At 40.4% G+C, this 63,661-nt stretch overlaps 5 protein-coding genes across 8 annotated transcripts; 4 read left to right on the top strand and 1 right to left on the bottom strand.

Moving 5' to 3' along the window:
- The first annotated feature begins 7,399 nt into the window (after window positions 1-7,399).
- mapk11 (mitogen-activated protein kinase 11) lies at window positions 7,400-17,939 on the top strand. The gene is made up of 12 exons (XM_017302695.1): window positions 7,400-7,435; window positions 8,118-8,291; window positions 8,383-8,441; window positions 8,615-8,726; window positions 9,060-9,089; window positions 11,512-11,559; window positions 11,644-11,758; window positions 11,842-11,913; window positions 12,711-12,790; window positions 12,950-13,028; window positions 13,189-13,362; window positions 14,356-17,939. The coding sequence occupies exons 1-12, from the start codon at window positions 7,400-7,402 to the stop codon at window positions 14,427-14,429; spliced, it is 1,053 nt and encodes a 350-aa protein (XP_017158184.1). The 3' UTR covers window positions 14,430-17,939.
- Window positions 17,940-19,211: 1,272 nt separating this feature from the next.
- Window positions 19,212-24,657, top strand: mapk12b (mitogen-activated protein kinase 12b). 2 transcript variants are annotated; one of them, XM_008401496.2, is made up of 12 exons: window positions 19,212-19,554; window positions 20,227-20,356; window positions 21,397-21,455; window positions 21,540-21,651; window positions 21,765-21,794; window positions 22,008-22,055; window positions 22,146-22,260; window positions 22,343-22,414; window positions 22,989-23,068; window positions 23,881-23,959; window positions 24,040-24,213; window positions 24,470-24,657. In XM_008401496.2, the coding sequence occupies exons 1-12, from the start codon at window positions 19,430-19,432 to the stop codon at window positions 24,532-24,534; spliced, it is 1,089 nt and encodes a 362-aa protein (XP_008399718.1). In that variant the 5' UTR covers window positions 19,212-19,429; the 3' UTR covers window positions 24,535-24,657. The 2 variants fall into 2 exon arrangements, with proteins under 2 accessions (XP_008399718.1, XP_008399719.1); XM_008401497.2 differs by having other exon boundaries at window positions 24,040-24,218.
- Window positions 24,658-25,356: 699 nt separating this feature from the next.
- LOC103459703 (nestin-like) lies at window positions 25,357-26,769 on the top strand. 2 transcript variants are annotated; one of them, XM_008401494.2, is made up of 2 exons: window positions 25,357-26,289; window positions 26,506-26,769. In XM_008401494.2, exons 1-2 carry the CDS (start codon window positions 25,466-25,468, stop codon window positions 26,681-26,683), a joined length of 1,002 nt encoding a protein of 333 aa, XP_008399716.1. In that variant the 5' UTR covers window positions 25,357-25,465; the 3' UTR covers window positions 26,684-26,769. The 2 variants fall into 2 exon arrangements, with proteins under 2 accessions (XP_008399716.1, XP_008399717.1); XM_008401495.2 differs by having other exon boundaries at window positions 25,357-26,307; window positions 26,524-26,769.
- A 2,150-nt stretch (window positions 26,770-28,919) lies between these two features.
- rpap3 (RNA polymerase II associated protein 3) lies at window positions 28,920-36,601 on the bottom strand. Of its 2 annotated transcripts, none has more exons than XM_008401490.2 (17): window positions 36,515-36,601; window positions 35,185-35,345; window positions 34,663-34,824; window positions 34,482-34,577; window positions 34,253-34,380; window positions 33,515-33,636; window positions 33,347-33,417; window positions 33,136-33,267; window positions 32,936-33,063; window positions 32,719-32,840; window positions 31,595-31,665; window positions 31,431-31,523; window positions 31,170-31,348; window positions 30,331-30,496; window positions 29,402-29,499; window positions 29,214-29,314; window positions 28,920-29,134 (listed from the first exon to the last, which is right to left on the bottom strand). In XM_008401490.2, exons 2-17 carry the CDS (start codon window positions 35,335-35,337, stop codon window positions 29,049-29,051), a joined length of 1,908 nt encoding a protein of 635 aa, XP_008399712.1. In that variant the 5' UTR covers window positions 35,338-35,345; window positions 36,515-36,601; the 3' UTR covers window positions 28,920-29,048. The 2 variants fall into 2 exon arrangements, with proteins under 2 accessions (XP_008399712.1, XP_008399711.1); XM_008401489.2 differs by lacking the exon at window positions 36,515-36,601 and adding an exon at window positions 35,567-35,909.
- On the top strand, window positions 36,575-40,271 carry atp23 (ATP23 metallopeptidase and ATP synthase assembly factor homolog). Its single transcript, XM_008401488.2, has 6 exons — window positions 36,575-36,823; window positions 37,033-37,078; window positions 38,511-38,592; window positions 38,678-38,815; window positions 39,584-39,667; window positions 39,759-40,271. Exons 1-6 carry the CDS (start codon window positions 36,676-36,678, stop codon window positions 39,960-39,962), a joined length of 702 nt encoding a protein of 233 aa, XP_008399710.1. The 5' UTR covers window positions 36,575-36,675; the 3' UTR covers window positions 39,963-40,271.
- The last annotated feature ends 23,390 nt before the right edge of the window (window positions 40,272-63,661 follow it).

Genomic DNA, 63,661 nt, shown 5'->3' with positions numbered 1-63,661 from the left:
CGCCACAATGTTTACTGGAAGTCATGCAGCAGACATGAGCTTTGGTCTGGACTTTCTGCTTTTATTCCTTTAAAATTTAGGAAAGAGTGAACTATTACTGCTCGCAAACAAAGATCAATAAATAGCTGTTAGTGCACGAAGCGGATTTAAAGAATGAAACCGGAGTTCCCTCCTGGTCCCAAACATACAGCCTCTTATTTTCAGCTGCATCCCTGCAGGTCCCCGCCTGAGCATCACAGCCAGGCTGATACCCAGGAATCCAGCTGCTTGCATCATCATCATCATTCCCATCATCATCATCATCATCATCATCATTATCATTATCATCATCCAGCACTTTCTTTGCTTTGCCACCTGCACACACTCTTTGTTTCCTGCCCTGTAAAATCGCGCAGTTGCTTCATATTTGGGCAAATACTTCATTAGCTAGTGGTATGTCGTTGCCATGGCAATATGTCGTGGTGATACTCCTTGAACTGTGTTCATTAAGCTACACCAGCAGACTGCCTAAAGAAGAAAAGGAGATTTTATGTTCTTGTTTTAAGAATAAAAAAAAATTTTTTTAATTATTTTTTTTTTTTTTTAGAAAGTATACATAAAAAATGATAGAACTCCAAGGTGTGATAAAGCCAGTGGCGTCCCCAGAAATGTTCCATAGGGGTGGCCAGATCCCAGCCAGTAAGGAAATTTGATTATGGGATAAGAAAAAGTTTTGAGCTTCACATTAATGGCTTTTTATGTAAGAAAAACGTTTTGTAAAACGCTGTGAGACCTTTTTGCATGCTTACTGCAAGCCTTGTAGAGAACACAGCAAACCGCAACAATGGCGTACTACTGGACTTTTGTCATTTTCACAGTGAAACATGATGGTGGCAGCAGCATCTTGTTGGGGTGCTTTTCTTCAGCGGGGAGGGAGGAGCTCTTCAGAGCATATGGGAAGATGGAGGGAGCTAACTACAACGCTATCCTGGATGAAAACATGTTAGAGGCTAAAAAAGTCTTGAAACCCAGTTAGGATTATGGGCTAGGTCTACTTTAATCTGTCAGAATGACCCAGTCAAAGTTCAGCAATAAGTTTTGGAGATTGATTATGAATGCATGCCACATTTGTTCAGATTTAGATTTTTAAAGAAAACACATTCAAATCCGTGCTGGTAACGTGAACAATGTGTAATTGTTTAAGCAATATGTGGGCATTAGCTCTTGATTCTCCTCTCTTCTTTTCAAGAAGTGATTCTATCCTCTGGACTGAATCAGGTTCACCCTGTCAGTCCCAATTTAAGGCCTCTTTTTGTCAAAGAGGTTCATGGAGTAGTTTCATTAGTGTAACAGGACCTGTGATTCCGCAGAGTGGGATGACGGATTGGGTCAGATTACACACAAACTCAGGCTGTTTGGCCACACCTAACGAAACCCGTGGCTGCATGCTAAGACAGCAGCTTTGATCCCATCAGCTCACAAACTGCTAGCATGACTTCACTAAAAATACCGTCTGTCATATCTGATCTGTTTGCTTCGTAATTTCGGTGTTTTGCATCTTGCAGCTTTCAGAGTTGTGCTCAGAAATAGCAGCAGATTAAAAATGTATGGCTGGATCACGACTTCTGCTGCAGTTTCTCCGTCTCTGGAAGTATTTCTTTCACAGCACAAACTCGTCAAGCATGTCTTTGTGTCCTCAAGGTTGCAGAATGAAGAAGGTTGCTCAGTGTGGAGCTGATCTTCTTGGACAAAAATAATATGTTGCCAAAGGCTGTTTAGCATTCAGGGAACACAATCCCAAAATATGTTTTTAGACTTGATACAAGTGTGACCATGTGACCTCTACTGCTGCCCATTGCAAGGGATATAAAGTTTTTTCTTCTCCAGTAACAAAATAGGATGATTATAATTGCAAAGACTGTTTTATTTACCAGCGACAGTAAATGTAGTATAAAAGTATTATAGAATTAACACTGAAAATAATACAGTTTAGTGGTCAGTTCAGCATTTTCAATCATTTTTGTTTTACTGCAGACTCCCAGGCGGTCCTTACTGGAACCAGCAGACCATATTACATATGTTTGCATATTTCTATATCTAATAGGATGTCATTAGTTTGATTTACCACTTGAATTATAGAAGATGAAATTTGTTTTTATGACTTTATCTTAAGAGTATGATCAATTTGTCTATCTATGTAGCAGCAAAAGTCATTTGGCTGTGACAAAACGTTAAACAATTAAAAAGACTCTAGTCTTTATCAGACATCAGGACAGATGCCATTACAATCTCAAGAAGCTTCTGAATTATTAAAATAAATCTTGCTATTCTCAGATTCACAATCATATGTTTCTGGATTAACGTGTCATTTTTTTTAACCACGTGCAGTTTAGCAATGTTAATAATCCTAGTTGTAGTTATTATTGCAAGATTTTAATTGTCATTAATTGTTAGATCAAACAGTTTTTTGTTCAATTTTCTTTTACTCCATTGTACATTTAAACTTGCATAAATGTACAAGTTTAAATGTATTTTTGTACTTTTAAGAATTGTTTTTCAGTTTCTATTTTTGCTACTCTATTTTAATGATTTATACTTTAGCTTTATCCAAAAAGTTGGCAGTTCTGTTGGTCTACGCTAGCACAGTGTTGCTCAACCCTGGTCCTCAGCGCCCCCCTGCTCTGCATGTTTTAGATGTGCCTCTATTCTTGAACAGCTAATTCAAATTACTGCAGTACTGCAGAAGAATATTAATCACCCAGAAATACAATTCAGGTGTGTGGCAGAAGGGAAATACTTAAAACACGCAGGACAGGGGGCGGTGAGGACCAGCGTTGAGGACCAGCGTTGAGAAACACTGCGTTAGCAATTTGTAGCATTTGCTAGCTTGCCATGCTAACATTGTTTTAGCCAACCTCAAACTGCACAATTATATTTTAATCTATTACTTTGAGTTATCTTTTCAAACCAATAACTTATATACCCTTTTAAATGTCTTCAGCTTATTGCATCAATTTATAAGTTCTTTTAGCCATGTATGGTTCAGGAGTTTAGCTAACTTTTATCCAGTTTTATCCAACTCCTTAAATATGGTAATAATCCAATTAATTGTAATAAATAAAGCTGTTTTCCAATTTTTTTACTTAATCTCTTCGTGAGGATATTAAGTAATGTTATTGCTTTATGCCTTTGTTTTCAGCAGTCATTGGTTTTAGCTAGATTATTCCACCATCCCACCGCTTTTTGCTAGCTAAAACAGTTTTGCCACCTATGTCGGCCAAAGATAGTCAGTTACAATAATGCTTCACATGCTCACATGTTATTTAATTCATGTGAGTATGATAAAACCTAGACATAGCTCTAATTAGGTTAAATGGTTTTAGAGTCGTGTCACTTAAATCTCTGTAGTTGACATACTGTAGATTCTTCCCACAGCTCCCTATCTTATTGTGTATATTATCATACTTAAAAACATGCTACGTGGAGTTAAAATTAGACAGATCTTATTCAATATCAAGCCCTGTAACATCTTTATGTTTGTCCATTTTGATGTGCTACTGATTGAATTGTGTGCGTGTGTGTGTGTGTGTGTGTGTGCGTGTGCGTGTGTGTGCATGCGTGCATGCGTGTGCATGCGTGTGTGTGCATGCGTGTGCGTGCGTGCGTGTGTTTTGGGATAAAAGGTGGGGTACATTACTTTAGCTGTAACATCACTATTTCACTGTATTGTTTTCTCCATTTTGAAGGGCCAGTTGACTCTATGGGAAGGAAATGTTAATGCTGACCTCAAGGGTCATAAGATTAACCCAATAAATCAGAAAATTGGTCATGCTGTCAGTTTCACTTTTATTTTCAAGTATGTGGTGTCCAGAGGGGAAAGTGAGTCTTCACCAGTGTTTGCATAGTTTTCATGAGGAGATTAAGTAATGTTATTGCTTATTATTTATTGTAATATTTCAGTATATGTCTAAATGCGTTTGCAGTGGATGGAAGCTGTAGTGTACTTGCTGTGGAATTTTCCCACATGTCCAAATAAATATGGGAGAAGCACTATTGTGTCAGGGATATAATTGAACTCTACCCTAGCTTCTTTGCATTTCTAATTTTGATCTCTAGCCTTTGTCACCAATTTTCTCATGGTAGGGTCTGACCAACACAGGAAGGGGGATGGGAGTTGGGGGTGCAAAACGTAGAAGTGATGGGAGTTAGCATAAGTACCGCTTCTTAAAGGGCACCATTACATCTCTTGTTACTTATCAAAATAAAGTAACAAGTAGTTCTCGAAACCCGCTTAAAACTGCTGACCTCAGGTCAAGGATGTGGATATTTCACAAAACGCGCTGAAACGAAAGCTGAAGAATATGTTCCCTCTTCTCTGTGAAGAATAAAATGACAGAATGCAGAATTGGCTGTAGTGATAGTTTAGAAGCACAGAGCCTGGAGTGCCACAGGAAGTATTGTTATAAATACAAAACACACTTAATAATTAAACATGTGCCATTTCTCGAATTTTGATGAGATGCGAGACAAAAACTTTAAAGAACTGCAAGCTTTTCAGCTTCATGTCATCAAGCTGTAAACACACTGAATATTTACTTTCCTCAGAAGACACTAAGACAGAAAGAGACTGGGTTTGAACGAGAGTAGCTATTAATTCAGTATATTGCTTTGTTTATTATGTTTTTGCCACAATTATTGATTAAACATATGCTAAACTGGTTTGAGAAATGAGTTCAGAGTTTTCTCTGACCCTGTTTGAAGTTTTAATGACATAACTGCAGTAGAGGTTTATTGACAGGTGGACCAGGGCCGTGAAGAAGACATAAAAGTTGCAATCGTAAAGATAAATGTTTCAAGCTGCTGTTTGGAGAGTGCAGAAAATATGATATCTGTCCAAATATTAATCATCTATGGATGTCCATTTGAGCAAACGAGAATATTTAGAGAATGTGACTTTTTTCATACTTTGTGCTCAAATTTAGCCTAAGTAAAAGTGTTTAAGGTCAAGTTGGAAGAAGCTCCATTGTAAGGTAACTTTTTATTCACATTTTTATGTGAATAAAAGAATCTTTGTAATTCTTTAACCAGGTTGTTGTTCAAATAGATATTTTTTATGTGACATTTTGCATAAAAGGATCAATAATCAATTTTATCAACCACTTTTTATCAACCAAATGGAAGATGGACGAAAATATTTCTTCCCTCCAACTTGACATTTAACTCCAGGTCTCACTCTGAATTTCTAACAAATAGTTGCTCTTGTTACTCAAATAACTGTCACATCCTGCTTTAGAAGACTGTTATGAAATGCAGTGTATGTGTTTAGAGGTGAAGTTGTTCCTAAGTTTTTACATGTATGCTAAGCTAACTGAACTAGCAGTAGCAAGGCTAGCCTTGGTACAGTTCTGTCTACCACTTTAGCACTGTGCAGCATTTCCAACTCCTCCCTCTCCTCAATATTCAATAGATCAATATTTTAACCTCATTTTTAATATAGAGGGTAATATGTAAAATACAAAGTAACATCCTTATTAGTTTGGCCCTTTCTCGCCTCATTTATTGATGAGCGTACTCTTTAAGCCATGTTGTCCATTTATTTAAGTGTTCTCTGTGTTCTCACTAAAATGCATTTTAAAAACTCTTTCAGCCATCTTTAAATGTCTCAAAGTCAGTTCTCATATTTAACTCTTTATGCACATTTTTCAATCATTTTAGCTAGCTGAAGCAGTTTTCTGTTAGCTTTTGCTGGAACTCTGCCTTGGTGAGTCCACCAAACATATATACTATCCACTCATTTGATTACAGTTGCATGACACGTTGAATGATAGTCGTCAATATATCAACATGTGCAATATCACAAAGAATCCAATATTTGATAGGACATATTTCAGTCATCCATGCTGTGTAAAAGCACAGTATTTTGGCCAAGTGTTTCCGTCCTAAACGATCACAGCTGCTGTAGATTGAGATGCTCATATAAATGGAGGATATGATCTGTGATGATAAGGGAAAAAAAGTCAGGAAATTGAAATTGTCAGCAGAATTTTTAGCAATAGTATCACATTCATATTTTCCAGATATTGTTAAAAGTGTTAATATATGTATTTCAATTTCTTTGATTGTCTTTACTGCTGGTATTTAGAGTCACCAACAACAGAAGGTAGCTAACAGAATTAATGCAGATTTCAAATTCAAGACTTTTTAAGACCATTATGAATAAAAGTTAAGACACATATCATGGCAGAAATATACCAAGGAAATTTCTGGGATCTTTTAGTGGCTGTTTGTGGCTCTTGGCAGCAGTTTTGTGCTTCTCATACGGCATATGGCTCTCTGCAGCTTTAACCCTCGCAGTGCCAAGCTTTTTTGCACAGAATGCATCTAGCCTTGCAGGGGCTGGCAACAGAGGCAAGTTGTCCAGGAAACCATTGATGAACTAGCAGATTTTAACCTGACAGAACAACATGAAGAAGTCTGCATGTGACTCAAACGTATGCCTGATAGAACAGTCCTGTGAGAAAAAACCTGCAGAGACTATTCCTCCCACAACACTATTTACGACTTGTGATTGTTATGGTTTGTTTAAGGCCAACTCAAAATGTCTTTAATGAATTTAAGACATTTTAAGGTCTTAATTTCAGCTACATGAATGTAAGACTTTTTATGGATGTCTAAATGTGGAAAATTTGGTGATGTCACGGATTCTAGATAACAGGTCGGCGTTTTTTTCTTCTTTATATATTTAAATCAATCATTTTCACAGATGAGGAGGCCTGGTTAAAAATAGTTCTCTTTGCAGCAGACATTAGCTGCTCCTCCTGCGCCTCCTGTCCCATTTTGAAGTCTGAGGATGTTGAAATGAAGCTGAAACAAAAGAGGAGATCAGAAATCAATGGCTTCTAATAGTGGAGTGAGTGTGTGGGAGGGAGGGTGTGTGTGTGTGTGTGTGTGTGTTGACAGTGGAGTGCTGAGGCCCTTGTATGGAAGCTGGCAGAGTAAAAAGGTATGTGTGAGTCTGTGAGGCCTGGCTGGTGTCAGATGGAGCAGGCTGGACGTCCCGGCTGGACTCTGTGTGGACATCAGGCTTGGCAGCAGGTGATTCAGGACCACAGTCAGCTGTTTATTCAAACATGTTCACATTACAGACCATCTTAAGTTACTGTAGAAAATTATATGAGCTCTTTTTTGTTTGCTTTGTTTTGTTTTCTTAAGGGAAATGACGTAGCATCTCCCCTGCTGTCTCTGTTTAGTTCTGTTTAGATAATCACATTTTACAAGTTTCACTTCTTCTCGCTCTGTTTCTGCCGTGCTGGCTGGCGTTTCTCAACCCTCATCCTCCCTTCCTGCCTGCCTGTCTGATGCCTGTATTGACTGTGAGTCAAAACGAAGCTGGCAGGCTTGAACAGACATCGGCTCAACAATGGCGGCTGCAGCGAGGCTTAGCGATTGTTACGTGGTCGGACATTTTCAGTTCAATAGAGGAAAGTGGGGAAAAAAAAATAAACCAGCAGCACTTGAATAAAGTGTTACATCCTCTTTCTCTCCGTCTGCCTCCGCCCGCCTGTCTCCCATTATCCACCTGATCCAGCGCAGACTCACTCAGCTCCAGCTGATTCCAGGTTCACCCATCAGGAACCTCTTTCTACCTCCAGGTGCCAGTGAAAAAGTCTTCATCCCCTTACAGATCTGTTTTGCTTTTCCCTTTTGTCCCACTTTCCACCAGCAGTCATTACGTTTGGGGTGTGGTTACTTTTTCACACAGGGCCTGGTTGGTTTGGACAGGTTTCTTGGTGACACTTTATTTGAAGGGCTGTTTCATAAACATGACACGACTCCTGTCATGGGAATGGAGGAGTCTTCATGAGTGTTTATGACTGTTGTCATGAAGTGTAATTCTGTAAGTAATGACATTTTATTGCAAAGTTGTAATAAAAGTTGCATTAAAAGTGTCAAGTTTGCATTATTCATTAAATAATGGCACTTTTCAGAAAAATTACGTGAAAACTTGCATTAAAAGTCCATTAAGTATTAAGTATTTGCATTAAAAGTGTCATTATTTACCGAATGACACTTCATGACAACAGTCATAAACATTCATGAAGACTACCGCTACTTTTTTCTGCCATAATAAATGAAAGGATCATTTGAATAAAGAGCTTCTTGCGTCTGTCTTCCCTCCCAGCTCAGCTTATGACGTGGTCTCCAGGCAGAAGGTGGCGGTGAAGAAACTCTCCAGGCCTTTTCAGTCTCTGATCCACAGCCGCCGCTCGTACCGCGAACTTCGGCTTCTCAAGCACATGAAACACGAGAACGTTAGTGAAAAAAAAAAAAAGAAGAAGAAGAAAATGTTAAAATACCCCTATCCGGATAGACAGACCCATGTCTCGGCTTGTGTCTCTGCAGGTCATCGGGCTGCTGGATGTCTTCACGCCGGCGGGGACACTAGAAGACTTCAACGAGCTGTAAATCCGTTTTCACTTGGTATTTCCCACAAGCTGTTCAGGTGGAGCAGCTTTTATGCATGTGGATGAACGTGGGGTTGACCTGAGGGGGATTAAAGGCTTGCGGAGATCTCTGACGGTTGCTATGGCAGCATCGAAAATTCCCCCACCCCTATCCATCTTTGCTTTTTCAGCTACCTGGTGACCAACTTGATGGGCGCAGACCTCAACAACATCGTCAAGTTCCAGAGGCTGTCGGACGAGCATGTGCAGTTCCTAATTTACCAGCTGCTCCGCGGCCTGAAGGTAACCGAGAACAGAGACGTTTCCTCCACACATCGTCAGGATGCTAACTGGTTGTCCATCAGCAGTGAAGTAGAGACTGAGGTTTCTGTGTTGAAGGAAGTTATATTTCTGCTTAGAAGGTAGCGTGGAGGTTAGAGGAACCGAACAAGCCCAGCTGCTCAGACAGGCAGCTGTAGAGAGGCGCTCCATTCAGCCTCAGCCCGTTACCATGGCGAAGACAAAAGCAGTCTGCCTGTAAGGAGAAACTAATGTGGTGAGCTGCTCTCTGACCTCTGCCTCCTTTATGTCCTCTCTCCCGTGCCCTCCTGCCCCACCCCGCCGCCGGCTGAACAGTACATCCATTCAGCTGGACTGATCCACCGGGTGAGTTCCTGCTTCTTGTCCTGGTTTGGTGAGGAAACTCAAAAGATAGACGTCTAAATGTAGAACCAGACGCTCCGTCTGCTCCGCTCCGGTGTTTCTGACAAGATTTTATGTGATGGAAACGTATCAGTGAAGTGAGTGAAAACGGTTAGGAGTCACTCAAACCTTCCTTGGTGGTGTCCGAGTAACGGGGGCTGAATGATAACGCACAATGGAGTATTAGGGCCAGGCTAAAAGAAAGTTAATTACAATATCTAAGTCATAATAATAGGAAAATAAAGTAATAAATATACAAGAGTAGTCATAACATAGCGAAAATAAAGTCATAATGTTATTAAAGTAAAGATATTAGGAGAATTAAGTAGTAATATTATGAGAATGCGTCCATAAAAAATAATTTCAAATTAAAATGAGGAATGATGAATATGTGAAGTTATCCTCGGTATCTGTTTTACAGAAAAGGAAACATTTCATCTTTTAACACATCAGCATCAAATTCTTATCAGTAGCAGGACTTTGAAATGATTGTTGAAATGACCGAGTCTGTTTGAAGAAAGAGCCTTGGACTAGACCAGCTGGTCACATCAGATTCTTATTAACTCTATCAAAAGATTTATTTTTTATTACACTTTTTTTTCTCTCTTAACTTTGAGGCTTTCTTCTGGTAATGTTGAGTCTTTATTCTGCTACATTCTCACAATTAAAATAATAAATGTACAACATTCAAGAAGGGCTGTAAGAACTTGAGCAAAGCTCAGTGAATACCTGCATCTATGCACAGGCCAAACTGTCCTGGCATTATGAGAACCTGCCTAATTAGATATTTAGTTTGTTGCGGTATCCTGGCAACATGCCGGCCTAGATCATATCATCTGTTCTGAAATGATCATATCCTCTTTTCTAATCAGTAGCATTTGCTCTATTTATGACACAAGAAATGAGCTCAAGGAGTAAAATTTCCTGTTGCTTTTATTGGTTGTGTAAACAGCCTTTATGGGGCCAGGCATGCAGTTACTTCACTCTGTGTTTATTCTCCCTCGTGATTCATGGAAAATGAGCTTCTGAACATATTTTAGATGTTATAATTAAAGTTACATTTCTTTTTAAAAATTTTTACTTTAACAGTGTTTGATAATTGTGTTAAACTCATATTTTACTAAAAGGAAATGTGGTTATAAATATGAATTTATTCATGTCTACTGGCAGCGGTTTGCTCTTTGTAGCTTGGATTTGATCAGGAGTTCAAGTTCCTGCTTTAGTTAGAATCATTCGGTCCAACAGGAACCAAAACTCCCATTGATGGAAAGAAGGTGAAATCTAAAGAAAAAAAAGGTCAATTAAAGTCAATGTGAAATAGAATCCATAATTCATTAGAAATACTAAACTACCAACTGATACATGTAGGCCAGTCACAATAAATTCAGCTGGAGAATAAATTGTTCCAGAAGTTATTGCGATAAACGATAATATTGTTGTCTTGAGACCATTTTTAAGTGATAATTTGCAAGAGCACTAATGAACACTTAACACTGGAACTGGAAGACATTTTAAATAGCCAAAATAAATAAGCAAAATAACAAATAAAATAAATGTTGACGTCTTTGTAAACAAAATTGTCCTTCAAAAAAGAGCTAGTTAAGCACCAAACTGAAGACTTTTATCTTCCAGTTTTTGGTAGATTGAGAGGAAAAAAAGAGATAAACAATAAATCATGCCAATGGAAATTATTGAGTTTGTTTTAATTTATCTTGGAATTAATTGAGTTATTGATTATTGTGACAGGCCTAGATACATGTTGTTATTTGTGAGATGTTGGAACAAAACATTAACACAAATTTGCAAATCAACCCTGAGCAGTTTATGAATCATAATAAGGAATGAGTCCTCTTTATATGACATGTTAGATATACTGGACCTCTGTCTATTCATGGTTCAGTTTTTCAGGATTTGCTGATTAACATATTTTTCTGTGGAACGAAACTCCAAATTATTCCTGGAAAATTCACCTAAACAGTTAAAAGACACATCAACTTTAGAAGCAGAAATACCTATTGGCTGATTTTAAGAATTCAGCCAATCCAAGAGTGCCATGTGTTTTCCTTGCTGCTGATTGACTGACACGCCTAGAGAGGCACTAAGGAAACTGGAGATGTTAGTTTCTGCCGTAGCACAAAGGCAGCTAACAAATTATGCATATTAATACATACTAATATCCATCCATATGCGTATTAATGCATGTTAAGGTGTATTTGGTGTTTGAACCATTAAAATAATGAGCTATGCGTGTTTGGTCTCATGTATTCCTATATATATTATTCAGGGTACACTCTATATTTAATCTAAATCAGCATCTTCATCCCATTATGACTTTATTTGTTTTTAATTTACTGATATTTACTGGTGTTTTAATGTCCCTTTTTAGGACCTCAAGCCAAGTAACGTGGCCGTGAACGAAGACTGTGAGCTCAGGGTAAGATCCACATTCACGTCAACGCTGCAACTTCTACTGGAGCCTCAGTGGACCGTAAAGGAAACCTTCTTCTATTCCCAACAGATACTTGACTTTGGACTGGCCAGACAGACGGACGATGAGATGACAGGATATGTGGCGACACGTTGGTACCGAGCACCAGAGATCATGCTGAACTGGATGCACTACAACCAGAATGGTGAGCAGTTCTGACACAGCGGACATTCAGGAAGTGAACTCTTTGAAGACGGCTTGACTGAAGATCTTTGGTTTCTGTTCCAGTTGATATCTGGTCTGTGGGCTGTATCATGGGAGAACTGCTGAAAGGAAAAGTCTTGTTCCCCGGCAGTGACTGTATCCTTTACCGTCTTGGCATGAGTCCTCTTTCTACTTCGCAGGAATCTCCCATCACCTCTCTGAGGCGCAGAGATCTCTCACGGATTTGCATTACAATCCTTGCTCTTTCAGAACCGGAGCTCTGCTACTACGTGGAATGAATAGCGACAACAAAAGGCTGAATTATCTAGAGTTTCCTATTCAGAGCCAAAGAACTGAGCTAAATTTAATTATATCGTCTGATCTTTGAGTGTTGGGTAACTTGCAATGCCTAAAAAAAGCAGTCTGCAGTTTGTGTCAATATGCTACCAAGACTCAGGCTGCACCGTGTAAAACTATTTCCTCAAGGAATCACTTAAACAGATCCATTATGGGAACCCGAGGTTGGCTAAAAGATCTGATGACATTCTAGAACAGGAGGTCAAACAAGAACCCACAACATCCAACGTCTAGTTCACACAGCATGACTTTTATGCCCGTTTCTGTGCCGATTTTCCATTTCCAACCATTGTAAATATTCCCAGATTATTGGGATGGCTCTTAAGAAAGTCTTAAGGAATATGTCTGCCATATGTGCTATAACTGCATAGATGCAAGTCTTTAGCAATTTCATTTTGAATTTCAAGGTCACGACTTTGATTCAAGAATCAATTTTTCTATTGAAAGGTTGGTTAAAATCCTCTTTTTTTACCTTGATATGTGAAATCATCATTTGAAAACGTTTTTTCTGTCTATAAATACAAGTTGTTTGATCTGAAACCTGTAAGTTGACAGAAAGCAGAAACAGGAAACCCTTTAACTCCTCCTGCCGTTAGATATCGACCAGCTGAAGAGAATCATGGAGGTGGTTGGCACCCCGACACCGGACCTGCTGAAGAAGATCTGCTCCGAACACGTGAGTACGAACCGACCAGGAGCAGACGGGGAAATAAAACCTCTGTGCTGCTATTTTCATCCACAGCAGTGTGATCTGAGTGATCAGACATTCGGTTCACAGAGTCGCTGATTGACCAGTCGGTATGTGGGAGTGATGACCGCTGCTCTCTGTTTGCAGGCCCAGAAGTACATCCAGTCTCTTCCCTTCATGCCCCAACAAGACATGGAAAAGATCTTCAGGGGAGCAAACCCTCTTGGTGATGCACCTCAGATTAATTTATCCAACATTCTCAGCTTGTTAGAAAACCATTGAGAGCCTGATCTGATTTCTGTGACACCAGCTGCTCTGTCCGTACCGTCAGTGTGCCGCGGCCAAACCCTCCTCCACTTACCTTCCTGTTCCTGTCACCCTGGCAGCCATCGACCTGCTGAAGCGCATGCTGGTTCTGGATTGTGATGAGCGGATCTCGGCCAGCGAGGCCCTGGCCCACCCTTACTTCTCGCAGTACCACGACCCAGACGACGAGCCGGAGGCTCCGCCTTACGACCAAACGCTGGAGAGCAAGGACCGGACTCTGGAGGAGTGGAAAGGTGACAGCTTTGTGCTTTTTACGAATTCAGACCTGAAATTAAAGTCAGTATTATACAAAATCGCTCATAAAGCACATGGAGGTTGCTTTGATTCATTCGTTCATTTTGAGGAATCCTTGAATCTCCCATGGCAACCATTCAGGTGTGCCCTAATGCCTGTTCATGCAATGCACCGCCTCTTTACCCAAAGCTCCACTGTGGAGCTCAGTTCCCAGCCGAGCTCCCGCCCCTGCCCCACAGTTCCTCTAGACTAGCGGCAGCAGCAATTAGCAAACACCTGGTGGAACTGCGGACCTGCTGAGCTCCTAAGAATGGCTGTAAACAGCATTATTGAGAAGCATTGTAGTGACGAGTGTCGGAAAGGATATAAGCTTCTTAAAGAGACAGACACCAATTTCCAGCAGTCAGACATGACAAATGTGTTGGAAGTTGTTTTTGATGTTTTCTGACTTTTCATAACAGCTGAAGGTAACAGTTACTTGAATGTGCTCTAAAATTGCTTCACAGGCCTGGAAAATACATAATATCCCTCCTCTAGCTTTGCAATTTATTTGCAAATATTTTCACACCCCTTGAAGTTTTTCACATTTTGTCATGTTAAGACCACAAACCTCCATCTTGTTTTACTGCGATGTTGTGTGACATAAGAAAACAAAGTGAAAATGATCCAGGCTGTGTTTCGTGCGAACAAGCGTTTCTGTTGATTTTCTTCTTCTCCTTGTGACCTGGTGGTGTGACGTTGGCGCCACCCTTTGAGTGAGAGTAGCAGTAGTCAGTGGTCAGTATGTCGCACTCTGGCATTTCTGGAGGCGGGCCAAGGAGAATGTCATGGTTAAAAGAAAGTTGTTAGATGTCTCAACTGCAGTTTGTGGCTGTAATGTGACAAAACGTTTGACATGCAAACAAAATGACTGCACATGTCTGCACCTAAAACCCTCACCATTATTTCCTAACGTGTTCTCCCCCACCCCCTCTGCTCCTGTGTGTCTGTAGAGCTGGTGTTTGAAGAGGTGAGCAGCTTTAAGGCGTCGGGCAGTAAGACAGACAGCCTCCAGGTGGAGCAGTAAGGCCCCCTCTGCTCCACCGCCACCCAGACCAACAACCACACACTCACTGGATGCAAAACAGACCATGGAGAAAAGCAACATTAATTGTGTTTGATTGTTTTTGACGTGAAAAGGGCAACGGCGGTCTACATGGGGACCAGACGCACAAACATTCCGGCCGCAGGGATCGTGATTGGGATGGTGTTAAAAAGGACATCTCTGCTGCAGAAAGTCGCTTCCTGTTACATTTTTGCTGACGGATGGTGAAATGAGGAACCGTTTGGGTGCCGAAAGGATTGGTGGGGGGAGGAACTTTGGGTTGCAGATTTGTGCTTACAGGCTGAGAGAACGGTAAAGACAAAGGTATAAATACGCACACTAGGATTTCCAAAGCAACGTCAGGGACATACCACCCATCAGTTCCATGAACCTAGTGCTTTCATTTATGGGATTCATCTTTGACCTTCTGGAGTTCCTTTGTTTGGTTCGGCACCAACTACGTTTAGAAAATGACAGAGACATTTCATGAACAAACCTTTTTTTTAAAATATTATTGCCATTTATAACTTCAATTATCATCATGTAATAATAGTTACAAAGGTTTTGGAATTTTAACCCCTTAAATGTCTATTTTAGTGATTAAATGTCTCAAATTTTTAAGGGAAAAAAACCCACAGTTGTTTTTTTCCCCCAAATCTGTTTATGAAATTGATCGATTTTACACAACAAGAAAATTATGAAGGAATTTCAACACCAGGGAGAATAGAAACTAAACTCCAACTAATCTCAGATTTCATTGGTAGTGTGTTCTAAACATGGAGTTCGAATGGTAGTCAATGGCAACACAAATATTAGAAGGAACACAGTTTGTGACATTTGACTTTAAAGGTAAGGTCATGTGTAACACAGGCTGCACTAACAAACAGGTTTTTCTAAACAAAATAATAATAATAATAAAAAAGCCCACAAAGAACAAGTAGAAGGACCCAGAAGGTTAAAGGTCGCCTGCGTTACACTGAAGCATGATTTATTCTCATTTTACAGTCGTGTCTTATAACTGGTACTGTATTGTAATCTCTCTCTGTTTATAATGCACAATAGCAGAATTTTCAACTTGTCCAGTCAAACAAACTACTGCTTCATCTCTCCTGCCTATTTACACCTGAACACCAACTGTGCTGTTATTAGCAAGGTAATGAATATATGCCAAAGCTGGAAGAGTGTGACAGCGCTGCAGGTGTGTGTTTACTCTGGAACCTCGCTCTCATACACGTCCTGCTGGCGGCTGATTGTTTTATCACCTGTTAGCTTTGGCTGCTCTGCTTCAGGCTCCTTGGTTTGCTGCCCGTTTGTGAGTTTACATTGATTAATGTTAAATTCTGCAAACAGCCTCAGTCCGTATCTATCCAATAAAGTACAGGAGTCTCATATAATGTGGGGATCAATCAAACAACGCAACGTTCTGGCTGTTTATGGCCACTATAAAGCTCTGTTTGTGCTCTCCAGGTCTAAAAGAAGGTCTTAAAAGAAAATAGAGTCTAGCCAGGGTCAGAGCATTGTCGGCTTTGTTTAGTTCCGTCTCTGTCTTTCATCCTTAGCGCAACGTTTTTGCCCGACATCATCTGATGCAAACCCTCAGTTGAAATGCATGAGACGCGTGTAGTCGGTGCATGTGCACATCGTCACAGCGCGTCGTCCGTGTCTTGCTGCACACTGGAGTTTTGTTCGGACCGTTTGTTCACAAAAACGAATGGCTACACTGAAATACGTGAGGTTTCTAAAGCAGGTGGAAGATTACAATATTTTAGGGTCCTTCTAGAGTGTGCTAGGCATGGGCTGGTATGAGATTCACCCTCTTCTACATCACAAACATAAAAATACCACAGTGTCTCTCTGTTTAAAATGTTCAATATATAAACAATGATATTTAGTAAGGATTGAAACAATATGGAAACGTCCTATAATCGTGCGACGCATCACATTCACATAACCAAACAGATCCCACATGACCAACCTCCTGCTTCTGGAACACAAACAAGATGGAAATAAAATCAGTCATTAATATCGACCCAGTTTCACTTATCAGATCATGTTAAAAATGACCAACATCAGCATGTAAACCGATATATATTGTGGATTCCTAAAATAAAATTCCAGTGGATTCCAGAAATAAAAATTCATATCATTATCTAGTTGCTACATGCCAGCGATCAAAGTACAATCGAAATACTACAAACAAAATAACACGGCATATTGATTATTACAGTAGTATAATACAGCATGTACTTATTGTTTTTGGTAAACAGACTATTTTTAAAATGTAGAACAAATATGTGGTAAATGAATCAGATGAGTCAGGTGGCCAGCCGGACATCCTGCTTGTAAATTTATTGTTTAAAATGGTTCTAAAAAGAGTGATGGCTGGTGCTGCCTTACTTTCCACTCTACCCCAACTATCCACAACTGTAAGTATTTCCAAATTACCAGATGTGTTTTCCTTGTGAAGTACATTAGTTTTATTTCAGCCAGCTGACCGAGCTGACTGAAATAATGCAATCTGAATAAAACTAGTGACATTATGATGACACCATCTTTTCATATCATTATAAAAAACTTTAAAACAGAATGGGAGAAACTTTTAGCAGCTTGAAAATGAAATATTTGATACACCTTGATACCAATGACTGGCCCGTGCCTAGAACAGATCTATGTTAATTAAAAAAAAATTGTTAATTGTATTAATTTAGATCAAGTTTGGGTAAGATTTTTACAGAAGCTAATGCTAATGAATTTGTTTATAAGACCCCGATCACGTTGCCCAACAGGCTAGCTAAAATGCTAGCATTTTTCTAGTATTAGCTTTGTTAGCTCATTGGGTTTAAATCTGTTGTAATGTAACTAGAAGCATTACAGTTTTAGAATTTCAGGCATTTCTGTAATCTAGAAATCTGTAATTTACCATTTTGTTTTTTATCCAAATGCACAAAATCAAACTGTGCTTTTGGTTAAATTCACTCATTTACATAATGCTAAATTAGCAGCACAAAGAGCATATGTTTACAAGTACAGTCCAAAATGTTTTTTTTTTTAAAGGTTTTTTTTATTTATAATTATTTCTTTTGCTTTCATGTAGCATTTTCAGCAAGTTGTCCATTAACACAGGATGAAAAATATTGAGACTATTGTCCTAGTAAATCGAAACGGTCTCCGTCTGAGTACTAAAAGTCTGAATGTTTAAACATGATGTGTTTATGTTAATGTATCTGTGGTGAACTTGAATAACAGCTACATACTGAATGTATATGTTTACTGTACGTATGTTTGTTAAAAGTTAGTGGTGACTTTGAATACATGTTGGCATGTGATTCAGTTGTTTGGGTTTCAGATCACTGCAAGGAATGTCAGCTCTTTTATCAACAGATAGTTATGGAAGTTCAAGCTTCAACAGAATAAATACTAAAGTTTTTTTTTTTGCACCAAATATTTTCAGTGATTTTTATGTATTCTGGCTGTATTATTAAAGAAAATGTGTTCTTAAAAGTCCAGAGTTAAATTTATTGTTGGTCAATGTAAGTTAAAGTTTCAAGAAAGTGTTACAGTGGGAAACCTTTCATAAAAAACATCCATCCATCCATTTTCTTACACCCTTGTCCCTCAGTGGGGTCAGGAGGGTTGCTGGTGCCCATCTCCAGCTAACGTTCCGGGCGAGAGGTGAGGTCACCAGCCTGTTGCAGGGCAACACAGAGACACACAGGACAAACAACCATGCACACACACTCACACCTAGGGACAATTTGGAGAGGCCAATTAACCTGACAGTCATGTTTTTGGACTGTGGGAGGAAACTGGAGTACCCAGAGAAAACCCACCATGCACAGGGAGAACATGGAGACTCCATGCAGAAAGACTGGGGCCGGGAATCGAACCCAGAACCTTCTTGCTGCAAGGCAACAGCTCTACCAACTGCGCCACTGTGCAGCCCTCATAAAAAACATATATAACAAAACAAAGAAATTTTCAAAAACTTGGCAGATTCCTAAATTTCATAAAATAGAAAATATGAACATTAAAGTACAAAATTGCTTCAAACACTACAATATAATCGCCTAGTATAACACAACTTAGCATAGTCGACTGTAGTATAATATGGTAAAGCATAGCTAAGTAGAGTAGTTCATGTGTTCAGGTGTTTGGTGAAGAATCAAACACATTTTTGTAATCCACCACTGCGTGCGATAAGCATACTTCAAAAGTAATAATTGTGGATTAGTTGAAGTAAAATATCAATATTGCTGTCAGAGCACATTTCAGCAAAAGACAAACCTTTAACCAATCCCACAACACCTGTGCCAAACAGCTGGACGGGAGCCGGGAGAACACTTCAGAGGTTTCTTCATACACTGTGATACTGACTGCTACAGGAGATCCCTTAATTAAATTTCAGAGAAAAAAGTTAGGACAAAAGTAGAAAAAAATATATATTTTTAGTGGTCCTGCTACTGTTGCAGGTTGTACACCTACAATCATCAGCATCTACAGCAACTCTTTGAAGAACTCTTAATATAAGTTGCAAGAACATTCCGTTTCCTTTTGGTAAATATTTTTGAATTAATGTATTCCAATATGGTCACTTTTTAAAAAATAAGAATTTACTTTAAGAAAAAAATAATTTCTTGAACCAGATCAGTGAGTGTTGTTATTAGATGACAGAGGCTGTGTGGTCTCTGGGGTTTTGTTTGGCCTCGGATGGGCAGATGTTCCCCCCACCGTGTGGACACACCCATAGACTGCCCAGGGCGACCAGGAGCCGGGCAGACAATGTGACCGAGTGGCCGTGTTGGGGTCCACCCGCTCCGGGGGGAGGGGTGTGTGTGCTCCAGTTGTCAGCTGGTCCATCTGGAGGAATGTTCCGCTGACTCTCCGCTTCGGTTTCGGACTGAGCTCCTGAACTTCTGCGGTACAAACTTTTTATTTCCGCTCATGAGATTCCGGGATCCGGTCCACATCCTCACCTCAACGGTATGGCCATAGCTGCGCGGTCCCGGACGGGGTTTTACCGGCAGGAGGTGAGCAGAACCGTGTGGGAAGTACCGGAGAGGTACCGGGACTTAAAGCAGGTCGGCACCGGAGCCTACGGAACCGTGTGGTGAGTTCAGAAAGGAAGGAGCTTTCAGAATGAAAAAAATAATCATTTGGGATGTGTTGCTTATTTTTAATAGTTTGCGGCCATGTYTTTTTTTTTTTTTTTTTTTTKTAAACTATTTTTTGAATTTTATTTCAAAAAAGTGAAAAGTGAAAGAAATACTTGGCACTTTAAACTGAAAGTAATACTGGAATACACCATTTTTATTTCACCCAGAAGTAGTGAACAAGAAATAGATTTGTATTTTTTTCATTTATCCTGATTCTTTGAGACTTATGGTAAGATTTACTGTTTTAACCAAGTCAAGCTGCAGCTTTGGTCACTTTTTGGCCACAGCTGGCTCTGCGGGGCCCCTCTGCATTGTGAGAGTGGATGAGGGTCAACAAAGAACCTCCCTTCCACCCTCATTGTTTATGAGAAGTCAGACACTCAGTTAAGTGTGATGAATGCTCCACTACTTTGTCTTAGATGACAAAGGTTGCCTTTTTCCCACTGCAAACGCTGTGACCTAGCAGAGAAGGTTTCAGGGGTTGAACAATAATATTGATAAAAGTTTCTTTGAAGTGAACTTTGATTTAAATGTTAAATGTGCAATGAGGAGAAAATCAAACTTTTTATAACAATAATACCACCATTTCTATATCTGTATTTTACTCTCTTTTTGTGTTTCTTTAGCTCGGCTTGGGACCGGCGCTCAGGGACACAGGTGGCCATCAAGAAGCTCCACCGGCCCTTCCAGTCCAAACTTTTTGCCAAAAGAGCCTACAGAGAGCTGCGACTCCTCAAACACATGAAGCATGAAAATGTAGGGAGATTTCAGCTGCAATTTGTGAATTTGTTGTTCAGACATAGATAAACTGTAGTATAGCATAGAATAGCACAGCACAGCATAGTGAGTATTGGATAGTAGAGGATAGGACAAAGTACTATACTATAGCATAGTTTTGCATAGGAGGCTGTAGGCCAGTGTATTACAAAATAGTATAACATAGTATAGTATTGTATCATGTAGCATAGCATAGTGCAGTGCAGTGTAGCATACTATAGAATTGTGTAGTTTACTATAGTATAGCACAATACAGTGCAGTAAATTACAGCAAAGCATATTGTAGCATAGTACAGACAGTAGTTTGTAGAATAGCACAGAATAGCATAATATGGCACATAGTGATCCAAACTTTGGTTCTGTTCAGTCAGCTCTTTTGACTCCCAAATGATTTGTTATCATCTGTACCCTCATATCTTAGCTTAATTTGGTGAATATGAATTGTTTCTATGTTAATAAATTTGCTTGCAATAATGTTTGTAAAATAAGCTTTATGTTTACTAATTTTATGAATTTGGTCTGTTGTGAAAGCAGGCTTTCTTTTTTTTTAACTTTCCTACAAAACTTCAGCCAAACTTTTCATTTTTATTGGACAAGATAACAAATGAACCAAATGCTGCTGGAAAATCTACCAAACAGAACTGTAACTGAAACAAGACCAAACTCAGTAAGCAAACTATGCACTCTGTGCATATTAGTATTCAAATAAATATCATATCTCAGATGCTGTTCACCCTCTCTGTTAGTATTTGTCCCAGGGTTTTTTGTAGAAGACAAGTTGACAATCAAAATAAAGTTCTGAGGGGCGGAGCCACTGAGAGTGAGAGCTGAGCAGCTAAAGGGAAAAACCTTGGGACTCTGCTCTTTTGACTGACTCCAAAGCATTGGCTGTTAGATTATTTTGAGCCTGACCCATCACTAGTAGTGTAGTACAGTGTGGTATGGTGTGGCGCTCCATTAGCATAATGTTCAATAGCGTAGCATAGTAAATTTGAAATCATTTTCCTGGTCTTTATCAGGTGATTGGCCTGTTGGATGTTTTCACAGCTGAGATCTCTTTGGATCGGTTTCGAGACTTGTAAGCTCCTTTTCTCTTCACTTCTTCCAGAAGTTTTATTCATTTTTTATGTCCTAATCATAACACTGATCTCCTTACTTTCAGCTACCTGGTGATGCCGTTCATGGGCACCGACCTTGGCAAGCTGATGAAGATGGAGAGGTTGTCGGAGGATCGCGTCCAGTTCCTGGTTTATCAGATGCTGAGAGGCCTTAAGGTGGAAAGAATTTCTCCAAACATTCTCTGTTTTCCAGGGGAAAAAAAACAAACAGGAATTTTATTTTTCTCTGAACAGAGCTTATGTTTTTCCTGTATCTTTTTCCTCTGCAGTATATCCACTCTGCAGGGATCATCCACAGGGTGCGTGAACTTTGACCTATTGAGCCATAAGCTTTACCAAGTCTGTTTATCTGTTCTTTTATCTACAAAACACTATTAAAATTCTGTGCTGCATTTCTAAATACCCCAGCAGGCCTTGTTGACATTACCTTCCTATGTTTAACATTTAATGAGTACAAATTAAAGAGTAAATACATTCTGTATACTGATGTGTAATAAGATATTATCTAACAGGACCTCAAACCTGGAAATTTGGCCATAAACCCTGATTGTGAGCTAAAGGTAATTCAGTGGTAAGCCACCTTGTCTTGCTTTATTCTCATCTTTATTTTTAAAAATGTAATGCGGTACCTACCCTCCGTTCTGCTGTAGATCCTGGACTTCGGGTTGGCCCGGCAGGCCGACGCGGAGATGACCGGCTACGTTGTGACGCGCTGGTACAGAGCGCCGGAGGTTATCCTTAACTGGATGCACTACACGCAGACTGGTGATGATGATAATAAAAAACAAAAGGAATCTGATGGAGTAAATGAATCATTTTGCAGCAATGCTTTTGCTCTGCGTTGCAGTGGATATTTGGTCAGCGGGTTGCATCATGGCAGAGATGTTGCTGGGGAAACCCTTGTTCAAGGGAAACGACCGTATCCTTGTCCGGTTGATTGATTTGACCTGATGTCATTTCAGTTTGTTTGAAAATGGTCTTAAGATTTGCTAAAGTAAAAGTTTGTTTTTACTGAATCCATAAATGTGCCTGGATGAGATGTAAAAGCCAGGATGTACTCTAAAATCTTATCTGTACTCCAGTAATTGTGATTCTAAAGTAATAATTTCATTACAGTATATATAGAAAATCTTTACCTGACACAACTCTACAGCATAACACAGACTGGTATGAAAATGCAGATCATAGGTTCATATTTTTGACACTTGGTGTTTATTCGCTCTACATTACAGGTGGCCTGTTTGAACTGACCAACATTTCTACAGTTTGAGAACCAATCACAGGACATATACTGCTACAATACCACAAGCGGAAACATTAACGGATCATGTTTAAGTAGTTCTGAACTTCCTTTATCGTGTGATCGTCTTCCAATGTCTTGTGTTTGTTGAGAGGTCCTGCCTGCAGGGAGGTTCTGTATTTGCCTGCAAAAATGTTGATATGAATGATAGAAATTCATTTGAGCAACGATTCTTAACCGTTTCCTTCATCAGACCTGGACCAGTTAAGAGAAATCATGAAGATTACAGGGACTCCGACTCCCGACTTTGTTCTCAAGCTACAGAGTCAAGATGTAAGTTGTCATTACTCAGCTGTCTTCAGTTTGAATAGACTCTCTGTCCATTTAGATTCACGTTACAGGAGTTCAATAAAACTGGGATAAAACCTTTACCAGGCATACAGTGGCATGCAAAGAGCCAATCACAGCTCTTAAACTTTCACATCATTTGTCACGTTACAACTTCAAATTTGACAAGTCTCCTAGGTCAGATTTCCACCAGGCTGTGGACCAATACTGATCAAGTATTGATTCATGGCTAGTACAAAATTTTTTTTAGCTGAAGCTCAATTTTTTTCTAGCAAATGTTTGACTGTTGGGCTCCAGTGGTGGAGCTCAGCGCACACTGCAAGAATAAATTCGTTTTTTGAATTACTCCCGATGCTACCACGGTATGCCAGGGCCATTTTGAATATATATATATATATATATATATATATATATATATATATATATATATATATATATAGGAGTAAATTACTGACAAAAAACTCTTTGAAATTTTCTAGAACAAATCAAGGAAATTTCTGAGCTCCAACAGTCAAAAAGTTGAAATTTGAGAAATTTTGAGCTTGATCATTCACATTTTCTAGAATGTCTTGGAAATTTCTGAGTTTGAAAAGTTTCAGGTTTGCTAGAAAAGACCTCAGAAATATTTGGTTAATATCAGAAAGTCTTTTTTTTTCACTTTTTTTTTTTTTTTTTAGCTAAAAGATGATTTAGCAAAAAAAAATCACTTTTGGTAAAACATGACGTAGATCTGTATTTTATGAAGGTGACGATATAAAGGTTAAAATCACACTGAGACCTTTTCTGTCCTTCAACAGGCCAGAAACTACATCCGCAGTTTGCCGAAAGTGCCAAAGAAAGATTTGCACTCCATTTTCTCCAAAGCCAGCTCAAATGGTACGTCAGCGTTTCTTCTGTGGCTTCATTGCCGAAGTACTTGTTTTTTGCCGACTTTCACGCGCGTCTGTGCGCCGCAGCGGTGAGCGTCCTGGAAAAGATGCTCCTTCTGGACCCTGACAGCAGGGTCAGCGCGTCGGAGGCCCTGGAGCTGCCGTTCTTCAGCGAGTTCAGGGACGTTGAGGAGGAGAGCGAGGCGCTGCCGTACGACCAGACCATGGACAACACGGACCTGCCGCTGGAGCAGTGGAAACGTGAGGCGAGACGGGAGGGGTTCACTACGGTTTCCCCAACACACCGAACATGTAGCCGCTACCAAGTAGGCGGGGCTTGTCACTCCAATGCCTGAATAAGACGCCAATGTCTTCTCTTATTGGCTGATAGATGATGAGCGCTAGCAGGATTTGCTCACATTTGTAATGGCAACGCAGTGACTTTTACAGGGCCCGTCTGTAGCGAAGGAGGCTCGTGAAGAACCTAAAACCTTAAACCCCGTTTCTTTTTGTGCAGGTCATACTTTCACTGAGATTCTGACCTTCCGGCCGCCGCGGGACTCAAAGGAAACATCTCTTTAAGAGCTCACACACCAGCAGATACGAACTTTTACCTACGCGCAGAAATATTACTTTTAATCTTATTGGTAGTTGTCCAAATTGTCTGTCAATGCTTTTACTGTCAATAAATAGTTCAGATATTCAAAATAATTACTCCATTTATTTTTGCAAACTGTAGGTGCTTTTATTTACAGGAAATTGACATTTCCTTTTTTTTCTTTTTTTTTTACTTAAGGACTTAACAGTTGACGAAAAACAAGCTAAAGAAAGAGTTCTGCCAATTTTTTATATTGGTGTAATCCCTACTCATAAAACTTAAATTTTCCACTGTCACAAACATGTTGAGTAACATGGACTTACTTTATTCTGTATGTTAAAATTAATGTACAAGTTAATATGAGCCAAATTGCTAACATTAGCCTAAATGCTGTCGCTAGCATGTTGTTTTACATGCTAGCGACAGCTAAACTCCATTCGGTATACTGAATGGAGTTTCTTCCTCCATTCAGTATACTAAGTGTGACTAATAAATAAGAAAAATAGATACAAGCTATTTTTAGGGAAAAGGCTAATGCTAATGGGGAGCTGTGAAGTACTAATGTTTGTGCAGTGTATTAACCGACAAAAGAGATGTAACTTCTATCATGAATATAGGTTAGCCAAAAACCCTATAAATTACAATGAAATACTGCTACTTCTGCCAAGAAGTAAGACCCATAATCGTTTCCCCAGTAAACCTCCCAGGATTAAGGTGGATAGAATGTTCAGTTCCAATGGTATAAATGACATCAGCAGTGATGTCATCACTCTATGATATCACAAGGGAATCTTTCTCTTAAATGTAGCTCACAGACAGAGTTTTCTCTGATCCGTTCCACAGTTCTATCGCGACAGATCACCCTTCAGAGCACATTCGACGTTCAGAGAAGCAAGAAGTTACTAGAATATAGACATGAAGCAACAACAGATTGTTTGCGAACATGAAGCTTTTCCAGCTAAGCTTTCATGGGTCGACATTGTAGACCTCAACATCCAAGTCGACTACAACGCTGTCATTTTCCCTGTTGAAGATGACAGCCCCATTGAGCCGGAAGATGAATCAGAGATCCAGGGGGAATCAAGTCCTTCCGGCGACTTTGAGAGTCCAAGATCATTGGAAGTCAAGCAGRAAACAACACCCTCTGCTGGCTTCAAGATCACCCCCTCAGTGGAAGACGTGGCAGAGACTAGCCAACACGTCAAAGATTTGACAAAGCAGGTAAACGATCTTAAAACAGAACTGCAGAGAAAGAATTTTGAACTCCGTGAGGAAAGAGACAGAAGGACTGCATGTCAGGCTGAAGTCAAATCCCAGCAGGAGGAGATTCAAAGACTGCAAAAACTGTTGGAAAAAGAACATCACCTGCAAGTCAAATGTGAACAGGTTTCTTGCTCTTCCAAAGTTACAACTGACAAGAAAGTTCTTCAACAGCTGGAATACTTCAAGTGGGAGGCTGTAAAATATGCCTCCCACAATAAAGGTCTCATAGAAGTAATGATGGAAGAATACCAAGTGAGACTCAAATATGAGGAGCAGCTCAAAAGTCACTCTGAGCAAGCTTCCAAATTTAAGGCTCAGGAGGAAACGGTGAAAGCTCTGCAGGGTCAGGTGGCGGACCTAAAGGTGGAGTTGAAACTTGCTCTAGAAAACAACCATCCTAGAGTCTCCACCCGACCAGAGGTCCCCCTGCAAAGAGAAGGCTCCCTACAAACAGAGGAGACCAAGGATAGACAGACCTCCAATCAACCAGGGAGGTCTCAAGAAAGGCAGATCTCCAATCAAAAAGGGAGGTCCGAGGAAAGATGGGCCCCAAATCAACCAGGGAGGTCCGAGGAAAGATGGGCCCCCAATCAACCAGGGAGGTCCGAGGAAAGACGGGCCTCCAATCAACCAGGGAGGTTCGAAGAAAGACGGATCTCAAATCAATCAGGGAGGTCTGAAGAAAGACAGACCTCCAATCAACCAGGGAGGTCTGAAGAAAGACAGACCTCCAATCAACCAGGGAGGTCTGAAGAAAGACAGACCTCCAATCCACCAAGGAGGTCTGAAGAAAGACAGACCTTGAATCAACGAGGGGTCAAGCTAACCCCGGCTCGGCCTTTAAAGCGACCCACACCCAGGTGGCACTAACCTAGGTCACTATCCAAGCCCAGGTTTTGCTAACACTTTGCATTATGAAAATTTGAGGCTTTGCACAAATTTTGCAAAGCCTCAGACTATTTATCATCATCTAACATGATGTTAGATGATGAATGAATATTTGAATATTAAAACAGTTGACAATAGAATACGAAACAGAATTCTCAAACAGAGAATAGATTCTCTGTTTGAGAATCTATTCTCAAACAGATTCGTATTCTGTTACGTATCTGAATACGAATCATTCTCAAACAGAGAATGATTCGTATTCTGATTCTAAATACGAATCAGAACCAAAAGACAAACTTTTGGTTCTGATTGGTTTCTAATGTGTTGAATGTGTCTCAGCACATTCAACACATTAGACTACTAGTGTACTGCAGCTATGCAATTGGCAGAAAAACAACCTCACATTATATCATCATTATTTATAGAATGGTTTAGAAAACAAAATTCTATACAGGCTTGTCAAAACTATTTCGACCCATATTAGAACTTTGCATTGATTTCCCTTCATTTTAGCAGCTGCGATTTTGCCTAACCCAGACATTTTCCCTAACCTAAACCAATACTAGCCTCTAAACATTACCCCTGACCCAAAGCAATGAATCCATCATATTAAGACAAGTCTTTGGTCCTAATATGGTGGACCTAAGATGACACTGGACATATAATGGGGGGTTTACATCAGACACATTTTGACCGTCAGGCGCATCTGGTTTACATTCAGACTCTATGTGGAGGCGTGTTGAGGGCCGTTGCGGCGCTCTTCGAGCGTCTAGCTCGGCGCCATTTGAACCGTTTGGAGCGTTTGACGTGTCCAGCGCATCAAATACTTCACATAGACTTTGAATATAAAGCAGACTTGCCTGACGCTCAAAACGTGTTTGGTGTGAATGCACCATGATTGTTTAGTTCCTATGGTAACAATGACATCATCAGTGATGACATCACTCTTTGATGCATCAAAGAGTGATGCACAAACTGTATGCACAAACTGTTTTTTCAGACTTGTTCCTTATAAGTTAACTCGTAGCTTCCTGTAACTTTTAAGTTATGAATCTTCTACAGGAGCATTAAAATTATGTCAAGGCACAGAATCAGCCTAGTAGGTTCACATTCTCAGGTGAGAGACTCACCTGGTGTAAAGTAAATTTTTCCGTACTGGAATTGCAAGTACATAGCATAATAGTTTTTTTTTTTTTTGCTTTTTCCACCACCAGATGATATAACATAAACAGCACTATTCAGAGATGCAATGAGTTTATAGCTGCAGCCCTGATCTGCTAGAAAACATATTAAAGATTGTAGCTTGTGTTATACACATCACGGCTGGTGTCGGTGTAACAGATGCTGATTTTCCTGTAAAAAGTCTAGAACAGGTAGGAGTGATGAGGCAGAAACAAATCTGTGCTTCACTAATCCTCCTGGAATCTGTTCTGGTTAAATAGTTAACATTTCCAAACAGCATCATATCTGATCTTTCCTCAAAATAATCATTGTGACCACGTTATTTTGGTTCACGTTACTAGGAATTTTGAGGTGTAGAACAATAGGTGCCTGCCTATGGCAGGCCCAATATTCAGAATTATATAATTGTGATTGTTATGTAACCATAGTTCTGCTCTGCAGCTCATTGTCTATTTGAAAATTGTCTTTTGCAACAGTGGCAGTTTAGGTTGCATAGATGTATGATCTTAACACATAATTAGTTGAAGTTTTAGGAAGCAATTTACACATTTGATTTTAGGTGTATTTAATAAACTGAAAGATTTAACATGAAGGATTATTTAAATGTTTTGATATATTTTTTAAAAACTTATCCTAAAGTATATTTCATAAGTCAATACTTTCTGATTTGTGGCTCATCTCTCTATGTAATTCCTCCATACGAGTTATGAAACGTGCTGGGGTCCATAAAGCACCAGACTGAACTGGAAAGCCGTTTGGAAATTATGTCCAAAACGGCATTCCATACTTACGTTTGGCTCTCCCTGCTGGCTGCATCGTGATACTACAGCACTACGCTAACATCAAATCAGCCATATATATGAACCAACAATGATTATTAATCTGTGTTATTAATAATCAGTGTTATTAACACTGTTTACTAATGATGTAATAATTCAGTGTTGAATTGCAGAAATCTGGTGTTTTTGACAGTCGACTAGATTAATTTTCCTCCTTTGCTCCATCCTGGAAAAATAAATCCAGTGAAACAAGAACACACGTTTCAGAAACACGCACCTGTTTTATTTGGTTAAGTGATCAGTTCAGAAAATGTCAGGTTATAATTTGGCAGGTTGAAGAAAAAGCACTGCATCCGCTGGAAGCTGGGAACACGTTTGTCGGTCCATCATACTCCGTACTTCTTCTTCAGGTCTGAAACGGTGGGCTGGTCCAGCTGGGCTTGGAGCAGAAAGTCAAACAGCTCCTTCAGCACTGAGAGGAGGGAGGAAACGACACGTTTTTAACAATGATCTCACATGAACGAGAAGGCAGAGGATGAAAAGGAGTCCACCTTTCTTCTCCTGCGGCGTCATGAACATGACGGCCATGTCGAAGCGCCTCACGCCCGCCAGACCGCTGAGGGTCTCCAAGATGGAGGTCGGAGGTTCATTCCTGCTCCAAACAGGCCAGTCTTAACCTTTTTGCAGAGTGAACGGACAAAAGCAGCTCGGCTCTGACGTTGACGTCTAGACAGCTTACCCTATGAAGAAATCGCGCAGGGTTCTGAGGACCTGGTTGAGCAGGTCCGGCTCCAGAGAGTTCTGGAAGATCTGGCCGTACGCTGAGGGACTGATTTGCTGCCAACAGGGACAAGAATGTTTAGCATCCAAACATGGCAGGGCCAGAAATTGCTTTCATCCATTCATCGAGCTTTCTGTTTATGAAGGTTTTTATTTTTTCACAAATGGACTCCTTGGGCTTCCATAGTTCAGAGTGATGTTCTGATCTGGTTTTTGTTTATTTAACAATTTTAATTGAGGTAAATTCCCCAAAAAAGGAATGAGTGCAAAAATTATAAGCAAGTTTTGAAAATATTTGTAAACTTTTTCAAGAAAAAAAAAAAAAAAGCAAGAAAAATTATTAAATTGGAAATGGTATGAAAAAAAACCCATTATATATGTATCAGATTTAATACCACATGTGGAAGCGGTTCAAAAGGGATGTAATTTTTTTCTATAATTGAAATTGGGCCGTTCAGACAGACATGGAAAAGTCAAACATGAGTCACATTCAGGCAAAAAAAACAAACAGATTTGGGTCGTGTTTCTGTGTGAATGTAAGGTAAACGGACGTCAGTCTGCAGTTAACGGTCTTCCAGCCTTTACTAAACAGTGCCCCCTGGAGGCCAGTTGTTAAAGTACAAGACTGATTAAATCCATGTAAAAGTTCCTCGCTTCAAATGACATTCGCACACGATTAAAGAAAACACAAAGGGTTGTTTGAATTAACCTGAACTTAATACACAATGGAAGGCAGAAAATGTAAAGTTAACGTTTGGATTTGGTCTGACAATATGGTTTGTTTTTTAATTCTACATCCAAAAGCCTTCAGGAAATGAATGTTTGGCTTAAAAATGAAATAAAAGAACGGAGCTGTCGCTGCTGAAGCGAAAGAAGAATGCAGCTCACCCTGAGGTATCTGTAAACCGCCTCCGGCTGCTTGCTGAGCTTCCGGAGGTCCGCCTCCAGCTGGAAGCTGCTGCTGGGAGCAGGAGGAACGTCTGAACTTGGTGCTTCAGCTGCGTCTGTGGATTCCTCCTGAACTGATTGGCTGGCGTCTCTGCTGGCAGGAACTCTGGAGAGCACAGGAGAACGGTTAGGAACGCCACCGCAAACCTGGACGTAAAAATGGCAGGAGGAATGGGCCTGCAGGGCGGCGGTGGCAGCAGCATGGTATGGGAATGCTTTTCTGTTGCAAACACAGGGAAATTGTGCCAGGGCTGATGGGAAAACGGATCAAATCAGTAAATCAGTTAGAGGATTGCAAATGCAAGCCACACTTTTCAGATTCACAAGATGCTCAACATTTCTCATTTTAATTTTTGTTATTTTTTAGTGAAGGAGTTCTTATAACATTATTACTTCATTTTTCTAGTATTCTGACTATATTCTGATAATATTGATGCTTTTGTCTTGCATTATTTCAACTATTGTCATACAGGTTAGGCTCATATCACTGCAACTGTATTATTGTAATATTATGACTTTATTCTCATAATCCTAACATTCCATCATAGATTTGCCTTGAATTCAACAGAAGCTGCAACTTTCAAACAAGATGGCGGCCCTGCTGACACTGGTTTAAAATAAACCATAAACCAAGCACTGCATTGGTTTAAAATAAAAATCAGGATTTTCCAAAAATTAAATCTTCAAAAACCAAACGTTGAGTTAATGGATAATATTGTTTTTTGGTCCAGTCCCAGTGGTAACCATGGTTTCCTCCCCTCTTTGCATGTAAAAATCACCTGTCATGTCTCTGTGTTTCTGCTGCTTCCTCCATTTTGATGATCTTGGCGCTGGGCGATGAAGACAGCGGCGAGTCACTCTTCCTCTCCACTTCCTGGATTAATGGAGGAAGAGCTTCCTGCCTGGGCGGTGCCAGCTTCCCGCTGATCTCCTGGATGTCAATTCGCCTCAGAGGTTTCTGCAGGCCAGAGGAGAAGCTAACTCAGTGGGTTTTACAAACACCTTTAGTCCGACGCAGCTAAAATCGCTGTGGAACCAACGGTTGAGCGCAGATGTTGTGGTTTGTCCACGGGTTGGACCGTCCTCCTCTGGGCGCCGTCCTCAGCCTGCAGAGCGCCGCTGCAGCCTGGATCCTGGAGGAGAAAGACGCCATGGGGTCAGAGTTCAGCAGCTCAGACGGAAAACCCAGCAGGTGTTAGCGTACCGTCTGCAGCTTCTGCAGCTCATTCAGGGCCTGCTTGTTCCCGGGCTCCAGCTGGAGCAACCGCCGGAAATCTGACACACACACACACACACACACACACACACACACACACGGAAAGTCGAGACAATTACTCAAACATGTGAAGTCTCATGAAATCATTAACACAACTCATTATTGCCTGATGCTTTAGAACCTATCTGGCACCATGAAGTAGGCTAAAAGACTTCAGAAAAGATGAACGTCAAGCCTCGATCTAAAATTCAAAACCCCCGTCATCGGTTCCTCCGGTCATCTATCTGTCCAGAGGAACCATTTGCAGACAAAACGTTTCAATGAACCACTGGGAGCCGTTATCCAAAGCTGGAGGAAACATGGAGCTGGGAAGTGTGGAGTGCAAAGTTACACTGTCAAAAATGAACAGCGATAATTTGGGTTTTTAGCAAGTCTAAAAGCAAGAAAGAAAAAATGGAGTTTCATTTTTCAAAGTCCAATTTTCACCACATCATTCGCTCATTTCTACATGTGACGGTTCAAACTAAATGATTTAATCAGCAAGATAAGTGTTTAACTTTAAGCTAAATATTTAGCTTCAAGCTAAATATTTAGCTAATAGGCAAATATTTAGTTTGAAGCTAAAAATTTAGCTTGCTAACTAAATATTTAGTTTGGAAATATGTGGTTAGCCTGCTAGCTACATATTTCGTTTGAAGCTATATTTTTAGTGTCCTAACTAAATATTTTGCTCATCTGGCTTGCTAACCAATTATTCAGTTTAACTACATAATTAATTAGCTATCTTAATTATGTTGCCAATTAAGTATTTAATTTACAAACTATGACACTTATAAACAAATGAAAAAAATTCTGAAAATATGACTTCGAAAATTTTGCCTACTTTCTTTTTTTTCCCCAAGAAAACCAAAAATATTGCTGTTTATTTTGGAGCGTGCAGCTTCACAAACAGCCCCAATAAAAAGTGGTGGACCTTTCCAGGAGCGGCATGCCTGTTTAAACGTGAACGAAAAGAAAAAAAAACAACAAAAAAAAAACAGGAGGAATCTATTCTTATTGAAAACAATAAACCCAGCATGTTGCCGCTGGTTGCTGTGGGAGCTCTGCAGCACCTTCCTTGGCCTCCTGCAGTTTCCCCAGGGCCAGTCTGGCTGTGCCACGGCGGGCGAAGGCCTTGGAGTAAGTGTCATCCAGAGAAATGGCTGCTGTACAGTCCTCCTCTGCTTCTTTATACCTGCAGGAAGACAGATGGAGGTCAGATAGAGAAAGTTTGCTAACAGTCTCCTGCTATCATTTGTTGGATGGAGTGAAACTGTTGGATGTTTCTACCTGTCCAACTTGAGGAAGGCCATGGCTCTGTTGGCAGGCAGGAGGACGTTCATGGCGTCTGCCTCCATTCCTCTGCTGTAGCATTCTATGGCTGCCTCATACTTCCCTTCTTTGAAGTAAGCGTTTCCCTGAGGAGCAAATGTCTCCATTGGGTTTCAGAACAAACTGACACAGAAGAGAGGAGATAAACCAGGACTCACTCTGTCCTTCTGCATCACAGCTTCCTGTTTCCTCTGCTGCTCTTCCAGCTGTCGCTGCTGGTCGGGGTCAGCGGCGGTGGCGGCCTCGGCGGGCTGGACGGCCGGACCCCGGACGTCCACCTGAGCGAGGATCTGAACCAACCAGAACATGGGTTAGACAGCAGCAGGACAAACTGAACGCTGACCCCCACTGACCCAACCCAACCCTCACCTCCTGGAGTTTCTTCACTTCGCTCTGGGCTTCGGCGTTTCCTGGGTCCAGCCGGAGGACCGTCTGGTAATCTGACCAGACACAACCAACAGCCTCAGATCAGGACGGCTCAAACAAAACACAGTTTTTAACCGATTCAGATAAAACCAGGTTTAAACTGATTCAGACCTTCCAGAGCCAGCTGGTGTTTCTGCAGGGCAAACCGAGCTGCTCCTCTCCTAGCATACGCCTTATAGTAGCTGTTGTCAAGGGCAACGGCCAGGTTGCAGTCCGACTCGGCCACAGCATACCTGGTAAGGCAAAGATTTATCACAACAAGCAGAGAAAACTGAAAAACATTTTCAACTTATCAAAAATATTTATTCATCTTAAACTTTTTCGCATTTTACCACAAACTTCAATGTGTTATAATGACCATATGTTCATAAAATCTCTCTCATGTGTACTTTGGTCTTCATGAAGCTACAGAATAGCTGCATTTATAAGGAGATGTGGGTCAGTTAAAGGAGATGAAAACAAATGTGCACCACACTCTTCAGTTTTCTTTTTTGTTTGTTTGCTTTTAAAGGGCAGTATTATGTATTTTCCAGGCACGTAGAGCCATTTTATAACACAATTAAGTGACTCAGTTGTCATATGTGTCAAATATGTCTTAAAAAATGTTGATTTTGTAATTTAACGCCATGATATTGGTCCTCTGTCTCTTTAAAAACTCCTGCTCTTTCTGAAGCTTTGTAACATGATGTAAAGCTCAACAAAGTCGATTTTACGTAACCAAGGTTACCATTTATCTACTTTGCACCTGTACATATCTACCTTGTAAAGTTGTGAAGTAGATAAATGATAATCAATCGATTATTGATCCATCGAATGAAACCCATTTGTTTACAGTGAAGTCAGACTTACTTCTTAAGTCTGAAGAAGGACGTGGCTCTGTTGGTGGGAAGCACAGGGTTGTATGGATCAGCAGCCATCCCTCTGGTGTAACACTCTATGGCCTCGTCATACTTCCCCTCTTTAAACAACTTGTTACCCTGGAAACAAGAAAAAAAACAAAACAACAAAAGCAGTTGCCATCTTTTAACCCCTGCCCCCTCTCTTTCTGTCTGCGCGTCACACAAAGAAACTTCATTACGTTCTCCTTCTCAGCCAGAGCTCTGTCCTTGTCCACCTCCTCAGAGTCGGACTCGTTGGACTCGGCCTCCTTGTCCATTTCTGCCAGAGCTTTATCCTGCCGGCAAGAGGAAGAACGCGCAATCACCGTTTGTTGCATGAAAAGTCAGGTTGTGGAAAGCCAAGGTGAGACGTTGGGTTACCACGTCGAACTTGTCCCACGATCGATAATCACAGGATTTGAGTTTGGAAGCTGGTCTGGGCTCCTCTGCCTTCGTGTCGCCGTCAGCAGCAGGCGCCTGTTTCCTCCTCTTCTCCCTCATCTTTGACCTGTAGCCCTTGTTACGCACAGGTGGAAGGGTTTTCTGCAACAAGACACACAGACTTATAGAAGGCCATTAGAGCCAAGAAAGAAACTGTAAAGTCCAACAGGAAGTCGTAATTACAAGTTTTAAAGTCTTAATAATAAGAGTCAAAGTCATAAAGTCCTAATTACGATATTTAAAGTCCTAATTGTGTGTTTCAATATCACAATTATGAGATTAAACGTCTTAATTTTAAGACACAAAGTCATAATTTTGATTTTCTAAGTCCTGATTACATTCAAAGTCATGATTACGAGATTCAAAGTCACGACTATAATTTTTGCCAATTAAATGATTAGCTTGGATTTTATTTAACGGTATCAGTGTAAAAGAAGCTGTTAACAACAGGGGACGTCCTACCTGGAGCTCCTGGACTCGTCCAGTCTTCAGCTCCTCATCCTTCCTCTTGATGTCTGCCTCCCAGTTGTCCAGCTCCCTCATGAAGCTGTGAAGATCCTCCGCATTCTGCCGTATCTGCAGCTGTAACTCCACGGCCTTGTCCCCTCCGGACATGCTTCCCTCTGCCAAACAGACATTTATTTTTGGAAAACTCTTTCACTTCACTTCTCTGTGCTTTAGTCTTCACATCCAAGCAGGAGCAGCAGCAGCAGCAGCATCGAGGTAAAACACGAGAATCACGTTGTGTGATACTCGAGCAGCTAGCAGCTTAGCAAAACAGAACCATCACTGGATTATAAGAGGCCGGATATGAATGTGTTTTAATTATGGCGTTCTGAAATACCTGCCGCTTCTTTCCTGGATTCACAGTTAATTCGTAGTGACCGCTAAAGTAACAAAATACTCCGAAAAGTGTTGCTAGTCACGATATTCTGTTTATGTTCGGAGCCATGACAGCGGAGGACCAGCAGCCTTTGCTCTACGTATCCACGACGTAACCAAAGATCGTCTATAACAAAACAATCTCCGTAAAGCAAAAACGATTTATTTATTTTAAATACGGAACTTTTACGAAAAAGCTTCTATGAAAAATACACTGATAACTGAGCTATGTGTGTGGAAGCAAGATGAGTTTATCTGTTTGGCTCACAAATTTTCGTCAGTTAGCGCTATAGTTCACACCTTTCTGAAAGGAGACGACACTTGGGGAGGCCCTTAACAGTCAGCCGGTGCAAGACGCGGCTAAATGTGACGAAGAGACGATGAAGGTGGAATTAAATTTAGGGCAACGGGTTTTTCCCTGTTGAAGAAAGTCAGAATTATCAGAGTAATGAGAGTTTATGACAACATTAATACGTGGAAACTTAATAGAATTTTTTGCTGTGTTTAAATTGTAAGTAACAGGTAACAAAGTAACAAATCCAGCTCGTTTGTTGTTGTCATTCTAACTTTGAACTCAGAAAATCATGTTTTTTTTAGTACAAATAGAACACAATATTGCATTTATGACATCTTGAAATAAAAAGTGCTACAGTGTAAATAGTGCTATTGCAAAGTCGTCATTCTTTCCAGATTCACTGTAATAATTCAATATCTGAGATAATTTTAATTTGACAACAAAGCAACTCTTATTTCTAAGCCAAAATAGCGTGCAAACCACGCCCACCCAGCGAACCGGTGTCTCGCCGGGTGAAAAATGATGCGCACCCACTCATATAAAACTAAAAAAGAAAATACTTCATAAATATATTTTAAAAATGACAGGAAAATATTCTTCAAAGATTTCACATACCTGATATTTTAAACAATTGTTTTGTCTGAAAATTTCATCGGTCAACTTTGACCACGGAACCACGTGACCTAGAAACCCAGCAATGACCTCTTCTGTTAGCTAGCGGTGGAAAGCCCAGAGAACTTTATGCTGACATTTCCACACTGGACGTATCCAACACAATGGATCAGAACAAGCAAGACGAGGAATATGGATATGACCTCTTCCCGGAGAGAAAAGCGAGGAAACCCAAGCACATCACAATCAGAGACAGCCTGTTCACATCCAGAAACAAGTGTCAGGTCATGTTAACGTTCGCCATGGAAATTAGTGAGTATCGACGCTTGCTTATGTAGCATTTAAGAGGGAAAGCCTTCCGAGCTGCAGACGTCTCAATTTGAACAAATGGTGTGCTTGTTATTTGAATGCATGAACCGTGACGGGGTGCAGCATGTAGCATTAGCTCACGGAGCTAACTGATTGGTTGTGAATGCTAGGTGGCTTCAGCTAAAGCTAACTCCTCTGTGTGTCCCTGGCAGGTCCATATGCCAAACTCCTGCTCAATGCCATGAAGAACTCCGGCTGGTACGTTTGCCTACACGGCTGTCTATAACCGGAAACGACATGTTAACGCCAACTGCAACATAGATAGGATGCAAAATACAACAGTTACTTCTACTGCTTTTTTTTTTTTTTTTTTTTTTTTGCTAAACAATATTTAAATCATCAGTGAACGTTCAGTCACATATGCTTCTACGAATGTAATTATTGTATAATGCCGATGTGTATTTCCGAAAAGTCACTAAATATAGCAATAATTTTGCTAAGTTGGCAATAGTGGGATGACTAATGTTAAACGCACGTGCAGACTGACCCAGATAATACTTCCACTATATTTCTCAAATACTAAATTTCCCCCCAGAAAACCTGCTGAGCGCGGTGATTGGGTGCTAGGGCAGGCATTTTTTTTAAGTCATTGAGTTAAAAAAATGTTGACAAGAAATTTTAAAACATCACTTGATAAATTATGTGCTATTAAACGATTGGACGATTTATACCTGGACAACAACTATAAAGTCTTTAAAAAAAATCAAACATTTAAAAAAGACTTTAAAAAATAAGTAAAGTCTGGTGGGCCACTAGGCTTAAAATACTCTAAGGGAAAACCTGAACATGATACATTTTTGGTTAATGTTTTCAAACCAAAACATTTACCTCAATCAGTGCCTGAATAATATTTTTTTCCAGAAGTTCATTCATTTATGTTTCTCTTTTGTTTAAATTGCTGATACATTTCACAGTGCTAAATATGTGCAATACTGCATGTTTTAGTAGTGGCCCAATGTCAAATAAATTGAGGGCCAGTACGACACCAATACTTTTTTGATGTCAATACTTTTTTATTAATTAAGCTTGATAAATCAAAGGTCTGATATTTAGGGGTTTTTGTCCGAAGTTTTCATGTTTTTTTTTTTGTTGTTGTTTGAATTCTATTGAACAAAAATGTATCTGTCTACAAAATACTTTAATAACATATTAGTAAGATAAACAGAAACAATAAAACAACAAAACACATTTAAATGTGTTTCTAAATAAGCAAATGCAATATATNTTTTTTTATGGTAGAAATGAGAAACCACAACACAAAAATTAAATAAAATTTCATAAGGGAATCTGAAACTAAAGTATCAATCTAACCACGCTATTATTGATCTCATACTGATAATGACTTAGTATTGATATTTGATATTATCAATATTTTTGGACCGATTTGCCCGAAGAATAGTACATGTTTCTACATGATTCTACATGTTTCTGTGATACAACCAAGCAGGCCCAAATCATGATACTGTCACCACCAGTGGGACGCACGGAGCCTGTAGAGATCCAATCTGTCATCCTCTAGCCCTCATCCTGGTCACTGATTAACTGAAACTGCTAACTGGCTGCAGTGGTTTCCCCTTCTGCCTCCAGCGTATCACACACTCCTTCTCTTTGTTTTTCATCATGTGTTCAGCAAAGTGTATAAAGACAGACATTTCTCCTGCGAGGACTGCGATGGGACGGTCAGCGGTGGCTTTGACGCTGCCACCTCTCAGGTAGGAAATGAGACGGGTTCTCGAGACGGTTTTACCACTTCAGGGTTTCCGTCTTTTCATCTGAGTCGCGTTTCCTCTCGTCCAGATTGTTTTGTGTCAGAACAACATCCACCAGCAGGCTCACATGAACCGAGTGGTCACCCATGAGCTCATCCACGCGTTCGACCACTGCCGGGCCCACGTGGACTGGTTCAACAACTTCAGACATCTAGCTTGTTCTGAGGTGAGGAGTAGCTTTTATTACCGTCGTTCTGTTAAGAAATTAGGACAATAAGTATTTGGCTTCTTGGAACATTTTTTTCTCGTCTGTTGTCTCTGTTCTTACAGACATTTCCAAAAAGCTGTGAAAAGGGATTTCACCCCAGTTTCTCTGTGTTTGTTTTTTTTGTTTTTTTTTTAAAATTAGTTTATCAATTAGTGCATACAAAACAAACATTACAGCCTAACAAACCGAGGTATTAATCTGAAAAATAACAAACATCCAATTAGATAAGAGAATGAACAACAACAGAAATACATGTCAAGACACAGAACATATCCAAGTGGAGTCACAGCAAAAATGGAATTGCTAAACATGTAATAACAATAATAATAATAATGATCTTTTTTTTTTTAATCTCTGCAGTTATTTTCTGATTTGGATTATTAGTATTTCTCTAATATTCCTTGCTTTCATTAATCTGGGGTCACATATATTTTGAGTAGAAATGGGAAAGTTAGGGAGAACAAATAAAATATTTCATGATTATATTAGTAGCTTCTCCCATTTTGCACAGTGGCATTAAAATGGCGTTTAGAATTATGGAATGTATTTTATTTTATTTATTTTTTTTATCTTAGAATTTATTTTTATCTGTTGCTGATTGTTGCTCCATTGATATCTGCTGAGTGAGAAGGTCTAGCCATGGTGACGTACTGATGTTTTTCCTGTTTTTGGAACATCTTCAAAGCTGAACAGTGTTATGCTGGACTTTCTGCTTGTGTCCTTTAGATTCGAGCAGCGAACCTCAGTGGGGATTGCTCCTTCACCAATGAAGTTTCCAGATTCAACTTCGGCCTAAAGGAACATCACCAGGTACATGAGCCGGGCGTAAACGTCTCACACACACCGTTTAAACAACCAGCTCCGTGTCTGTAACGGAACCGGTTTCGTTCTCTTCAAGCAGCAGTGTGTCCGGGATCGCGCCGTACGCTCCATCCTGGCTGTGCGAAAAGTCAGCCAAGAGGAGGCACAAAAGATCGTCGACGAGGTCTTCGATTCGTGCTTCAAGGATCACGCCCCTTTCGGACGGATCCCACACGGCAATAAGGACGCCACGTTCGCCTACAGGGAATACGTGAACAGGGATCGGTACTACGCCAACCTTTAGTGTTTGACGTATCGGAATCCTGCAGGTGCTCGGGTGACATTGCCAATGGATGGCTGGCGGCGTCACAAGCTGCAGCGTGACAGGAGTAAATGACTGAGTTGAAACAATCAGGGAGGGGCGTAGTACTGTGCATCAGCCCGGACCTCGAGGTCATGTGGGGAAAGGGCTGGAGACTATTTTGTCTTTTTGGACAATGAATTAAAGTGAGAGCCACAATCCTCAAGCCTCTTCGACTCTGCTGTTGTGTTAAAAAGGTTGTACCGACTGAGTTTACACCTGGGATTGAAAATTAAATGAGGTGGAACCAGATCAGAGATTCTGTTTCGTCTGTCACGTTTTGCAGTGAAAGTTCGGTATCAACACATGTGGGTCTACAGACGAAACCAGATGTTTACACGCACTGTATGAAAAGAAACGTTTGGTTAGACTACATTTTTTCTCTTTTAGGTCGGTTAGGATAAGAGTCGTTTTAATTTCTTCAAATTCAGAATTTTGTGTTTTGAACTGCGTCAAATATTTTGGGTTTCCTTGCAGAAGCTTCTCACAAGACTTTGATGGACTTTTGGTCCATTCTTTGTGATGAAACTGGTGTAAATTAGTCGTTTTGTCAGCTGCCTTGCTCACACACTCATTTTTTATGGGGCTGAGATCAGTACTTTTTGATGGCAGCTACAAAATATCCTCCTTGTTGTCCTTAATCCACTTTGTAACTAATTCGGTGGTACAGTTGGGGTCGCTGCAAGACCCAGTTCAGCCTAAGCTTCAATTTCCTAGTTGCTTCAACATCTGAAGTTTATTCATAATGTTCATTTTTCATGAGTGCAGCAAAACAGCCTTACTCTTAATTTAAAAATGGTCTCTATGGCCAAGCAATTCCATTTCATAGTGTGTTCCCATCTCATAGTCTGATAGATTCGGTTCGATTTGGGAACCAAAATTGCAACATTTGCTATATTTTCAGTTGCTGCGGTTCATGTTCACAGGACTTGTGACTTTTATTATGGTTTTACTTTGACTCAGGATTACAAATGGTAAGCAGGACTTCTTGAGGTTTTATCTCAACATAAGGATTTGTGGAGGCAGAAATTGCAGAATTCATTATCAGATTCTTGTATTGTATAAATCATTCTGTTGTGATTGTAACAGTGAAAAAGTTTCTTGCGGTTTGAAGACTTGGGAACTCAAAGTCAACAGCAGGAGAGAGTCGTGCCTGTTGCGTCAGTGGATCTAATCCCAAACAAGATGAGTATTTAACTAAACGGTAATTATGATGGAAAATGTTCCTCAATACACTAAGCTTTGTTCACATCCATGCGCCTTCTGTAAAAGGACATTACTGACAACTTTATTTGGTTTTAGCATTCAGTGACTCTTGTGTCCCTCGTCGCAGATTATAGAAGGGAAAAAGTTTGGAGTTGGCCTCAAAATCCTCCGATATTTCTTCATACTTCTTGTCTCAAACACAACAGCCTCTGCATCGTAATCACAAAGTCACTCTGCGTTGTTTTTTTTTTGTACCAAAGTGTAATATTGTACTCTTAATATGATCCACTTAATACCACAAAAGCCGAGGATGAGCGTAGGCTTGAGCATCAAAGCGGGTGGGTGGGATTAGGATAATTTTGGAATCATCACCAAGAAAATGATGAGGACAGCTTTGAGACGGGGAGGATTAATGCGAGGCAAAGACAAGAAGACTAAAGACAGAAATGATATTTGGATTTGTACACCCAGGCAGGCTAAATGAAGAAATCACACTGAACAATAGCATTACTAATGGAATCGGGCATGTAAACAAATAATAGCTGCCAAATACATTTGATGAAATTTGACATGCTAAAACAAGGCTGGATGTGTAAAATGGCTGATGGTTGAAGCTGCTTGGTGTAGCCAGGATTCACCTTAAACATGCTGAGGTCAGGAGCAAAAGGAAAAGTCTTTCATGAAAAGTGAAAATTGTTCCTAACACACAAACTAAAATGAAGTAATGCTAACATGTAGCATAGAACGCGCTACCTGTCAGCATGCTAGCATGGGAATAAAAGCTGTTTGCAAATCAATAAAAATAAAAAGGTCAAACAGTTTTAATGTTTGGAACTAAAATAAAATAAAGTATGAATCATTCAAATACTAGTACATAACAGCCTATCATAAATGAAAGTATTAGTAGGCTCTGCTAAAAAGCAGAATAGCATTTTTAAATAAAACAAGCTAACAGAGGTGATCTTCAAGTTGTTAAAGATGCTAATGCTACAAATACTAAGGAAATTTGCTACTACTTAAGCAAATCTATGTCTTAGTAATGGAAAAATCTGAAATCTCTCCACTCGGAAGGAAAAAAACAATTACAGTTTTTTTGAAGATAAATCAGTAGAAGCTGAAAGATATCATAAAAAAGTAGTTAGCTAAAACACATTAAAGCAGCCTGTACATTGTACAGGGAGTTGGTAATGTCAATAAAATTTGTTTCTAATAACAGAAACAAAAATACATAAAATGGAAAGTAGTCTTAAAGTGAGTAATGTAATGTGATGTTTCTGTATTTTCCTACTAGATGCTAACCCTGTCCATCAAGAGGGAACTTGTGAAGCTGAATGATAATTTTAAGCAGAATGAAACATCCAATACTATTAATAATAAAACAGCTAAAATAAAAATAATGACGTATAGTTTCATGGGAATAAAACTGTAAAAACTAATATTTTATAAAGTAGACAGCTTTTAAGGTGTTTGTTTTGCAATTACAAATTGCAAAACAACTCAAGCTGATTTATTTCTTAGCAATGGAAGCAGCTTTACCACAAAACATTTTAAATTAAATATAATAAATTCTAAATTAAATATAATATTCTAAACTAAAATGTGTGTTATTTAAATAGTCAGAAAAACGATGCTAATATGCTCTCCACATTAGAGGCAAATTGCCTCTCAATTTTGGTCAGATGAGATTTTGAGGCAGATGTATCTTCTGGTAACAGAAATATTTAAGTTATATTCAAAATGAGAAGTAAAATATTTTTTTTAATATTAAGCCTAATTTACCTCTCCAAACTCCAACTGAAAGAACTTTATGGCCCTGATCTATCTCCATACATGCAAAATGACATCCAAACACAGCAACTAACACAACTAATGAAGGTGTTCAGTAGAACTTTTATTCAACCCACTGTATTTTAGAGTACCGTATTTTATCAGAAAACTGTAGCTGCTCTACCACTGCTGTCCTTTAGATGGCACTTTTGGCCCACCAATTTCTATGATCAGGACCAAGCACATCCAAATCAAACTTCCAAATAAACCACCCTCACTCTTTTTATTGCTTAGTATAATTGAATTAATTTCACTGTGTTCTGTTGCAGGTGACTGTAGAGCCTTTTATGAGCAGAGATAGGACACGGTAATCAAGTTGCTGCTGAGAAGAGTGACGACTTTCATTATTTTCATCTATTCAAGCAGGTAGCACCCACTGTGATTTAATTAGGATGCTCTGGCAGCACCAGAATCCCTTCACTAATCGGCTGTAGGACAACACATTAACCTCAAGAGCAGTAATGAACTCATCTCATTAATTAGTAGAAAGTCAAATTTAGCTATTGTGCTGAGAAGACGGTGAAAAGCGGGGACACCCAGCTGCCTCGGTGCAGTTTGAGGTGTCTGTTCTTCCCAGGCTTGGCGCTGATAATGAGCCACTTAAATTATTTAGCTTTTCAAAGTGATGCGATAAGCAAAGCTGTCTTTAATAAAAAAAGAAAGTGTCCGCTTAATCCGTTCTTCTGGGGGGGGGGGGCGAAATTCTACATTTTGTCAGAAAAAATAAAACGCATGTAGGTTATGTTCTTTCTCAAGGTCTCAGATGACTTTGAAGTGAACATGACTTGAAATAAAGCAGCAAAATAAACTAGAGACAAAAAGGCTGTAGGATGGCGCGGTGTGCCTTGGCTGTGATATTCGTTTTTCTGTCCCGTCTCCAGGACTCAGGGGGAATGCTGGGAGAAGGAAATACACTCGGTCCACTCACCGGTTCCTTAGCCTGGGGGAAAAAAGTCAAATTTAGTTTCACGAGGACAAGAGCGTAGATCGAGAAGGGCAACCTGGAACTCGTTTTATCACCTGACATCATATCTGACATGTTTTATTGGACAAAATCTACTAAATAAAAAAGGTCAATCACTAAAATATGTAACAAAACATTACTGCACAGCAGGGCATTCAGTTCTCTTAACAGCAATAGAAAACATGCTGTTCTTGTAATAAATCATTTAAATTCATTTGAATTAACAACAGCAAAGATTAATAATAATCATTTCATTAGCAAAACATTTTAACTTCCATTAACAATTGGTTATGGTCGCAGCAATGGGAATAATTTGTATAGCTTATAAAGTAATGCTAACCAAGCTAGCTAATGTAGAAGACTGAAGCAGAATAGCAATGATGTTGCTCACATTTAAAAAAATGTTTTTTCCAACACTCTGAGAAACACATTCACCAAGTCACGCTTGTAAATGTGACCAGGTGTCTTAAGTGTCTTGCCCAGGGGCACGTCAGCATTTTGAGGCAGAGGAAGTTGAAATCAAACCGACAACTTCCCAAGCGAGATGACGACTATTCCCATTTTAGGAACTGTTAAAGTTTGTTTTTTTCTGTATTGGTTTTTTTTAAATTCAGATGTAAAGATGTGAGCTTTTGTTTTCTTTTCCACTGTAAATAAGATACTGACTCCTCATAACCACTCCACAAAAACCCCAATTAAAAATATCTGAACTATTAATTTAGGACTGATTGAAAACTGACTTATAGCATCTGTTTGTTTTTTTTTTGTTTTGTTTTTTAAATAAAGTTCTTGGAAGTGTAATTTGATTATTACCAGGCAACAGTGAAAGGAGAAAAAGAGTTCAGCTCATTGTAATTCACAGCACAAAGTCTCTGGAGGCCAACGGTCCAACCTGACAATTAACTTCCCCAGCAGGAAGGCCCTGCTGGAGACTGCTGTGGGGGGTGCGCATGTAAATCAATTAATTATGTGTGCTAGTTGAGGATTAATTAAGGAGCTGTTGAAAGTTGGCAAAGATCATCCTGAAATTACGACAAATTTATGCAACTTGGACTCGACCGTTTGGCCCCGGTGTTTCAGCGGGGCCGCGTTACGGCAGAACTCAAGTCAAGTTTAAAAAAAGAAAAGAAAAGAAAGTTCTTCAGAAATGCTGCGGATGGTTATAATCATGTTTCACGGTAATTTTGATTGTATCAGAATCTGCCAGGGAGTGTTGGGCTTTAGAGGATATTACCGAGCTTTAACGGCAGCTTTAACACTCATACAAATCAAGTGAAGAAAACGTAAATATTTGGATGTTTTGTTGGTTTTGACAGTCGTATGTGTGGCCCTTCGCTGACGGAGAGGAGGTGGAGAGGTAAGTGAGCTTTTCCTTTTCCCACGTTGTCTCAATAGCAACAGTAAGTGGAGGGATTTGTGGCATGCTGAATGAGGTTTATTAGAAATGAAAGAAGGGGAGATTACATCAGGAAATCCCCTCAAAACACACACACACACACACCCACATACACACACACACACACACACACACACTGGTGCACTGTAGATCTTCTTGATACCACCAAACATCCTGCGTTGAGCGCAGGTTTACTGGGACAGTCAACCTGTGAAATCCTGAACTGCCATCAATCTAAAATGTGATTGTTTTTAAAATAAAAAGTGTGTGTTTCCCTCTGCTGCCCCTGAAAACGGAAAAATAAAAAATACAAAAGTGAGATACTCCTTTTCTAACGAAGGCTTTAGCTAAATTAGTGAGGGCAAACTCTTAACATTCACTGAGAAGGAAAAAAAAACTCCTTCTATGGCAATTAACACGTGGTGGCATTTGGATCTTCATTTTCCTAATAATATGCATGATATTAATTAGGCCCGAATGATTAACATAACAACCGCTGGACAATGTCCCAGGGTACAGGAGCAGAGCTGCTTTTCTTCTTATTACCTCCCCTGAAGTAACAGGCTCATTAATACACCCCAGCCACCATCTCAGCAGCTAACCTTGAAAAGTGCAGCTTGAGTCACGTGTGTTTGAAAGTAATCTGGTAAACTCTTCAGCCGTGGACGGAGGAAGCAGAGGTACGGAGCTGGCTGCAGTTTTCCTGCTAAAGATGAGTAAAAAGCACTGAAATAATTTGATAGATTTTATTAGTACATGGTCACACAGGAAAACAACCAACAATTTATTTTAAGTCTATTAAATTGTTGATTTGATATTGTTAAATGCAAAATTTTAGCTATTTCTTTTCTTGCTTAAAATACATTTGAGTTTGATACTTAACGCCTTGAAATTGGGCTTCTGTCTCTTTAAAAACTCCTGCTTTTTCTGAAGCTCCGCCTTCAGGAAGTCATCGTAACATGGCTCCTCCATTAACCCTTTACCAGCGTTAACTGATGCGCAGTTCCAGCAGGTGTTTGCTAATTGCTGCTGCTAGTCTGAAGGAGCTGAGTGGGGTCGTGTGAGGGGGAAGGCCGCTCTGCAAGGCGGAAGCTTGGAAACTGCAGCCGCGGTAAGTTTTTAAAATGTTATTTTACATTTATTGTTGTAGTTGATGTTTTATTTGTAAAGTAAACCTCCTCCTGTTAACTTTCGCAGATTCACCTGTTGGCAGGTTGTTTCTGTGGGACATAATTCCAAGTTATTTATGGGAAATTTGCCCATTCCTGAACATTTTTTGTAGATCACGTCTAACAAACGATGTGCAAACTCCAAACACAAAGTTCCCAGGAAAGAAAATGGATCTTGGGAAGCAGGAAATACTGAGTTACTTTACGTGGTATTGGCTGGCATTCGCAGTCCAATTCATTATTTTACACGTAAAAACGGAATTCTATAGATAAACTAAACTTCTCATCTTTCCTATTTTGTAGTCCATTCAGCCTTTTTTTTCTGATAAAGTTTTAGCTGCTTTTTAAGAAGCCGCAAAGTGAAAGACGATGCTACAGATGCAACACGTTGACTTGTGACGAGCCTCAAACCCAGCTTAAACCTCGGCGCCATGTAGGACCGCCAAAACAAACAGACTTGCTGCCTGTGAACGCCCTGCCATGTGGGATTCCGGTGACATTGAGAGGATCACCTCGTTTTCCTTCCCGCTCCATTTGTGAAACGCCGCCGTCCATCTCGGAGCTAAGCGGATGACCTGTGGGACCTGGGATTCGTCACAGGGACGAGTGGGCGAACGCCTGCGGGGTGGACCGGGCTCCCCGGTGAGCCAATTTACTTTGACCTCTCCTCTCCGGTGTTGCTAGTCCAGAGAGCTGTCCTCCAATCTGGGGAGGCTTTGTCACACTTCCACGGCTGAGCTGCGGCAGCAGGCGCGGCAGCTGAACCTGAACATCCACGGCTGGAGGGATTACCGTGTCTTCAGTGTGAGGGGAGGATTACAGGACGGGTTTTTTTCCCTGACATTTGCTCGTCTTTGACAGGACAGATAGGAACTGGGACAGCGGACTGAGCTGTTGGAAAAAGACGGGCCTACAGAGCAGCACCCTACGAGTCAATGATGTGATCTGTTAAGCTGTTGCAGGGTTACTGAACAATGTACATCCGTGTGAAAAAATTAGGACACCCCATTTAAATTTTAAAGAAAATGTTCACGCATTCAGACTTTTTGAATAATCTCTGGGAGAAAAGGGACCTAACATTAGAAGTGCATCGATTGCAGGCGTTGGGCTGATCACCAATCTTTATAAGGTCCGACTTGCATATTCTGGTCTTGGTCAATACCAATTTTTTTTTGTATGGAAGGTCCAAAAATCTAGAAAAAATTTGATAAGTTATCAATAGTGGCAAAACTGTTGCTAAGTTGTCAGTCAGGCCTTCTTGGCAGATAAAAAGGAGGCTATAGCCGCGTTTCTATTTCAAATGTGTGCAAAAATTTGTCAATATTCCATTAATGTAAAAACAAAAACAAAAAATACACAATTTCACAAATGTGGTGTTTCCATTCAATTAAAATCATAACTCTGTTCAAAAACATGATTGTCCAACTATTTCCTGTTGCCTTCTTCTTTGTGATTTGCTCCAGAGGCAACTTCTAGTTGTTGATTATGTGACTCTGTAATGTGATAAAAATGTTCCCAGATACGACCAACAAAAGAAACGCCCTCATCCTTGCAGGAAATCTCTCAGATAAACAAGATATTTTTTTTTAGATTGTCATGTCTCCATTAAGTTAATTTTTTCCAAAATGTAACATTGCAAAGTTATATGGTCAGTGGGAACGAAGCTACGACTTCTGACGTTTGCAGAGGTAGATCAGATTGGTAGATAAAATCAGTGGACAAGGCCGGTTTGTCGTTCAAGCATCAGTCGATCGTCGAGCTCCAAATGAAGGAAATCTGGGCCAGTTTATCATCAGACCAGTTTATTGGTGTTCCCCTAATTAATGCCAAATAAAACAAATGAACCTTGTTTTTTTGTTTTTGTTTTTAACCTTGTTGGAATTGCTATGCTTTCTAAGAATAAAACAAGTTTGGACACCCAAACCCTAACTGTTAGTCTTACACCCTTTGGTTGGAATGACCAGTATTCTACTCTGGTGTCCAGCTACCATCTGTTCTGTTAATGTCTAAATAAGTCAACTTTAGACTCTAGAACATTTTTTCCCATACATTCAGGTCTTTGTCTACCTTGGCGGTCTCCAAATCCTCAAAAGTTTTCTATTGTATACATCCCTGCTCCAACACACCTCAACCAAATAAGTTTTGTTTCCAGGCCTCTGTTGGCCTTGGTGATGTGGGGAGGGAATCCTTCCGTTTGACCCAGGTGTTGTTGGAGCAGGATGGATCGAAATGTTCCTGGTCAGTAACTCTTGAGGTCTACAGTTGGTCCTCAAGAGCTTCAGTCCGGCCGTTCATGAGCAAAAGTTTCCTCCTTGCTCACCTTCTGTGATGTTACGTCTTCAGTCTCTTTCTACCTTATCTGGGACGTCCTGTACCTGTAGAGTATTTTCCAGACAGTGGTTGAAACTCAGGCTCTTACAGTCAGATGTTTGGATCTCTCCATAGCGTTGACTCACTTCAACAGGCAGGAGAACCAAACCAGCAAACTTCTTTGAAACGCTGAGTAAAGATGTTCTCCTGATGAGAAATGTAACAGATCTTTGCTTCAGTTTCTTTATTTGTTTATTCATATTACATGAGCTCTTTTTCACATGACTGCGGATGCTTTTAGCAGCTCAGCTATCATCAAGTCAAAAGGTCAAAAATTGGCTCCAGAACTGTGATCGGTGCATCCCAGCAGCTTAAACCTGGTGATTTTTTTTCTGAAAATGGTTAATTTACATCTGCTCCAGTAGCTTTATTGAAATTTTCCAAATATTGGCATATTCATATCTGTACAGACCATTATGTCCGGGCGCATAAGCATGAGCTTTAGGAGTGAAATCAAGGTTAGATCAACAAAGTGGGGCAAGCCATACAATGACACCATACATCTAGACCCGATTTACTTAGCCAGGCATTTTAATATCATCCAGTCACTGATTAGGAGCCTTGCTCAAGGGCAGCTGGAGCTGATGAGAAAAACGGTGAAGGATCTGATTTCCCTGGAGACCGTCAGCAAACGTCCAGCCTCCTATTACCGTCGGCCGCGAAGACATCTGTGGTGGATGTATCCAGTCAGGTCGAAATTCACTTTGGGTTGGAAAAGGCACGTGGCTTACCAGAACAATGCTCTGCAGTAAATCACACCGTGTCCTTCTCAGAAGCAGAGCTGCACTTCTTCATGGCACCTTAAGGGGTCGCTGTGGTGCTGCTTGGTTCCTGTCACGCAGGAATCCTCCCCCCAGTTTGTTATATTCCGCGTTCTGCCCAGACGTGAAAGCCCTTTAAAATGTTTTTAATTGTTTCCTTTTGCTGTAAAAATCTGCCTTTGGCCTCAGCGACTCTGTATTTAACTAATTAGAATCGAGGTTAAGTGTTGGCTTCATGGACAAAAGAAGAAATCCCTTCAAACAAAACAACAACAAAAAACAATGTCTGACTTCCACATTTGTCCACGTTAACAAGAACAAAATTCAATGTGATGTACAGACAGACAAAAATAGTTTCAGTCTATCTAAACATGACTTGTTTCATATGAATACAGTCTAAATACCATTCATGCATGATTTGTGTCACCTTTGATTAAATGTGCAGATACAGGAGCTCAGACCTGCATTAGGTTGACAAACTGTGAACATGACCAAACTTAAAGCTTGAACAAGACGCAGCACTTCTCTGTGAAATGTCGTTCCCTAAATGTGAGTATAAGTGACTCATCTCACAGTTCATTAGCTCGGAAATCGCTTTGATTGTTCTTGACCCTCACGAGCAGCGGTGACCTCCTGCACGCTGTCGCCCCGTGCAGTAAGGCTTAGTCGGCATAATTCAAGAGGTTAATAAATGTGTTCAGAGTCCATAAACGTCTTACTTTTATCTGCGGTAAAAGATCCGGTCATTTTATTCTATTCTTAACTCTTGGGAGAACCGGAGGAGGGGTCTGCTGAGACGGCCGCAGCTTTTTGAAAAGTTTCTTCACAGAGGAAAGGTCCTACAAAACGCCGGCCCCCGGACGCCGCGTGGCAGCCCGACATAAAGTACAAAGCTGTGGCTTCACATGGTCCAGCATGCTGTTTGAGTCACGCTCCACAAATATGAAGTCAGGAGAGCTGGGAGCTGAAACACGGCAACGGAAACAGAGTGAAAAGCCTGCAAGATTTATGTCAATACTGAGAAAATGTTCAAGTGAAATTATAAACCAAAAACCCTGCAGGTGTGTTATTTTAAGGGCTCTAAAGTCCTGACCTCATGCTGTGCTTGGGTACAGTGGCCTGGAAAGGTCAGCAGAATGCAACAATAAGGGACACAACGGAAGTTATGCAACAATGGAAGTTATGTTAAAGCAGATTTTGTAGTAGAACAGAAATGAATTATGCTGAAACAGAATTTATACTAAAACTGGAGTTAGCTAAAGCAGAAATTGAACTGAAGTGGATTTTATGCTAAACCATAATTTGAGCTAAAATGGAAGTTAAAGCTCAAGTGGAATTTGTGCTAAAGTGAAATGTAAAATTTCAGTTTCAGCATAACTTCCATTGTGGCTTTTTGTTATTGTGTTGTGGCATTTGCAGTTTGTTTAGCCTTCCGGGCCACCATACTTGGGTTGCAACCAACAACCAGAAAATCCATGTCGCCTTTTGAAAAAGGATCAACAGCTGTGCTGAGAGAAGATCAGGTATTATTTTAGCTACCAGATGGTACAAAGTAACATTTCATCCATTTGTGATCAGTAATAATTCACCAATCGTTCACCTTTACAGAGAATCACCTCTGATCTAATACACTACTGAGCTCTCAATGACTTATAAAAAACTAGAAAAAATGTAAATGGTTTTCCTCAAATTTCTAAAAGAAGAAGCTGCTATAATGACATAATCCGTGTGTTTTGGGAATCAGGTAGATGTTCTGATGCAGGAGCATCAGAACAGGTCAGCCACACTTCCTCACTGACCTGCACGTCATTTCATGTCATTTTATGGTTTAGATTTTATTTTCTAGTAGAAGGATTAGGCGGTTAGGGAATTCTTTTTGTGAATGAAGCTGTTTTTTGTTTAGTTTTTTTCAAAAAAGGAAAGAGTAAAGTAAATTTAAAACATTGAAAAATGAAAAATGTCAAGAGACTTTGAATCGATGCTTCTACCCAAAAACCCACATTGTTAAACTGAGACTATAAAACAATGAGATGAGTTTACTATTAATAAAAAAACAACACACTGCTCATGTTGTCAGGACTCTTAGAAAAAAATAAAATAATAATTTACTAATGTTTCCAGTCTCATCCAAACAATAACAGCTGCTGCCTGTCGTGTGTTAGAGCTTTTAATATTCTACTTCTCCTGTTTAAGGCGTCGAGCTGTTTTGCGGGTGTCAAAGCGACCGCCGCAGCCATGACGATGGGATTAAAATCAGGAGTTACTGTACGACATGTGCTGCGTTCAGGGCTGCAACTGCAACTGGTTCAAATGACGGGGGGGGATTTGCTTTTGAAGTAAGTTGACTAGCAAGGGTTTAAAAAAAAAAAGAAGAAGAAGAAAAAAGAAGGTCTGTGAAAGAACATCTGGGACTGAAAGTCATTGCTGGGAAAAAAGGAGAGGTGGAGGGAGAGGACTCTCTCTCTGTGTGTGTGTGTGTGTGTGTGCGTGTGTGTGTGCGTGTGTGTGTGTGTGTGTGTGTGTGTGTGTGTGTGTGTGTGTGTGAAACACTAATGGCCAAAAATGGAATGAAACACTTTCTAGTTCTGAACGTGTCCACTCTGTGTGTTCACATGCTAATGAAAAACAAAATCCACATTCAAAGCAAACGGAAATTAATTTGCACAGTAAATCTTTTTTTTTTTCTCTAGTTTTTTTCTGAAGTTTCCTCTGCTGAACAGTTCAATGCATTTTCAATAAAGTCAAAATTACATTTTCATTATATGGAAACATGTACGTTCTCATATAAAAGGGAACAACTGAAACGTCCAGTACTGATCTGTTTATGAATATGAATTTATTCCTATGGTTGAGACATTTTGCCATGTAGAACATGAACCCTGTACAAACATGTCCAACACAATTTAAAACCATGCAACAAAAATACAGCAGGATATATTACAAAGCAGTACAGGGTGATAAAACGGTGCTGTCAAAGCTTATCCTGAAAGTAATTTTCTATTCCTAATTTAAATAAGACTATAATTTGTAACGGATATCTTTTTCAGCAAATATATATTTGCTACAAATATATATTGTAGTATTGCTACTACAATACAACTTAATAATTTATTTAGTATTTATTCTAAAGGGAAATTAAGTGTCATAATTTATATCCACGTTTCTTGAGAGAGTCAGAGTGGAAGGTGATGCTCCAGTAGCAGTCAAGTTAATCTGAACAGGCCTCTGACTAAAGACTGTTGCTGTTGTTAGCATGTCATGAATGTCATGACATGCTAACAGCTCAGTTTCTGGGCACCGGTGACGATGTTCCATCGTAAGCTGTTGGTTTTTGGGAAACATTGCTAATCCACCTCCTTTGTTTTTGCTGCTCCTCTTTAACTCTGTGTTTTTGAAGCCCAGTGTCAGAGTGGAAGTTTTCTGGAGCGGAGGTGTGAAAGCGCACATGCTGCAGCTAACAGTAAAAAAGCTAAGAAAAGGCTGATGCCGTTGTGCTGTGTTGAGCTACTTAACCTTTTCAGTTTAACGCATCAGCTGAAGCGGAATAAATCTGCTGCTACATGGGCGACTGGTTCATCAGACAGATGGAGACACACTTTGTGTTTAATGTATACACTGAACTAAAATCACAGCACCATCTAGAGGTCTGGCATGACCACTTCAGCAGATTCTAGGTGTCTTGGCAGTGCCGTCTAAATGCAGAACTTTATCCCAGTCAACATCTGGAAATACCAGCAGTTTCCAGACTGGTCATGTGTGAACATAGCTTAGCAGAAATGATTAACTCCTGGAGGGGTCTGCGTCACGGTGGCTTCATTACTGAGCATAGACCTCAGAAATACCTAAAACCCCCAGAAATCACTCTGCACTGGACTTAGGGTCAAAGTAAACAACAGTACCGCTTTTCTAACTTCCTGGGACATCAAGTTGTGCTGGAGAGCTAGCATCAGCTTCTAAAGAGGAACAAAAACTTGAGATCTGCCTTCTATTGACTGTAGTTAGTGTGGCTAACAGTAGAAAGTGGGTAGGTGGTCAAAACCCCCATCAACAACAACACACACACAACTGCAGACACACACTTCCTATATTAAAGGCGCAGTATTATGTTGAATCAACTTTTTTTTAGCTTTACATCTTGTTATAATGTTATTTCTTCACCAAAACATGTGTGGAGTGTTGCCTTGATTCTTTCATCTATGTTTGAGAAATCCTTTAATCTCCATGGCAACGATTCAGCTGTGTAAAATGCCTGGTTGGACCTAGCTCCACCTTTGGAATGCAGCTCCTCCTCAGAGATGCAGGTTCTAAGCTTCTGCCTCACAGAGCAGCCCTCCCCTGCAGCTCCCCCTTTCAGCTCCTTCAGACTAGCAGCAGCAATTAGCAAACACTTTGTGGAACCGCACATCAGCTGAGCTCATTATAGGAACTACTGCTCAGTGACACTCTGGTAAAAACATTGCTAAAGGGTTAATAGAGGAGCCATGTTGTGATGACTTTCTGAAGGCGGAGTTTCAGAAAGAGCAGGAGTTTTTAAAGAGACAGAGGCCCAATTTCAAGGCATTAAATTCCAAAGTCAAATTTCTTTTAAGTCATATTTGATATATGCATTTTTATAATGACTGAGGTTAACATAGTTACTTGATTGTGCTATAAACTGGCACTATATGCCTGTAATTATTACTTCTGAACATGAAAAGTAATAATTTGTTGAAACACATGCAGTCCCACAGTCTGTCTTCACCAGTAATGAGTATTTGTTCTGATTTGGCTCAGGAATCCTGGACTTGTAGCAACACCTGGCTGATTTTAGGAGTCATGGTCAGTTAGCCGCAGGTGGTGGTAGGTGGTGGTATGAGATTTATGGAGCATGGAAGTTTAAAATGGTCAGCATAAGCAAACACAGCCTGTCATGTCCAAGACCTCCACCGGTTCCAGCATCGTCATCTGAGATCTTCTCAAGAACAGGATGACTAGAATAATATCAAGTTTTTTATTGACATGAAAACAATAAGATGATGATGAGATTGTCTTTTTGTTGGTGAAGAGGTTTGGAAACTATGGCACAAATCCCATCGGTTAGGTTTGAAGCCGGGACCCTCAGCACCGAAGCCTGAATCTTAGAAATAATTAAATCCACGTTCAAGGAAAGTCATTCGCTGCTGCAATTTGTCCACCTGCGTGTTTGAGCAGAGGGGTTGGTAACAATTACTGGTCCAGGAAAGAAAACATTACACAGTCATTACAGTAATGATAGTCATTCAGGCCTGGGTAGAAGTTAGCCTCTGCAGGCTTTCTCTCCCTTTTCTCTTTCTTTCTTATCCCCCATCCCACCTGAAACTCCGGCAGTCAGCCTCTTCTTTCTCTCACTCTTCATTTCTAATTTTTTCAGACTTTGCAACCGTAGCACACATCCTATAAGCCACATGTACTAGTTTTAAGGTGAACTTTTACACATTTTGTCACATCATAACCTCAAACTTCAGTTTGTTTTGTTGTGATTTTATGGGACAGACCAAAGCTGGCCTGGTAAAAACCAGCTCCTTGTTCTGTCTGGACCGTCTGGACCCTCGGTTGCTGAGAAATGATTGGCTGTTGGAAGTTTCGATTTCATGTTTGCCAACAATAAATCCTAAACATTCCTCTTGCTAAAAACCTTTATTGCTCAACATTTGGAAGCGTGGAAAAAACAGACTGAACGACTTTGGTTACTTCCTCAGCTGCTACAATTCTAACTCGGCTCAGAAAATCGACAGCATCGTTCTCAGCTCCTTCTGTCCTCTGATCGGTCCAGTTGAAGTGCTACAGAAGAAATGGAGCTCAATGGGAGCGCAAAAGCTTCGTATCAAAAATCATTAGCTTTTTCAAAATTGCAGTGTTTCCATTAAGTAAATCAGTTTTCCAAATTTCAATTTCCGCAATTTTATGGTCAACGGAAGCACAGCTAGTGTAAATGAGACTAAATACACTTTTTATACATTTCATAGTTATTTTTTTATTTCTCTTCATAATATGCACAATAATCCCACAACCGCCCAAATAAAAGACAGTAAAGTTTGTGGTCGTGATGCGACAAAACGTGAAGGATCTCAAGGCGAGGCACTGTAAATGTCCCTTCTCCCCCGCCGTTGACAGCGGTGGTGAACGGCCGCCATCCTCTAGGCAGGCAACATTTTTAACAGCCTTATTTATGCGTCAGAAAGCGAGCCCGCAGCGCCAAGACATTTTTCCAAGATGCTGAGTCGCCGCACGGCGTCTGTTTCCATCCAGTCTGGAAAACATTCCTGAAGTTTTGTTATGAAAATGGGTGAAGATATGCCCGTCCTCGCTCTGTGGGAAAGATGGCTCCGTTTTCCATCTGGAGCTAACTTAGCCAGCGTGGGAGGCTGTGTGAACATTTTCAGTGCAACACTGCAGATGATAAAAAAGCTTATGAAAAAAAAACCAACAACAAACGACTGCAGTCACTGCTCTGGGTGGGCCTGCTAGCTTATGACACATTGTGCTTGTGACGGATTCCTGCTTTTTTTTTGTCTTTCTCAGCAGTTTTCTGTACAGTTGCACTGAAATATAAGCCAGTAAGTGTCTCACTTCTATTTTCACCATTTATTTGAACAGTTTTCATGTTAGGTAAAACATTTTGACCTATAAGTTAATAGATGTAAAACTGAGACTTTAGACTGGGGTCCTATAGAAGAACTTCTATTACTTTCTTACAGTTCAGTTTTTTTTTGCTTTTCTTAGCTTTCAAAAACCAAATGCACTTTTTGGACCTGATGTATTGCTTTCTAACAAATCTGAAAGTTTTGAAAAGTTTTTATTCGGTGGACACAAAGGAGTAAGTTTGGGTTGAGGGAACTTTTTCACTTTTAACTCTTTTAAGAGACATGGTCATTTGGACCCGCATGCTCTTTTATGAGATTTTCTTTCTTTGTGTGTGGTTTCGGGAACTGACGGTCTGACAGGACAACCGCCCCACTTCCCCGCTGTCTGTGACATTTGCCGCACTGAATTTGACATTAGTCAAGTCAAACTCAGTCATATAGCACATCTCATGAACAACCATGGTTGACCACTGTGCTTTACATAAGAGATAATCAATAACTAAACAACAAAGAGCAATCAAACAACTGTAGGCAGAGCAGTAAATAGAGAATTTTGCCTGGCTCGGCTGAACTGGACTCTTCCATCCTTTGGTTCTGACTTTAAGTGTTGAAACTGAGCAGAGACAAACAGAAGTAGCTGTTTGGTCTGATAGCAGCGATAACCATTAAGCTTCAAACTGAGCATTGTGTCTGCCCAACATGGATCCGTCCACCCGGCTTCACTGTCTGTCTGGACAGATCGGTGCTTTTCAAGTTTGAGTTTGTCTGGGGGAAAAGTGGGAAATCCCCCTCCCTTCGTCTTGCTGAATTGCTCCCATGACTGATGTCATAATTTCTCTCTAAAACCTTAACCAAACAATAAATATTCAACAGCTCAGTTGCTCTAAAAAGCAGGGCTGTTTGCACAATAGCGCTTGCCAGAACATGCATGGAGTGCTTGCTGGGTGTGATAATATTGGCGGGTTGTATTCGAAATGAAGAAGCCCACCAAACCTTCTTTATGTTTTTTTTCAAACCTTTTTTTTTGTGTGGGGGGGGGACAACAGAGGAGGTCACAATCATTTTAATTTGCGTTCTTGTTGTGTTTGTGCTAAAAACACTCTGGATGCACGAACCATGACGCACCGAGCGAAACCCGTAAATCCAGTCAAACTTTCCGTATTGTACTCATTAATGACTAGGGTTAGCATTCCAGATACAAGACCTCTAGCAGATACTCTCCAAGCTTTATTTTCACTGCAGGAACAAGACGAACCTTTTGTTTTAAGGGTTTTGGGTTATGGTTGGGGCAGTGAGGCTCGGCGTTGCACCAAATAGTTTCTAAAGCACCATTTGGTGATACTTGGTCTCAGTAAATAGAAAGGAGGTTCACCTTAAAGAAACAATCACACCCTGTTATCAGATTAGCTTTTGGCAGAAACAAAAGGGGGAGGGGGGACTACTTCTCTCTTGAAGAGTGGCGCTCAGTTAGCCTTGTGTCTCTCCTTTCTGTTTCCCTCCACCGCCCCCCGTCCTCATTCCTTCCTTTGCTTGCGTTTGTTTGAGCTGTTGACAGCAGGCTTCTCCTGAAATTAAATCCCCGTCAGTATTTGTTTTGCTCGTTGTCAACGCAAAGCCTTTCCCATCATTTTCCATCAAGACATCGCCGCAGTCAAACGGGTCGCTTTGGAAACCGGCTTTGGGTGGCACCCAAAAGGCGTGGAGGTCTTTAACTAAAACATGGCTTCAAGTTTGGCTAATAATATCATTTTAAAAGGCAACGTTGTCTATATGAGGTCAGTGTTTAGATTAGAGAGGCAAGTTTGTGTGCACAAGTGGAGGTCAAGCCCAGATGTAGGACCAATGTGTTTATTCTCCAAGATGTTAAAGGTCAGGGAGAGAGTGACCCTGACCTCACGGTAGGTAGTAAAGCCAACCGTAACAAAGATTTACTGGCTTTGTTGTGGGAAAACAGAAACATTTTTAATAAACCTAATGCTATCATATATTCATTGTCACAGCCTTTAATCTTTTTTTTTTCTGTTTATGATTAATGTTCGTTTTGTAAGAATCAACGCATTTCGAGTCACGGCTGAACTCCGGCGTCAGCCAGCTGCGCAGAAGATGTAGGAACCTTTTCCACATCCCTCTCCTTCATTGCATTAAAATAATTGTATCTTTCACCAGCGCCCCGCAGTCATTTGTGCTGCAACTTGGCAATCAAACAGACATTCATCTACTAAGACAGCGGGGAAAATGCGAACCAGTCAGAGTTGAGTTGGAGTAAGAGCCCACATGAAGAGATTTAGCAAGATTTCTATTAACAGGCTGACATGTTACAACATGACGCTGTGTTATGTGGAAACAGCTTTGAGCTGAATTGGGTTTTCATGGCCGCTGCCCTCCCCCCAACCCCCAAAGTTCCTACTGTGGCTGGAGTGTAAAGTTTTACATATCAAGACATGACCAGGCACAGTAACGGCACTATGATAAGTCACCTTAAAACATCGTCCACCTCTGGACTTCAGGTGATATGAGAAAACAATGAAAAGTGATGGAAAACCCTTTGGGTTGAGGAATAAACTAGGACACTCCCACACTTATTTCCATCAGGTGCACATGAGAACGTTGTTACCTCCTACATTGTTTGGTTAGTTTGAACCTCATTTATTCAGACTGATGCACTCCTGACTGTGGACGTGGCGAGATGAGATCAAAAGTAGATCTAAATGAAACGAGTGCCAGCATGCCCAGGTCTGGCCACTGGAGCTCTGAAGTTCACCCTTAGAGCAGACCGCAAGATGCTAAAGAGGTCTCCAAAAATCCTAAAAATGCTGCTGCTGCTGATTAATTCAACACAACAAGGTAAAGGCCCCAATATACTCAGATGTACTTTATTCCGCGGAGGTCCGTCTGGTGGCCGACACAGGACACCAAGATCACCAACCCGGCTCCGCAGCCATCACACCCCACTGCAGGCTGGATCCAGAGTCATGTTAGCCTAGCAGCTAAGCTCCTGGACGAGTTGTTGACCTGTTCTTAGATTAATCTTGGTTGGTCAGACATCCCTAGGAAGGTTAACTACTGTTCCCTGTTTTCACAATTACTAACTTATTTTTCTCACTATAAGAGAGTAGAAAGGCTTTACAAAAGGCTTTGCAAAACTTTTAAAGTGAGTAAGTGTGAAAGACTTTGTTAAATTTGCAAATGTGTGTCTAGCAGTAGCTCTCATCTTCCACTCATGATGCAACAAATGCTGCAATCGAAGCATTTTTACCCTCAGTACATCCATCATTCTAACATAATACCAGGTTAGTTTGGACTGAATTTTTTCCCTTAATAAATGAAATCATTGATGAGTTATGTAAGTCATTTTCTACTAACTTAAGCATAAAACTCCTAGATAATTACATATGCAGACGTTGATCGTATGATTCTTATTTTCATTCTGCTTTTTTATGTGTTGTTTGTATTGTGGTGAACTTTTGTGTTATATAGGTTTTTGGAAGAATCCTGTTGATTTGTGTTGCACTGAAATATATTGTATTTATATAGATTATATCCTGAGAGACTGCAGATGATAGCTAGCTTTACGGCTAACGCTGGGATGTTATGCGATGTTCTTTTGAAATAAATGAAACAACTGTTTGAAAACCGTGTGTCGTATTGACTCAAACTATATTTCTCTGATTTTTAAGTTTGGTTGATGTTCTGGAATATGAGGTAAAACATTTTCTACCATACTCTCCTAATTCTTGGTTATGTCTAAAATTGACCAGGACCATAAAATAAAAATAAAATTAAAAATATAGGGTTCTTGGCAGGAAAATTCTAAACAGAGCAGGGATGACTCAAGCCTTTTTGACAGAGCTGGAGTTTAATGTTGCCTACAGATATGATCTCTCCTCATCGCTCCAGGGAGAGCGTGATTCACGGCTCAGTCTCCCTCTCAGCTATTATGGCTGTGCCTTTTTCATGCACCAGGGTGTAGACTGTGCCGCTTATGCACACAGACAGACGGACTGATTTAACTCTTTAGATTTGTTTGGAATTAGTCACAGTGGGACAACAGAGAGTTTTGACATTGCAGAAAAAGCCCAGACTGGGCGGGATTTTTCCTTCTTTCTTTCTTTGCCGTTTTATGAGCCGTCAGGTTTCCACCTGTGCTGGCACGGCTGAGATTTTACAATAGTCCTGAAAGAGTTACAGGCAGAAATTCCAAGGCTTTTTTTTCTTCCCCCTTTCTCTTTTACCCCTTTTTTCCCCCTCTTTTTCCTCCCTCTTTTACTGGAAGGGTGGAGTGGGGGGCCTGCCGTTATTGTGGAACATTTGTCAGGCAGCCAGTTGCAGATGCAGAGCCAACGCTTGATTTATGGCAACATCTGCAAGATGCAAAGCTCTTGTGCATGCTTTTAATCATACAAAGAGTCGTGCCTGGATGGGAGACTGAAAAGAGCCGGTCTGATGGGGGTTTCATGGAATCCATGCTGGGAATCACAAAGATGGCTGCTCATGTGAGCATGTTATACGGCCGTGGGATCTGTCCAGGCTCTGCGTTTACACGTGATTCCTTTAATCTACGATCCGATACGGTCCAAAATCTGAAGGTAATTTCTTGAGTCTGGTATCGGCGGATCTTAGGGTTCCAGAATCGAGTCCGCCCGCAGATTTCCTCTGCTTCAGCACAGAGAAAATGGTTCCTATGAGCTGTTTCTAACTGTGGTGACAACAAACATCTGTCTGCATGTCAGCACATCTGGCAACAATGAAAGCAAATTAGCTACAAAATTCGGAGTGTCTGGTGGCGAGATAAGACCGGGGCATGGTAAATGTGTTCGACTTGTTCCCTCAAAGCAGACGTGACCCGAGGAGCTGACCCCAAGATCTGGGGGTTTGACCGCAAAACGTGAACAGAGCGGAGATCAGGGGAAGGGAGATCAGACTCCTGATCTGAGACCAGGGCTCCGGTGGTCTCCCGCCAGTCACCAGCGGTCTGCGAGAATAGTTAACTTCCTGTCTCATTTCGCTGGACACGAAATCAAAGCGGGGGAAATGATCCCGCCCCCGAGTCCAGCAGTGCAAAAGCTTGTCACCGGGCACAGACTCGACGAGAAAACATCTTTTAGAAGTGGAAACCTTCGGTGCCACAGTCACTTGTCAGGCCACAAATTGTTTTATAGTTGCAGCAATTTCAGAGACTTTCCTAAATGGAGTAAATAAACCATTGTACAGGGGAATTACAGCCGCCCGCCTAATTGTAACATGCAGAGTTCAGTGAAGTGTAAAACCTCGCCTTTGTGTAGGGGATGACACACTTATTGTGAATCGGTTTGTGTCTGTCCAAGAAGAAAACTTACCATTCAGATGAGTTTTTTACATTTTTGAGTGAGGATCAGGTAAAAAAAAAAAATAGTAAAACTCATCAGTAACTATAGGTTACTATAAGGAGAACAAACAGCTGTAAGCCAGATTTTTTGCCTAGGACCAGTTGACCACTTAAAAATCCAATTCAACACTCTTCAGTGTGAATGTTGTTACTGAGTAAAGAACAGTCAAAGTCAGTTATTTACAGTATCTACAGCTGTATTTCCATTACAAATGTCAGCAATTCTTTGTCTACATTCTGTTAATGTCGTAATTGTGGTGTTTCCATTCAATAAAAAAATGTAAAGAAAATCGCACGTGAATAATCTTGTTTACGCAATAAATCATTAAAATTATGGCAATGGTGGATGTAAACAGATGCATGAGATATATTCAGAATTTAGTCATGATGCTAGCACTCATCATATATCAGCCAATCAGAGGAGACATTGGCGTTGTATTCAGGTGGTGGAGCCACAAGCTCCGCCTACCTGGGAATGGCTACATATGCTGCGTTTTTTGGAAATTGTAGTTGCCGATGTTACAGAAGAGCTTTGAATTCAACACGTTGAAATGATATGCAACTTTTAAATGAACCCTCCTACCACTGCCTGTCGTCTTCTTCATCGTTTCCACCGGTTGTAATACCTGGCTGTTGATCACGGGACTTGTGCGATGTGGAAAAAAAGTGATTCCATGGCAGTTTCGCAAAACTGCCATGAACTGAATTTTATACAAATTCAGTTCATGCATGATGCATTGAGGTTTCAACGGAAAGCCTTAGCAGGAGTTTAAACCCTGGACATTCTTGCTGAGATGCAACAGTATTACCCACTGCTTCTGCGCCTTCCATGTCTTGAGATAGACTGGGTTCCTGTAATTACTTTTTGTACCGGTTTTCTCCATGTGAGCTCTATTTATCTGGTTGAATTTGCTGCCAATCAGTGAACAGACAGAGGAGTTGTGAACGTTAACATCAGTTTTCTGAGCTGTTTTAGAATTGTGGTCTGGTTGTAGTTTGGCAATAGCAGCGGAGGATGTGAGCGAAGCCGCTCAGTCCGTGTTGGCCAAATATTAAATGTTAAAGACATTTGATTGCTGTCAAAGATGTTGTTCAGCTCAGCTCTTCTCGCTTTGCAGTGGGAGATGGTTGTTTACAACGCACACTATGTCCAGTAAACTTCATTCATGGTCAACGGAGCATTACATACGTCATGGCCAAACATTAGCGATGGGGTAAAATCAGATCCAATCATTTCAAGCTTCAACAGAGTCCACACCCTCAACATTCAGGGGTCCAGACCCTCTGGATGAAGCAACGAGTCAAACAAGGGGCTGGCTTTTACCAGGCTAGCTGTTATAAGGTTTCTTCTACCTAAACAATCATTTTATAAATGAAAGAAACCCTTTCTACAAATGCTATCTTGCTGTGAAATTCATCAGAATTTCACAGCAAGAACATTCTTCATACTCAAGAAAATTATGTCTCATTGGATATTTTTTCAAACTTGCCCCTTTCCATGACTAAAACTAGATCTCACAGGATTCTATCAACCTTCAAACATTTTCGTCTCCATTTCGGTGATTTTTCTCATTGTTTTTGTAATCTAAAATGTGATTTTATTTAGATTCCCTTTCGTTTTCATCGGGGCAAAGGATTTGGGGGGTGGGTGGGGGGTTCTTGGTGAAAGCAATGAGGGAAATATTTCATCCACAAAAAACCCACAACTCTTTAGAACCTGAAGTCGCCCACCAGAGCAGCCCTTTGTACCGTTTCAACTTCACGTTATGTTCTCAGTGTTTAGACTATTTAACTGCTTGAAAACAAATCCAAAGAACATGATCAAAAGGAATTGTGCTGCACTGGTAATGTACGCAGCATAGCTTTCTTCAACTCCCAAACCTTACTCTCCTGCTCTGACATCTGTTTACGCACATCTCCTTCTTCATCATCCCTTCTTGACCTCACACAAAGGTTTTGAAAATTCATCTCAAAACAACGTG

This window comes from Poecilia reticulata, linkage group LG23 (assembly GCF_000633615.1).
Source record: "Poecilia reticulata strain Guanapo linkage group LG23, Guppy_female_1.0+MT, whole genome shotgun sequence".
NCBI classification, from domain to species: Eukaryota; Metazoa; Chordata; class Actinopteri; order Cyprinodontiformes; family Poeciliidae; genus Poecilia; species Poecilia reticulata.
This window is presented reverse-complemented; position numbering and strand designations above follow the sequence as displayed.

What these genes read in the sequence shown, in the direction of transcription:
- mapk11 (XM_017302695.1), top strand. Translation starts at nt 7,400, where the DNA reads ATGGCGGCTGCAGCGAGGCTTAGCGATTGTTACGTG. An exon ending in CAGCTGGACTGATCCACCGG is followed by an intron (nt 9,090 to 11,511) that starts GTGAGTTCCTGC and finishes GTCCCTTTTTAG; the next exon opens with GACCTCAAGCCAAGTAACGT. An exon ending in CTTGTTCCCCGGCAGTGACT is followed by an intron (nt 11,914 to 12,710) that starts GTATCCTTTACC and finishes TCCTGCCGTTAG; the next exon opens with ATATCGACCAGCTGAAGAGA.
- mapk12b (XM_008401496.2), top strand. Translation starts at nt 19,430, where the DNA reads ATGGCCATAGCTGCGCGGTCCCGGACGGGGTTTTACCGGCAGGAGGTG. An exon ending in GGAGCCTACGGAACCGTGTG is followed by an intron (nt 19,555 to 20,226) that starts GTGAGTTCAGAA and finishes GTGTTTCTTTAG; the next exon opens with CTCGGCTTGGGACCGGCGCT. An exon ending in CTCCAAAGCCAGCTCAAATG is followed by an intron (nt 23,960 to 24,039) that starts GTACGTCAGCGT and finishes TGTGCGCCGCAG; the next exon opens with CGGTGAGCGTCCTGGAAAAG.
- rpap3 (XM_008401490.2), bottom strand. Translation starts at nt 35,337, where the DNA reads ATGTCCGGAGGGGACAAGGCCGTGGAGTTACAGCTGCAGATACGGCAG. An exon ending in CGGTTTACAGATACCTCAGG is followed by an intron (nt 29,500 to 30,330) that starts GTGAGCTGCATT and finishes CCCTGTTGGCAG; the next exon opens with CAAATCAGTCCCTCAGCGTA. An exon ending in CTGCGCGATTTCTTCATAGG is followed by an intron (nt 29,315 to 29,401) that starts GTAAGCTGTCTA and finishes TGTTTGGAGCAG; the next exon opens with GAATGAACCTCCGACCTCCA.
- atp23 (XM_008401488.2), top strand. Translation starts at nt 36,676, where the DNA reads ATGGATCAGAACAAGCAAGACGAGGAATATGGATATGACCTCTTCCCG. An exon ending in TTGACGCTGCCACCTCTCAG is followed by an intron (nt 38,593 to 38,677) that starts GTAGGAAATGAG and finishes CCTCTCGTCCAG; the next exon opens with ATTGTTTTGTGTCAGAACAA. An exon ending in GCCTAAAGGAACATCACCAG is followed by an intron (nt 39,668 to 39,758) that starts GTACATGAGCCG and finishes CTCTTCAAGCAG; the next exon opens with CAGTGTGTCCGGGATCGCGC.